This window comes from Triticum aestivum, chromosome 7A (genome assembly GCF_018294505.1).
Source record: "Triticum aestivum cultivar Chinese Spring chromosome 7A, IWGSC CS RefSeq v2.1, whole genome shotgun sequence".
Lineage (NCBI taxonomy): Eukaryota > Viridiplantae > Streptophyta > Magnoliopsida > Poales > Poaceae > Triticum > Triticum aestivum.
In genome coordinates this window covers 96756989-96827593 of record NC_057812.1, presented here as the reverse complement: position 1 = coordinate 96827593, position 70605 = coordinate 96756989, and the positions used below count along the sequence as shown (strand labels likewise).

The 70605-nt window shown below is 46.2% G+C and overlaps 6 protein-coding genes across 10 annotated transcripts; 3 read left to right on the top strand and 3 right to left on the bottom strand.

Moving 5' to 3' along the window:
- Positions 1–12859: 12859 nt before the first annotated feature.
- LOC123150137 (uncharacterized) lies at positions 12860–14083 on the bottom strand. Its single transcript, XM_044569937.1, has one exon. It carries the CDS (start codon positions 13798–13800, stop codon positions 13108–13110), a length of 693 nt encoding a protein of 230 aa, XP_044425872.1. The 5' UTR covers positions 13801–14083; the 3' UTR covers positions 12860–13107.
- Positions 14084–16229: 2146 nt separating this feature from the next.
- Positions 16230–18503, top strand: LOC123154856 (thioredoxin domain-containing protein PLP3B). Its single transcript, XM_044573476.1, has 8 exons — positions 16230–16497; positions 17068–17142; positions 17254–17301; positions 17385–17527; positions 17633–17705; positions 17786–17847; positions 18003–18100; positions 18181–18503. The coding sequence occupies exons 1-8, from the start codon at positions 16414–16416 to the stop codon at positions 18288–18290; spliced, it is 693 nt and encodes a 230-aa protein (XP_044429411.1). The 5' UTR covers positions 16230–16413; the 3' UTR covers positions 18291–18503.
- A 111-nt stretch (positions 18504–18614) lies between these two features.
- LOC123154854 (acyl-coenzyme A oxidase 2, peroxisomal) lies at positions 18615–23089 on the bottom strand. Its single transcript, XM_044573475.1, has 7 exons — positions 22531–23089; positions 21452–21567; positions 20401–21284; positions 19983–20162; positions 19731–19897; positions 19123–19246; positions 18615–19014 (listed from the first exon to the last, which is right to left on the bottom strand). The coding sequence occupies exons 1-7, from the start codon at positions 22986–22988 to the stop codon at positions 18844–18846; spliced, it is 2100 nt and encodes a 699-aa protein (XP_044429410.1). The 5' UTR covers positions 22989–23089; the 3' UTR covers positions 18615–18843.
- A 7117-nt stretch (positions 23090–30206) lies between these two features.
- LOC123149163 (ubiquitin-NEDD8-like protein RUB2) lies at positions 30207–30930 on the bottom strand. The gene has a single exon (XM_044568721.1). It carries the CDS (start codon positions 30828–30830, stop codon positions 30363–30365), a length of 468 nt encoding a protein of 155 aa, XP_044424656.1. The 5' UTR covers positions 30831–30930; the 3' UTR covers positions 30207–30362.
- A 256-nt stretch (positions 30931–31186) lies between these two features.
- LOC123149161 (aberrant root formation protein 4) lies at positions 31187–38040 on the top strand. Of its 5 annotated transcripts, none has more exons than XM_044568718.1 (14): positions 31187–31369; positions 31454–31606; positions 31706–31855; positions 32383–32452; positions 33167–33210; positions 33289–33348; positions 33424–33580; positions 33683–33742; positions 33821–34086; positions 34162–34233; positions 34519–34596; positions 34847–35041; positions 37426–37477; positions 37584–38040. In XM_044568718.1, exons 1-14 carry the CDS (start codon positions 31259–31261, stop codon positions 37787–37789), a joined length of 1674 nt encoding a protein of 557 aa, XP_044424653.1. In that variant the 5' UTR covers positions 31187–31258; the 3' UTR covers positions 37790–38040. The 5 variants fall into 5 exon arrangements, with proteins under 5 accessions (XP_044424653.1, XP_044424652.1, XP_044424651.1 ...); XM_044568717.1 differs by having other exon boundaries at positions 33412–33580; XM_044568716.1 differs by having other exon boundaries at positions 33032–33210.
- A 19639-nt stretch (positions 38041–57679) lies between these two features.
- On the top strand, positions 57680–61329 carry LOC123150013 (protein NUCLEAR FUSION DEFECTIVE 4). The gene is made up of 3 exons (XM_044569813.1): positions 57680–58560; positions 59040–59911; positions 60514–61329. The coding sequence occupies exons 1-3, from the start codon at positions 58234–58236 to the stop codon at positions 61004–61006; spliced, it is 1692 nt and encodes a 563-aa protein (XP_044425748.1). The 5' UTR covers positions 57680–58233; the 3' UTR covers positions 61007–61329.
- Positions 61330–70605: the final 9276 nt, after the last annotated feature.

Genomic DNA, 70605 nt, shown 5'->3' with positions numbered 1-70605 from the left:
TCAGTGGGTCCTCTTGGATCTGGTCTTTGTTTGTCAGTATCTATGTGTCTGCAGGTTAGTTCCTTCCGATCTATGCTTCTCTTCATCGGTGGCAGTTGTTGTTCTGGTGCGCAAGTTCTATGGGAACTTAGCATGAGTGTTGGTGTTAAACCCGACAGATCACGGGTAAAGGGTGTTGGGGAACGTAGCAGAAATTCAAGATTTTCTACGCATCACCAAGATCAATCTATGGAGTAATCTAGCAACGAGGGGAAGGAGAGTGCATCTACATACCCTTGTAGATCGCTAAGCGAAAGCATTCAAGCGAACGGGGTTGATGGAGTCGTACTCGTCGTGATCCAAATCACCGATGATCCTAGTGCCGAACGGACGGCACCTCCGTGTTCAACACACGTACAGCCCGGTGACGTCTCCTATGCCTTGATCCAGCAAGGGGAGAAGGAGAGGTTGGGGAAGACTCCATCTAGCAGCAGCACGACGGCATGGTGGTGGTGGAGGAGCGTGGTACTCCAGCAGGGCTTCGCCAAGCACCGCAAGAGACGAGGAGGGAGAGGGGTAGGGCTGCGCCAAGAAGGAGATGTTCTCGTGTGTATGGCAGCCCAAAACCCCACTATATATAGGGGAAAGGGAGGGGCTGCGCCCCCACCTAGGTTTCCACTCCTAGGGGTGGCGGCCAGCCCTAGATCCCATCTAGGGGGGCGGCCAAGGGGGGAGAGAGGGGGCGCACCACTAGGTGGGCCTTAGGCCCATCTGAGCCTAGGGTTTCCCCCTTTTCCCTTCTCTCTTTGCCTTGGGCCCTGGTGGGGGGCGCACCAGCCCACCTGGGGCTGGTCCCCTCTCACACTTGGCCCACGCAGCCCTCTGGGGCAGGTAGCCCCACCTGGTGGACCCCCGGGACCCTCCCGGTGGTCCCGGTACGTTATCGATAGCACCCGAAACTTTTCCGGTGACCAAAACAGGACTTCCCATATATAAATCTTTACCTCCGGACCATTTCGGAACTCCTCGTGATGTCCGAGATCTCATCCAGGACTCCGAACAACATTCGGTAACAACGTATATCTATTGCCTATAACCCTAGCGTCATCGAACCTTAAGTGTGTAGACCCTACGGGTTCGGGAACCATGCAGACATGACCGAGACACCTCTCCGGCCAATAACCAACAGCGGGATCTGGATACCCATGTTGGCTCCCACATGTTCCATGATGATCTCATCGGATGAACCACGATGTCGAGGATTCAATCAATCTCGTATTCAATTCCCTTTGTCTAGCGGTACGATATTTGCCCGAGATTCGATCGTCGGTATCCCGATACCTTGTTCAATCTCGTTACCGGCAAGTCTCTTTACTCATTCTGTAACACATCATCCCGTGATCAACTCCTTGATCACATTGTGCACAGTATGATGATGTCCTACCGAGTGGGCCCAGAGATACCTCTTCGTTACACGGAGTGACAAATCCCAGTCTCGATTCGTGCCAACCCAACAGACACTTTCGGAGATACCTGTAGTGAACCTTTATAGCCACCCGGTTACGTTGTGACGTTTGGCACACCCAAAGCACTCCTACGGTATCCGAGAGTTGCACAATCTCATGGTCTAAGGAATTGATACTTGACATTAGAAAAGCTTTAGCATACGAACTACACGATCTTTGTGCTAGGCTTAGGATTGGGTCTTGTCCATCACATCATTCTCCTAATGATGTGATCCCGTTATCAATGACATCCAATGTCCATGGTCAGGAAATCGTAACCATCTATTGATCAACGAGCCAGTCAACTAGAGGCTTACTAGGGACATGGTGTTGTCTATGTATCCACACATGTATTTGAGTTTCCTATCAATACAATTCTAGCATGGATAATAAACGATTATCATGAACAATGAAATATAATAATAATAACTAATTTATTATTGCCTCTAGGGCATATTTCCAACAGTCTCCCACTTGCACTAGAGTCAATAATCTAGTTCACATCGCCATGTGATTAACACTCACAGGTCACATCGCCATGAGACCAACATCCAAGAGTCTACTAGACTCAATGATCTAGTTCACATCACTATGTGATAAACACTCAAAGAGTTCTGGGTTTGATCATGTTATGCTTGTGAGAGAGGTTGTAGTCAACTGGTCTTGCCATATTCAAATCCCTATGTATTTCGCAAAACTTTATATCGTAGATGCTGCTACCACGTTCCACTTGGAGCTATTCCAAATTGTTCCTCCATTATACATATCTGGTATCTCTACTCAGAGCTATCTGGATAGGTGTTAAGCTTGCATCGACGTAACTCTTTACGTCGAACTCTTTATCACCTCCATAACCGAGAAACATTTCCTTATTCCTCTAAGGATAATTTTGACCGCTATCTGGTGATCTACTCCTAGATCACCTTTGTACCCTCTTGCCAGACATGTGCAAGGCACACATCATGTGCGGTACTCAGCATGGCATACCGTATAGAGCCTATGACAAAAGCATAGGGGACAACCTTCGTCCTTCCTCTTTCTTCTGTCGTGGTCAATCTTTAAGTCTTACTCAACTTCACACCTTACAACTCAGGTAAGAACCCCTTCTTTGACTGATCTATTTTGAACTCCTTCAAAAACATGTCAAGGTGTGCGTTCTTTGAAAGTATCATCAGGCGTCTTGATCTATCTCTATAGATCTTGATGCCCAATATGTAAGTAGCTTTATCCAGGTCTTCCTTTGAAAATCACTCTTCAAACAACCGTTTATGCTTTCCAGAAATTCTACATCATTTCGGATCAACAATATGTCATCCACATATACTTATCAGAAATGTTGTAGTGCTCCCACTCACTTTCTTGTAAATACAAGTTTCTAGCAAACATTGTATAAACCTAAAAGCTTTGATCACTCCATCAAAGCATATATTCCAATTCCGAGATGCTTGCTCTAGTCCATAGAAAGATTGCTGGAGCCAGCATACCTTTTAGCATCCTTAGGATCGACAAAACCTTACATACAACTTTTCTTACGAAAACTGGTAAGAAAACTTGTTTTGACATCCATCTGTAAGATTTCATAATCGAAAAATACAGCTAATGCTATCATGATTCCGACGGACTTAAGCATCGCTACGGGTGAGAAATTCTCATCGTAGTCAACTCCTTGAACTTGTGAAAAGACTCTTTCCCACAAGTCGAGCTTCATAGACGGTAACATTACCGCCCACGTCCGTCTTCTTCTTGAAGATCCATTTATTCTCAATGGCTTGCCGATTCATCGGCCAAGTCCACCAAAGTCCATACTTTGTTCTGATACATGGATCCTATCTCGGATTTCATGGCTTCTAACCATTTGTCGGAATACGGGCCCACCATCGCTTCTCCATAGCTCGTAGGTTCATTGTTGTGTAACAACATGATATCTAAGACAGGATTACCGTACCACTTAGGAGTAGTACACATCCTTGTCGACCTACGAGGTTCGATAGCAACTTGATCCGAAGCTTCATGATCACTATCATTAACTTCCTATTCAACAGACGTAGGTGACACAGAAAACATCTTGTGTTGCATCATTCTCTGGTTGAAATAAAGGTTCGACAACCTCATCAAGTTCTATCTTCCTCCCACTCAATTCTTTCGAGAGAAACTCCTTCTCGAGAAAGGACCCGTTCTTAGCGACAAACAATTTGCCCTCGGATCTGAGATAGAAGGTATACCCAACTGTCACCTTTGGGTATCCTATGAAGATGTGTTTGTCCGCTTTGGATTCGAGCTTCTCTGGCTGAAGCCTTAAGCATCGCAGCCCCAAACATTAAGAAACGACAACTTTGGTTTCTTGCCAACCAATGTTCATACGATGTCGTCTCAACGGACTTAGATGGTGTCCTATCTAAAGTGAATGCAGCTGTCTCTAACGCATAACCTCAAAATGAAAATGGTAGATCGGTAAGAGACATCATAGATCGCACCATATCTCATAAGGTTCGATTACGACGTCCGGACACACCATTACTCTGTGGTGTTCCAGGTGGCTTCAACTGTGAAACAATTCCACAATGTCTTAAGTGATTGCCAAACTCATAACTCAGAAAATCCCCTTTTGATCAGATCGTAGGAACATGATCTTTTGTTATGATGATTCTTAACTTCACTCTGAAATCGCTTGAACTTTTTAAACGTTTCAGACTTGTGCTTCATTAAGTAAATATACCTATATCTACTCAAATCGTCAGTGAAGATGAGAAAATAGCGATATCCACCGCACGCTTCAATTCTCATTGGATCACACGCATCAGCATGTATGATTTCCAACAAGTCACTTGCCCGTTTCATTGTACCTGAAAACGGGGTCTTAGTCATCCTGCCCATGAGGCATGGCTTGCATGTGTCAAGTGATTCAAAATCAAGTGACTCCAAACATCCATTGACATGGAGTTTCTTCATGCATCTTACGCCAATATGACCTAAGCGGCAATGCCACGAGAAAGTGGTACTATCATTATTAACTCTACATCTTTTGGCGTGAACATGTGTATTACCACGACCGAGATTCAATGAACCATTCACATAGGGTGCATGACCATGAAAGGTATTATTCATGTAAACAGAATAACCATTATTCTCTAATTTAAATGAATAACCGTATTGCAATGAACATGATCTAATCATATTCATGCTCAACGTAGACACCTGATAACATTTATCTAGGTTTAATACTAATCCCGAAGGCAGATGGAGCGTGCGATGGTGATCTCATCAACTTTGGAAACACTTCCAACACACATCGTCACCTCGCCCTTAGCCAGTCTCCGTTTAGTCTGTAGCTTTTGCTTCAAGTCACCAATAATAGTAACTGAACCGGTATCCAATACCCAGGTGCTACCAGGAGTACTAGTGAGGTACACATTAATAACACGTATATACTTTGTTGAAGTTTGTCAGCCTTCTTATCTACCATGCATTTGGGGTAATTCCGCTACTAGTGACCGTCCCCTTTACAATAGAAGCACTTAGTCTCGGGTTTGGGTTCAACCTTGGGTTCCTTTACTGGAGCGGCAACTTGTTTGCCATCCATGAAGTTTCCCTTTTAGCCCTTGCCCTTCTTGAAACCAGCGGTCTTGTTAAACCATCAACACTTGATGCTCCTTCTTGATTTCTACCTTTTGCGGTCTTAAGCACCGCGAACAGCTCCGGGATCAACTCCATCCCTTGCATGTCATAGTTCATCACGAAGATCTAGTAGCTTAGTGATAGTGGCTAGAGAACTCTATCAATCATTGTCTTATCTGGAAGTTTTAGCTCCCACTTGATTCAAGTGATTGTAGCACCCAGACATTCTGAGCACATGCTCACTAGCTGAGCCATTCTCCTCCATCTTGTTGGCTAAAGAACTTGTCAGAGGTCTCATACCTCTCAACACGGGCATGAGCCTGAAATCCCAATTTCAGCTCTTGGAACATCTCATATGTTCTATGGCGTTCAAAACGTCATTGGAATCCCGATTCTAAGCCGTAAAGTATGGTGCACTAAACTATCAGGTAGTCATCATAATGTGTCTGTCAGGTGTTCACAACATTCACAGACGACGTTGTAGGGGTTTGCACATCGAGTGGTGCATCAAAGACGTAAGCCTTCTGTGTAGCAGTGAGGACACTCCTCGGACTACGGACCTAGTCCGCATCATTGCTTACAATATCTTTCAACTTAATCTTTCTCTAGGAACGTATTGAAATAGGGAGCTACAACGTGAGCTATTCATCTACAACATATTTGCAAAGACAATTTAGACTATGTTCATGATAATTGAGTTCATTTAATGAACTCCCACTCAGATAGACATCCCTCTAGTCATCTAAGTGAAACATGATCCGAGTCAACTAGGCCGTGTCCGATCATCACGTGAGACGGACTAGTCAACATCGGTGAACATCTCATGTTGATCGTATCTTCTATACGACTCATGTTCGACCTTTCGGTCTTCTGTGTTCCGAGGCCATGTCTGTACATGCTAGGCTCGTCAAGTCAACCTAAGTGTTTCGCATGTGTCCCGAGGCCATGTCTGTACATGCTAGGCTCGTCAACACCCGTTGTATTCGAACGTTAGAATCTATCACACCCGATCATCACGTCGTGCTTTGAAACAATGAACCTTCGCAATGGTGCACAGTTAGGGGGAACACTTTTCTTGAAATTTTAGTGAGGGATCATCTTATTTAAGCTACCGTTGTTCTAAGCAAATAAGATGTAAAACATGATAAACATCACATGCAATCAAATAGTGACATGATATGGCCAATATAATTTTGCTCCTTTTGATCTCCATCTTCGGGGCTCCATGATCATCGTTGTCACCGGCATGACACCATGATCTCCATCATCATGATCTCCATCATCGTGTCTTCTTGAAGTTGTCTCGTCATCTATTACTTCTACTACTATGGCTAACGCTTTAGCAATAAAGTAAAGTAATTACATGACGTTTATGTTGACACACAAGTCATAAATAAATAAAGACAACTCCTATGGCTCCTGCCGGTTGTCATACTCATCGACATGCAAGTCGTGATTCCTATTACAAGAACATGATCAATCTCATACATCACATATATCATTCATCACATCCTTTTGGCCATATCACATCACAAGGCATATGCTGCAAAAACAAGTTAGACGTCCTCTAATTGTTGTTGCAAGTTTTTACGTGGCTGCTATAGGTTTCTAGCAAGAACGTTTCTTACCTACGTGGAAAACACAACGTGATATGCCAATTTCTATTTACCCTTCATAAGGACCCTTTTCATCGAATTCGATCTGACTAAAGTGGGAGAGACAGACACCCGCTAGCCACCTTATGCAACTAGTGCATGTCAATCAGTGGAACCAGTCTCACGTAAGAGTACGTGTAAGGTTGGTCCGGGCCGCTTCATCCCACGATGCCGCCGAATCAAGATAAGACTAGTAACGGCAAGTAAATTGACAATATCGATGCCCACAACAACTTGTGTTCTACTCGTGCATAGAAACTACGCATAGACCTAGCTCATGATGCCACTGTTGGGGAACGTAGCAGAAATTCAAAATTTTCTACGCATCACCAAGATCAATCTATGGAGTAATCTAGCAACGAGGGGAAGGAGAGTGCATCTACATACCCTTGTAGATCGCTAAGAGGAAGCATTCAAGTGAACGGGGTTGATGGAGTCGTACTCGTCGTGATCCAAATCACCGATGATCCTAGTGCCGAACGGACGGCACCTCCGTGTTCAACACACGTACAGCCCGGTGACGTCTCCTACGCCTTGATCCAGCAAGGGGAGAAGGAGAGGTTGGGGAAGACTCCATCTAGCAGCAGCACGACGGCGTGGTGGTGGTGGAGGAGCATGGTACTCCAGCAGGGCTTCGCCAAGCACCGCAAGAGACGAGGAGGGAGAGGGGTAGGGTTGTGCCAAGAAGGAGATGTTCTCGTGTGTATGGCAGCCCAAAACCCCACTATATATAGGGGAAAGGGAGGGGCTGCGCCCCCACCTAGGTTTCCACCCCTAGGGGTGGCGGCCAGCCCTAGATCCCATCTAGGGGGCGGCCAAGGGGGGAGAGAGGGGGGCGCACCACTAGGTGGGCCTTAGGCCCATCTGAGCCTAGGGTTTCCCCCTTTTCCCTTCTCTCTTCGCCTTGGGCCCTGGTGGGGGGCGCACCAGCCCACCTGGGGCCGGTCCCCTCTCACACTTGGCCCACGCAGCCCTCTGGGGCAGGTAGCCCCACCTGGTGGACCCCCGGGACCCTCCCGGTGGTCCCGGTACGTTACCGATAGCACCCGAAACTTTTTCGGTGACCAAAACAGGACTTCCCATATATAAATCTTTACCTCCAGACCATTCCGGAACTCCTCGTGATGTCCGGGATCTCATCCAGGACTCCGAACAACATTCAGTAACCATGTATATCTATTCCCTATAACCCTAGCATCATTGAACCTTAAGTGTGTAGACCCTACGGGTTCGGGAACCATGCAGACATGACCGAGACACCTCTCCGGCCAATAACCAACAGCGGGATCTGGATACCCATGTTGGCTCCCACATGTTCCACGATGATCTCATCGGATGAACCACGATGTCGAGGATTCAATCAATCCCGTATTCAATTCCCTTTGTCTAGCGGTACGATACTTGCCCGAGAATCGATCGTCGGTATCCCGATACCTTGTTCAATCTCGTTACCGGCAAGTCTCTTTACTCGTTCCGTAACACATCATCCCGTGATCAACTCCTTGATCACATTGTGCACATTATGATGATGTCCTACCGAGTGGGCCCAGAGATACCTCTCCGTTACACGGAGTGACAAATCCCAGTCTCGATTCGTGCCAACCCAACAGACACTTTCGGAGATACTTGTAGTGAACCTTTATAGCCACCCAGTTACGTTGTGACGTTTGGCACACCCAAAGCACTCCTACGGTATCCGGGAGTTGCACAATCTCATGGTCTAAGGAAATGATACTTGACATTAGAAAAGCTTTAGCATACGAACTACACGATCTTTGTGCTAGGCTTAGGATTGGGTCTTGTCCATCACATCATTCTCCTAATGATGTGATCCCGTTATCAACGACATCCAATGTCCATGGTCAGGAAACCATAACCATCTATTGATCAACGAGCTAGTCAACTAGAGGCTTACTAGGGACATGGTGTTGTCTATGTATCCACACATGTATCTGAGTTTCCTATCAATACAATTCTAGCATGGATAATAAACGATTATCATGAACAATGAAATATAATAATAATAACTAATTTATTATTGCCTCTAGGGCATATTTCCAACAAAGGGTCCCAAGCTTGGTGATCTGAGCTAGATGTTAACAGATGAAATAGGGATATGATGTTTTACCTAGGTTCTGGCCCTCTTGATGAGGTAAAAGCCTACGTCCTACTTCTTATATATTGATTGTGATGGGGTACAAGGTACAGTATGATCTACCTCGAGATCGTATGAAGATGTTCTAAGCTCTAAACCTTGCAGCCGTGCCTCTACAAACTAAGCCCCACGGCTTATAGACGCCGAGGGTACCTAGGGCTTACACATGGTCGGTTACAATCTAGGTAGGGATAAGCATGCCGATCATTCAAATATGCTTGAAGTGTACGCCAAGCCAGGAGATTTTCATGTTGATTACACCGAGGGCCAAGGCCAACATAGCCCACTCATCAGTCTTCGGCGGGTCCTCGTATCGGCCCATAACTGACGGGCTAACACTAGTAGAAAAAGGGGTTTTTGTCCCGGTTGGTAAGGCCCCTTTAGTCCCGGTTTTCGAACCGGGACTAAAGGGTCGGTACTAATGCCTCTCCCCTTTAGTCCCGGTTCTTACACGAACCGGGACTAAAGGGCGCGGCCACATGGAGCTCCACCTTTAGTCCCGGTTGGTAACACCAACTGGGACTAAAGGAAATTTTATGATTTTTTTTTTGAATTTTTTTTATTTTCAAATTTCTGAATTATTTTAACCTCTAGTGTGTAATCACCACCCCTCATCACTGCTCAATTTATCCTCTCATCATTCCAAATCATCTAACTTCCCGAACAGTCACCCATCCTCCCACTCCCCCAGCCTGAGCACGCTTAACTTCCGGGTTCTATTCTCTCTCGTTTCCAAGTCTGCACTTGTTGTTTTTCTGACAATAGTAAGATGTCAAACCTATTAACCTTCATGAATTTTGCTTGAGCATGAAGTGACACATTTCACTGTTTGAGTTTGAAACTATTGTTTTAAAAAACAATAATTATTTAGTAACACTAATATTTCTTGAATAATTAGTTTGACCACAGTTTGACCAGATTTGACCAAAATTCAAAATAACTAAAATAATTATTTAGTAACACTAATATTCTAGAATAATTAGTTTGACCATTGTTTGACGACAGTTTGACCACTGTTTGACTAGATTTGACTAGTAATTTTTTCGATTTTTTCCACTCTAGATCTTAAAAGCCCTGTAACTTTTTTCTGTTAGGTTTTTGAGGATTTTGAAAATGTTTAACGGGGTTCCCCCCGTTAAATTCAGATGTAACTTTTCGAGTAGATGATTTTTCATATAAATTTTTTTTAATCCGAGTTCGTATGCAAAAGTTATGCCCATTTTAGAAATTCCAGAGAGATTTTGCAAATAAAGTTGAAATTCATATTTGTAAATTTTCCCAACAAGTAGACCACATATCACATGGGAAACTTTTTTTTTGACATTTCCATCATTTTCTTTTGTTTTTTCTAAAACTGAAAAGGCGGTCCACCAGGGGGGAGAGTTTGAAAATGGGACCTTTAGTACCGGTTCGTGCCATGAACCGGTACTAATGCCTCAAAACCCATTAGTACCGGGTGGTGGCACAAACCGGTACTAAAGGTCTAACCTTTAGTCCCGGTTGGTGCCACCAACCGGGAAAATGGGCATCACACCCTTTAGTCCCGGTTCGTGCCACGAACCGGTACTAATGCCTTAGCCGCACGAACCGGGATAAATGCTCATGTTAGTCCCGGTTCTTGACTGAACCGGGACTAATGTGAAAACTGCCCCGTGACCAAAGCCCTGTTTTCTACTAGTGTAACGTGGCAAGCACTCCCTAATCCAGGACACTAACAATAGCCCCCCGGACTAGCCTTCAAGCCGAGGACATCGAGCATCTTCCTTGGGATAACCTTGCAAGCTTGAGTCTTTGGCTTTGTAGGCGAGTTCTATCCTCCACGTTGGCTTCTAATTCCGAGGTCATGCTCGGATCCAAGGTCTTTTTGGCCTTCCTGATTGCGACCATGTGCTTCATAAGGTAACGGGAGATATCTTTCAACAAGACCCCCTTTCCCTGGCTTTTAATGAGCCTTGGTTATTCGAGATATCGTGTAACCAGCACAATGTTTTCAAGAATAATATGACAATTTTCTAAGGTCAATTCCTTGGGAGGGAAGTTTTATTTTTTGAGAACTTCCTATGACCCTTGGTGATATTTTGGCCCGACCCCTCGATATGCCCGCTAATGGGGGATGTGGTGGGCCCGATGATCCTCCCTCGATCTGTGTTCCTTAAATAATGCTTGACGCATGGGGAACATGCAGAGTAACTATTGGGGACTGAAACGTTCCGTTGTGGTAAATAAATGGTGAAGGGGGAGGCGATTTGTTTAACCCTGCCTGCTTCTTCCCCTATCGCTAGCAACTTTCTCCCTCTGGCCTTGCTTTCATGGGTACAAGAATGCCAGATGTCCCTGGCTCATCGAAGTGCCCTGATGGCACGGCCGCCACCAAGGAGATTGGAAGAGTTGCTCTGTTACCCCAATGAAGCTCAATCGCCTCGCCACTCAAGGGTACTTGCCCCGATCCAAATTTCGTATCCTTCCGCCCGGGGCTATAGTCCACGGACATAGGGGTTATCAACGATAACTACCCAACTCGATTCCCATGGAGAGGAGCGGGTCTGCTTTGTCCCCTTCCTTCTTTGAGGCCTCGGCTTCCCTATCCACCCCTCCCTCAGGGGCCTCTTGGTGTTCTACGGGATCCAACTCCACCATCTGACCCCAAATCCCGATCTCCACATAGCAGGTTTTGTTTCCCTTTGCGAGGCCTTCCTGGGTTGTGAGGTCCACTTCAGATTATGGCAAAAGTATTTTTGCCTAGCTCCTTGCTCACGTGACAATTCTGTCTATGAAGTGGGTGGGGCCGAGGTGTGTTGAATTGCCGGCGCAGGCTACCTCCCCGGCACCCCGAAGGAGGATGTCGAGACGTGGGCAATCGAAAGGACCAGGGCACCAAAACAGCAACCGCTGCCGATGAAGAGAAGTGTAGATCGGAATGATCCAACCTTTAGACACACGAACACAGACGAACGAAGACATGATCCACGTGGATCCACCAAAGACAAGCACTGTCTGAATCCCGTGAGATCCGCCGAAAAGAAACCTCCACACGTCTTCCGATGTTGCTAGAAACACCACCGGAGCGAGCATTAGGTGGGGAGAACTTTATTCCTTCTTCAGAGAGCTGTCGCTGCCTCGCCTCTCTAAGCAAAATACAAACCCTAACAAAACTCAGAAAAGTATGAAAAAATAACCCCCCCTCCCCAGCAAGGGCCGGGATCCACCATGCCTTCTATGACCTAAAACCACATGAGACGATGTAGACCAACAGCGGCACCGACGGGAGGCATGAGAAACCCTAGCCAAAGGGTCCTCCTTCTTCCATAGGAAGAAGAGAAAAAGATCGCCCACCCGAGTGCTCCAAGGACGCGGCTCCCCTGACGTGTCGTTGGCACACTGACAGGTGGCTCCGGGCCCACACATCAGTGACCCCACGTCAGGGGTGCAGTACGTCAGACGATCCTGGTCCGTGCTCCAAACCCTCCTCCCTACATTTAGTCCTTACTGTGATTATTTTGTATTTCAAGAGACACTCAGAGTAGGACACGTAGTAAGCGGCAGGGATGCCGGCAGATCTCTCTCGCTAAAAAAACTTCACCGAAGCCGGTAAGATCTATCTCTGCGCAGCACGAGGCGTTGCCTGCCTCGATGGATGAAAAGACTGTCAGTGCCTTTCGTCCACTCAACCAATAACCGATGCACTAGTCAACACAGTGCCAAATTGCTCAGATCTGAACTTTCCGTTTGTCGCCACCCCCCGGCTTGTTTTGCGTGTGAACATGGGTAGATCACACTATCAATAATACTGTTGGCCCTATACTCATACAGTTGTCCTTGGCAGATGCTCTTGCTCGTACTTAAAACCACACTTATAACTGTATTAATGTGCTACATCCAATACCATGTAGTACTGCTCACTATTTAAAGCAAAAACAACAAAATGCTACTCTACTCAAATATGCTCAAAATCAAACAAAATGAGCTCAAATATGCATTGCAACGCTGTTAGTGGTAGATTAAACACACGACACAAGATTTTACAGGGCGCGGAAGTATACACAGTCTTACAGACGTAGCAGCGGCGCCACTGGCGAGCGGTTAGTAGTGCAGTGCAGTGCAGTGACCACCACTGAGCCACTGGCTGGCCGGTGCGCCGTTGATGGATTGGATGGATGGATGGACGTGTCTTTTTCTGACGCACGCATGCGCGGCTCGCCTAGGTGGGCTTCAGATCCTCGAACATGGACTCCCACGGCGTCTCCGGGTCCTCGCCGCCGCCGTCGTCCGTCTCGGCGTCCTCGTCCTCGTCGTCGTCGGCGTCGTAGTCGCTGCCGCAGGTCTCCGTGCTGGTGAAGCACCCCGCCGCGATCGCCGTGGCCATGTACGTCGTCGGCGCCGCGGAGTTCCTTGTCCCCTTTCGTCCGGCGCTGTTGGTGAGCGTGTGCATGGGCTTGCCCACGCGAGCCAGGAGGGCCGCCAGCTTCCTCTTCGTGACCCCGCGGCCGTCCGCGGCCGTGGGCGCGCCCTTCCACCGCGCCGGCCCCGCCACGCCCTGGTGGCAGAGCGCCAGCGGGCGCGGCGCGACGGCGGCCTTGGACCTGCCCCGGCGCGCGGCGGAGCGGAGGCAGCCGGCGAGGGAGCGGGCCGACCGCTGCGCGGCGGCGGCGAGCAGCCTGGTGGCGCGCCACGGCAGGACGGTGATGGCGGCGGAGGCGGAGGACTCCCTCCGGGCGAGCTTGAGGATCTCGAGGCGGTGCTTGGCGACGGCGACGCCCATGGTGGCGAGGAAGGCGTGGTCGAGGTGGCGCACGTCGGCGGCGCCGAGCTCGTTGCGCGCGAACAGGAGCGCGTACTCGGCGGCCAGGTCCTCGCCCAGCCCCGCCCTGCGCAGCCACTCGTACCAGTCCATCCCTCCCTCCCTCGCTCGCTCAGGCGTGCTGGGGGTGTGCAGGTGGGACGCACGAGCGGCGTGACGGCGTGCACGGGACGAGGGTTTAGTACAAAGCTAGTAGCTAGCACAGGAGCAGGGGAAATGGCTGGCTGCTGGTGACTGGTGTGGAGCGATGTGCGAAGGTGCGTCGTGGTGTGAGCATGATTGGGGGGAGGAGGTTGGTGGACGGTTGGAGGGGAGCGAGCGTGAGGGTGGATCTGGTTTGCCGGCAACGGTGTGCCACACCGCGGCTAAATTTCGTGTTTTGATGCTTTTGTGAAATTTAATCGAGATTTGATCCTAGGTTGCAAAAATTCCGGGATCTGGCCATTTTCTTACCGCCAAGGCCCATGGTGGTAGGTTATAACAACATACAGCCTAACACCCTACCGTAAATTTTCCCTAAGTATGAAACACAGTGTGTACTCGTGCCTGCTGCCGGGCACCTTGGCAGTAAGGTTGTACAGCCTACCGCCAGCCTGTTTGGCGGTAGGGTTGTTTCCTACCGCCATGGATCCCGACGGTAGCAAAAGGGTCAGATCTTAAATTTTTTACAAACTAAGGTCAAATCTCGATTAACTTTCACAAAAGGATCAAAACACGAAATTTTGCCCCACACTGCCGCTCTCGTGGAGAAATGAAATTATAGCGGAACCGGTTTTTACCGGGTACGTTGCTCTCGCAGGATGAAGTAACGAGATTCGTGTTGTATTCGACGGCCAACGTGTACAGAAAAAATTGTCTAGGGAGCAATACGGTATCGATAGCACATGGGCCCGATAAAATCTCAAAATCACCGGCTTCCCAGCACGGGTCGATGTGACCTAACTTGACGTCTGGCGGCTTGGGGAGGTCTAATTTGCGGCGGCTGCGACATGGATCCTTATTTCGGCGGGGCGATGAGTTCGAACATGTGAGTAATTTGTATTTACGTTGTTAACACAAATCTCTTGCTGCCTTTATTGGTGCCGATACAAGTTTAATCTGGCTTAATCCATTGGTTCGAAATCTTGTATTGCTCTGAAAGTTCTATATTAGAAAGAAATTTGTTCGATCCTTCTATGACATTCACCCAACTGCTTCAAAGCCAGCACTTTCCACCATCTCTGTGAGAGGTAGCAGAAGTGTACAACAATCATGCTTAAGCTACTAAAGTTAGTAAGTTAGTATAAAGTTGGCTCATCTATTTTGAAACAAAGGGAGTATGAAAATATCATATTTTTAGGTATTCTCGTTGGATGTGATGTTGAATGTAGTTGTTATTGTGTACACCCACGTGCAGATCTAATACAAAAGATGATTCTTTTATTGGTTCTATCTATGAAACAATATGAAGAATAGGAACACGTTGAAGTTAACAACCCAATTGATTTAGAGGAGCCTAATGAGTAAGTATAAGGAAAGTACCAACATTTTTCCTTTATGAGCACATATTGTTTTCTTTAGTGATGCTTTTTTGTCACAGTTCCATTTCCCAGACGATGTGCCTGCAAAAAATGAAGGGTGTAATGCTGAAGACCCACAAGAGTTTGTTCATATTTCAGGCCCTGAACATTCACACACTCTGAAGCATCCAGATGTTACTCATCATTCAATTGTGTTGATGGGGAGGTTCACAAAGGAGAAGTTAATTCATCAGAAATGTAACAATTGGTATCCCGAAGTTTGATTGTGTTTGAATTGGACGTTAAGATATAATTGGACGTTAAGTTAATGTACATGTCGTAGGGCGCAATATGCTTTTGTGCGTGGAATTTTTCATGCACTTGCTCCCAGAAGGGCTCCCTCTGCACTTGCCTACGAAATCTGCGGATACGGCCAGCCACGAATCGCACAACAACTCATCCTCCATGGTCGGGTAGCTCACAATTCTTCGAACTCTAAAAAATGACATATCATTTGAAAAAAAGCTCAATGGCATTTGATCGAACACCTGCCGGGCGTGGTGTCCGCCATGGAGATCGGCGACAGGTGGCGGAGTATACCTGGGTACAAATGGCTCTAGGGTGGAAAGCTCTGTCGTAACGGCGAGCGGGCACGTCGGTGCTGGTTGCGGATGTCCGGCAATACCTCTATGGCGGCCAGAGACGTACAACAGCGGCAACGGAGGTGAAGGGTGCGGATGCAAAGTAAGGAGAAAAGGAGGAAGTGGAAGGAAATGGGACCGGGAAGGGAGATTGGCTGGGCCGGTGGTGTTGGAGTCCTATGTTTTGAATGTGGACTCCCTCTCTGGACTTCCCCACTTTATCTTCAATTTACAAGAGAAACCGTATTCGGACTGCGCCACGGATCGATATAGACCCACGGCTTCCGCGGCCCGAACAGATTATATTTTTTTTAGACAACTGCGGCCCGTACAGATGCGGGCGCGGTTTGCGGGTCCGAGATGCCCTTGGTAGTAGGCCTGATGGGCCGAGTTTCGCAGAGGAAAGTAAATCTGTTGCTGCTGCGGCGGCGGCGCTACAACACAACACCACCGCAATCTTTACTCGAGAAAAGAAAAACACAACACCGCAATCGCCACCTGCACCGAACCGGAGCAAATCTCCGGCGAGCTCGAGCCGAAGCGGCGAACCCGCGCGAGCAGGAGAGATGGATCCGGACGAGGTGAAGTCGAAGCTCCAAGGCCTGGCCTTCGGCAACGTCCTGGCCGCCGCCGCCCGCGACTACAAGAAGGTGACTCTCCCTCGCCCCCGACGTCCCCTACCTCTCCCCAATCTGAGATTCCGCGCCTTGCGCGTCGCCGTTAACCCACCTCTCGTCTGATCCGGCGATCGGGCCGTCGGAGCGGCCGAGGATCCAGCGACGGCCGAGCCGTGCCCGGTGCCCACCCCCCTGGATCTTGGGACAAGTTCCTTCGTCTGCTTGCATTTCTTGGCCTTCGGAATCAAACGGCGGGCGCTGTTGAGAGCCTAAGATTCGGCGAGTGGGTCATGTTAGCTCGTGTGGAAGTGGACAGCCCTGCTCCGGGAATCTAGCAAAATGGTTACATCTAGTATAATGCTTGGGAATCATGCAGTACTAATGTTTTCTGTTTCTTTGCATAATGGGGATAAAGGGCTGCTTTTGATTCTCAAATGTAGTTATTTTTCATGAGTTTCACCATGCTGTAAGCTGGTGGCCTCTATCTTGGATGGCTCTGAACCTGTGCAATTTTTTTACCAAATCTACTGGAGGAGCCAGAATAACACTACTCTTTGTTTCATCTTTTTTCCTTTTGCGATACTGACACAGACACCATTTTAGGAAGTTATAGCTAAAGAGAAGGCTCAAGCAGCACCTGCGATCCATGATGAAGTCGATCTTGATGAGTTACTGGATGTGAGTTGAACTTCTAACCATCGCTTACCGTCTTCCGTATATCTTTAGTGTAGAGCACCAAGAACTTTGGTATCTGTCGCGACGCCATTACATTACAGAACTGCTTTGTAGGACCCAGAGCTTGAGAAATTGCATGCTGAACGGCTTGCTGCTCTTAAGGTACTGATCTGCATCTCACGCTTGAGAAGCTTGTATAAGTGCCACATCATCCATTAAGTACCTCATTTTTCTCTATGCAACAGAGAGAGGTCGAGAAGCGTGAGGTGCTAAAGAGGCAAGGTCATGGTGAATACAGGGAAATAACCGAAGGGGACTTCTTAGGAGAGGTCACTCGTGGTGACAAGGTCATCTGTCATTTCTACCATCGTGAATTTTACCGCTGCAAGTAAGCCATAAGTCCTTTTTATGTATATAATGCCTCTTGCCCGTGATGATTTAGTAAGGTGCTGATCTGCGTCTCACACTTGATAATGATATAAATCTTTGGTAGGATCATGGATAAGCATTTGAAGGCACTTGCACCGGTCTATTTGGGAACTAAATTCGTCAAGCTTGATGCCGAAGTTCGTATATCGCTGTTAGTTTTAAGTTACTTCTGCTTTTACTACATCGATGGATGCTGATTTGTTGATAACTACTGCAGAATGCTCCCTTCTTTGTGGCAAAACTAGCAATCAAAACGTTGCCATGTGTTATATTGTTCAAGTAAGTGCATACATTGTTCATGGATTCTACCTATTCCATCATTAGATAATGAGCCTTCTAACTTGTTTTGTACTCTTTATTCCTATACGCCATCATGTCAAATTTAATCGAGGGTCATTCTAATTAAGTGTTTTTGCGGTACTTTTGTATTTCAGGAAGGGTATTGCTCTTGATCGGTTGGTTGGTTTCGATGACCTTGGAAGTAAAGATGATTTTTCTACCAGGGCTTTGGAAAATGTACTGAAGAGGAAAGGTAGAGATACTGTTAACTTCTTCATGCAGCATTCCTTCACAATTCGAAATAACAAATATATTAACACCCTGCAAATATAGGTATAATTGAGGAAAAGAAGAAAGACGATGATGACGAAGATGATGAGACTGACATGTCAAAGGATAGGAGGGTTAGATCTTCCACTGCTTACGATTCGGATTCAGATTGAAAAGATGAAGTGATATGATCCTGTCTTTTGTAACATTATAATTTTGTCTCTTTTGTACTCTAGCTCTCGGAAGTTCCTTATGATTTATGTGTGCCGTATTGTATCGAACAAGAGAACTGGAAGCCGGATGTATTAGTGATCTGTCAGTAACTCCAGTTTTACACCAGTTATCGGAGTACAATACATATGTATGACTAAGTATTAGTGCTGCAATTATGCATCAGTGTTAGGCATTTCAGCTTCCTTATTCATCTCTGGCATTTCCCTTGTGACATCAAGTCTTGTCACGTGACCGAAGAGAGATAATTAATCAGACATTGTAGCTACAGAATTTCTCACATATGAGCTTTATTCACAGCCATGCTGCCAAAACAAAGTCTGACAAAATTTATTCACAATATTATCACTTATACACATCTCATTTTTATTATACACTTTTTTGGGATAAAACTTATTGTACACTTGATTTTGACTCACTCTGTTGGGTATATGATATAAGTTTGTCCATATAGCTTCTTGCCTAACGGTCTGAGCTTGCAGCAGAATGGTAGGTCTATGTTGGTTGTCTGTAGAAGCCGACACCCTGTGTATACTGAGCATAGGCCTCCGATTGCATGCCGATTGGGGCGCGGATGATTTGATCTGGGACATCGAAGGCGTCGACAAGTTCCCGAGCCACAAGCCTCACCTGGTAACTGAGGTAGTCTACCAGTTTATGGATAGCCTGCAAGAATACAGAGGAGCATAGCATCAGGTCCTGGTTCTGGTTCTGGTCTGAAGGTAAGAACTGAAATTGCAATTGTGTGCCATGGGGTTGACAAGCAGTACAAACCTTGGCTTTGTTTGGCGCCACATAGTCTACATTCCGATATGTCCCGATGTCTTTCCAGATCCTTTCAAGTGCATAAAGGTCACACACCAGCTTCAGTACTTCTCGTGTTTTTTCGTCGGGGCAACTGCATAGACAAATCATAAGTCATTGTTGTTGCTTTAACTTCACCGGATAAAGTGAAAAGGGTTACGCACAACATCTTAATTGTGAGTAGGCTTTGGTAATTTAACTTTAATTTGCATCATGGTTCAGCTAAACAACAGAATGAGGATAATGGCTCAAACACTGAAAGGAGTGCTCAGTGGCAGAAGTCAAGGGTGCCAGCAAGAGAACTATAACAATATACAAAGGGCAGCAGAAGGATTTTTCAAGGGATCATTCTACAACTCAAGCACAAATAATCATGATCGACGGGTTGAAAAATGCAGTCAGGGCGACAGGAGGATATTCCAGTGCTTTCACCGATAGCAAGTCTCAAGCAAACAAATATTCGTAGTAACTATTCAACAAAATATTATTTCTAAACTAATATGTGCAGCTAACTAGCTAGTAAGCAATGGTGGTAAGAACAATGTAACTGAGGTCAGGTAACGGCACAAAAACGATACCTCTTCACTGCTTCTATAAACCTCGCGAGGATGACAGACTCAATGTGTGACTCTGCGAGTGTGAGCAGATGGTTTAAACATCTGTTCCACGCACCGAAACCTCCGAGTGTCTTCATGTGCTTCTGGAGTCGAGCAGCAACACTATGCAGTAGTCTAGATGTTCGGTACTGAGAAGAGAGTTTATATACGCAATCAGTACAAGACTTCTATCCAATAGCTACTGATATTATAAATAACGAAGACAGGACTCACTCTGAATGCATCCAACTGAAATTTAGGATCCCTGAGATGATCTTCCCCTTCCCACCGAGCAGTAACGGGATTAGGCTGAGACAAGTAGGTGTTCATGGAGTCTCTCAAGTAGTTCCAGGTGACCGAGAGTGTTCCTCCCTTGAATTTTTGTTGATATTGCTTCAGGAGATCTCCAGCAACCTACAATACATAGCATCGTGATAAGAGGTACAATATTTGAGGTATAAGTAACTTCATATCACATGAAATTATTCACCCAAACTTCTATTCACAATATGCAATTACGTGTGTTTTCCTAAGATATACAGTATTACCCTTTCAACAATCATAGAACCTGTCCCCGCAAAAAAAAAACCTATCAAAGAACCTGCCCATCAAATATTACGTAATGAGCTTTGTAGAGGATTCCGATTGGTACCTGCTGCAGCAGAACTGTGTTGTCTCCTTCGAATGTTTGAAATATATCGTGGTCATTCCGCAGACCACCAAAACGATTTACAGCAGCATACCCATGGCCACCACACGATTCTCGGCATATGCTGATAGATTTTGCTGTGTATGAAGTTATGTAGGATTTCAACCCAGATGAAAGTACATGGACATCAGCGGTAACATCCTCGTCATTGGTTTTCTTCATTTCCGAGTACATATCTACCAGATACGCTCTAGCAAAATGAAATGCATACGCTGATGCCAACATAGGCATTAGTTTGTGTTGGTGAGACTGGTAATCCAGCACACTGATTTCAGGCTCCTTAGGTGGACCAAACTGTTGACGCAGTAAAGCATATCTAACAGCAATGGTTACTGCAACTTTGAGTACTCCCACAGAGCTATATGCAAGACCAACTCGCCCCCCAACAAGCTCACCAAGGGTTGCTGCAAATCTTCTGTTAATCGTGGGGAGACTGCTTGTGTATTTTCCATCTCGCGCCACATCGCCGAATCGGTTCAGAAGGTTGTCACGGGGTATCCTAACTGAACAGAATCTCAGGGCACCATTATCTACACCATTTAGGCCTATCTTGTGCCCACAATCATTGATCTCGATTCCTGGAAGAACAGCATGGGTTTCAAGGTCCCGAATCGGGACAATAAATGCATGAATTCCCATGTCAGCAGGCTCCCCTGCTTTTCCCTGAAGTGGTAAAATTAACCTCGCAAAAACAGTAGCAAATTTTCCATGAAGAGCTGCATTGCCAATCCACCACTTAATGGCTCCATCATTTGGGGTATCAATAATGAACTCATCAGTAACTGGATCAAATGTAGCAGTGGTCTGTAGGGCTTGAACATTGGATCCTGTCGAAAAGCAACAAACAGAAATGAAAAAGGATCTTTTCAAACTATTGTAAACAGTGTTTTAGGTGGTGGGTACAAGTCCCAACAGACAGTTAAACCGCAAATCAATCAAAATACCAAACAGGAAGTCAGAAATACTGATGAAACAATTAAATAGATAATCTAACCATGATGCAGTTCTGTCATAGCAAAACAGCCTGGATACTCCAAATTGTCGATTTTGTCGAAGTACTTTTCTTTGTGCTTCTTGGTTCCCAAATTTATTACAGAACCCCCCCAAAGACTGCGTTAACAAGCAGACAAGTTAGTGGATATATAACAGTGGACAGACAAGGAAAACTCCACCAACCAAACTCCCATCTTACTAAAAAAGGGAAATTCCAGAATCACAAAGTTGCAGTGTTTGAGGTTGTATGAAATGAACCACCAACCAAACTCCACATGCATGTATATCCTAAATAACCCCAAAACCCGAAACAAAATTATCGTGACTACAAAAAATGGGGACACAAAACGCTTGACATTTCACAATAGAAGTTGTGCACGCAAGCATCCCTGTAGCTTTAGGCAATCAAATGAATCCCAACATAACCATAACCGAAGTTGCGTCGCAACCAACCATCGTAGTCAAGAGCTAATGCCGCTTCTTTCATCGTAACAATCAATCAGGTCCACACTATTGCAGCGAAAAGTACTTGCCTCTGTTTTCAGAGTCACTGTCACTCATAAGTCACAAGTACTTGCCTCAATAAGGAGTGCAATTGCAAGCTAGCCGTACATGAATTAGGTTTCAGTTAAGCTACCAACGGATCCAAGCCCCACACTCACAGATCACATTAACGATGCTAACATGCTAGAATCCTCGCGAATGCGATCATCTCAGTACGGTCAGAGATCAGTATGATGACTGGTGAGGTGTGTTACTAACATTCAAAAGAGTAAAACAAAACGATTTTAGTTACTGATGATACCGACAGTCAAATTACCAATTGATACATGGATGTAGCTCGCAGTTCCCCTCGAAGCATCACATCAAGCAAGGGAAAGTTGTACACTCTATCCCACACCCATCAAGCAATTATGTAAGCCCTCTCGTTGACCACCAGCTAACAATCCCCATGTGAAGCGTATGGAAGCGATTCAGATATCAAGCTGTGTTCTTTACCAGTTTGTTTGGGAGGGAAATACTGATTTACCAGTAATTAACTACAACGCGCGGTAAAAAGAGAAGAAGAAGCGAACCAACCTGTACTGCACGCCGACCTTGATGGCGAGGGAGATGTCGACCCCGCCGACGGCCTCCATGACGGCGAAGTACTCGGCGGGGTCGGCGGCCATGAGGCTGAGCGGCCGCACCCCGGCCTCCCGGACGAGCGCCGCCATCTGCCGGAAGCAGAGGTCGCGGTGGGCGGCCATGGGCAGCTCCACGGGCGTCTGCAGCTCCGGCCGCGCGACGTAGAACTCGTACACCCGCGCCTGCATCGCGCGGTGCCGCCCCCGGAGGTACGCCGTGAGCGCAGCCGCGTCCGCGTCCAGGCCCCCCGCCCGCCGCTTGCCCGCGCACGCGGCGGGGACCAGAGAGTCGCCCCCCTCGGGAGCGGGCTGCAGGAGGTGGAGGGAGAGGCGTCGGAGGCGGCGCATCGCCGGCGTAGAGTCTTCCTCGTCGTCGGAGCCGTGGCGGCCGGAGCGAGACGTGGTGGCCATGGCGACGTCGGGCGGTGAGGTGTTGGTGTGGGAATGCGAAGCCGAAGTTAGTCGGTGCCGTTACGTTGGGACGTTGCTTTAATGGGGGTCTAACGGGAGGCGCATTTTCCAGTTGGGCCCCTGTAAATATGTGATATCAATTTTGCCTCCCGAATCCACGTGTTCACATGTTTTTAAAAATAAAACGGCTGTGTAACGTAAAATGCACGCCATCTTATGAGTTTATACATGTCTTTACTATGTAAACACCGAGTATAATATAGACACACACTCACATGATATATAACAAAGATTAAAACACAAGACTGGTAAAATCACATACATGTCTCCCTAATGAAGAGCATCATTTGTCCGACTCAACAAGGGTGGCCCCCTTTACCCCCTCCCCGGATGCATGCAAGCCATGCAACATTGATCAAAACAGATGACACAGGACTCATCACATTCAACATACTTCACATAGTTCATACATAGGACAAAATAATACATAGTTCGACAACAAAAGGACATAGCACACAACACATTATACCACTACGACATACTATAGTCAAAATAAAGTCAAAGGATCTTCATTTTCCCTTTCCCTTTCCTTCTTCGTAGTGGTAGCAGAGCTCGAAGGCGGCGTAGGGGACGTCGCCAGGGCCATCAGAGGCGTCCTTGGACTCGTCTGAGTAGTCCTTCGGTCCCTCTCGAGGGGTCAGGAGGCACAAGCTTGCTTCTCGTAGAGTTGACGCGATGGCGATCACAGGCTCTTTGGGAGCATCTTGGCGTTCTTGCGGCTACGGCGGCTGGTGTCGATTCTTTGGTGGTCAACAATCGGGGTCCTTGTTGGATTCGGACAACACCCGCACTGGAGCTGAAAGTGATGTGATGCCGCTAGCTTTGAGGCGGGTTGCCCACGCCGCAGATTCACAATAGCCGATGTCGTCGTTGCATCCGCTCGAGCCACGTTCAAAGAAGATGAGACGATGAGGGAGGGCGGCGGGTCAACAACCACCGCTAGGATGGCGGGGGCGACTTGTTCCCGCTGGACATGAGACACTATGAGCCACCGGTAGCGCTACCACTGAATCCGCAAGAGAGTGAGTTGGACGCAGCACCGCTGCTAGACCCATGCCAAGGCAGCAGGGAAGACTCGTGGTTGTTGGATCCGCGCAGGAATGAAATTCCACGTCTTGACCAAGGACCAACAAAGGGCGATCCAATCGACGCGCTCCTCATCGTCATCCACCGCGAGGACGTCCCATTTGACACCATCTTCTTTGATCTGGATCTAGATTCAGACATGGCAACGGGGATGGCTAGGGTATGTGGCGGGGACGGGACTGTAGAGCGGAGAGGGCATGAGAGGAGAGTGAGAGTGAGCTAGGGTTAAGGTTTGCCCGTGGATGGGGTGGAGGGGATTTTGTGGGGTCTTCGTTGGGCCAAAAAAAGTCTAGGTCGACATGGTGGACATGCCCGGACAAGGTCTCACATTTGGACTAGGACTAGGGCGGTCTGAATTATCCGGCATATAGGGGAGATTTTGGGAGGCCTATTGGGTCACTGATTTTTGTCCGGACTGCCCAAAGGGTGATGGTGGAGGTTCCCTACGATCAAAGTGAGCCATCACTCCCCCACCCCTCATTCTACAAAGATACTTAAATATACACTTAATTGCTTATTTGTATTTTTAGTCTCCTCAATGTTTTCGGTCTAGCTCTGGAACTGCTAATAGGATTGTTTCCCACGTGAAGAATAATTAATTGCAACAAGATGTACGACATCAAATCTGCGGTTCAATAGCTGGTGGATTAGAGGTAAAACCATCCATTCGCATATTTTTGAATGTGTGGAATTCACAGTTTTACGTAATTATGGTGTCCATCATTTCATTTCGAGTACTCTTGTAGTCCCTCTATTTAGAAATAGATGATCTTGTAAACAATGTCACGGTTCTCATCCAGGACATATACTATATTTCAGCTGTAACCTTTCGCGAGCATCTTTTTTATTTCTGAAAAATGTCGAATGTGCTTATGAGATTATTCCGAACCATGGCAAACTCTATAGTGTAAGACAATAAGTTTTGGGAAACCAGCACAACCCTCTAGGGGTGGCTTATCTCATTATATATAATGGTTGTGTTACAATATGTACCATATACGTACATAGGTACAGAAGCTATACATAGTCTAACACCCTCCCTCAATCTTGGCCACTTTCTAAAGAACTGAGAAGGGTAAGATTGCGCCTACAAGCCTCAAACTGTGGCAGCGGTAAAGGCTTAGTGAAGATGTCTGCAAGTTGATCCTTAGATGAGATAAACTTGATCTGGAGTTGCTTCTGTGATACACGTTCCCGTACAAAGTGATAGTCAACTTCAATGTGTTTCATTCGGGCATGAAATACTGGATTTGCAGAAAGGTATGTAGCACCGATGTTATCACACCAAAGAATAGGAGGCTGTGGTTGAGACAAACCCAACTCCTGAAGCAAAGACTGCACCCAAATAATCTCTGCAGTAGCATTAGCCACAGCCTTGTACTCAGCTTCAGTACTGCTACGTGACACAGTAGCCTGTGACTGCGCTGCAAAGGTGCGCTCAAGGATGGTCCAGGCCTCATGAGACGTCTTCGCGAAGACAACAAGGCCGGCAACTGCCGGCGAGAGCGACCCCTGGATGGAGGAGAGGTTCGCCTGGTCCTGCCCCGTCCAGACGCGATGGGCCGGATTGTAGACCGGACCGTGCACGCTATCTACCAGCGCGGGTGGGCAGGGAAGCGATCCGTCGACGTAGCCTAGCAGGTAGTGACTCCCCAAGAGCGGGAGAACCTGCGCACGCCAGAAGATGTAGTTGTCGGCGGAGAGCTTGATGGTGATGAGATGACCGAAGTGAAACGGCGGCGGCGAAGACAATCCCATCGAGGAGGCTGCCTGGGGTGCAAACACCATGGAGGCAGCCGGAGGCACCGAAGCCGATGCGGGAGGAGGCGGGACCGCAGCCAGGGCGGGCGCCGCAAAGCTTGCGGCCGGTGCGGACGCCGCAAGGCCCGCGGCCGGGGCGGACGCCGCCAACCCCGCCAGCGGGGCAGTGTGATCCGCTTGCGGCAGGAGCGGCGGGACGACGCCTGCGGAGTCCGCAGCGGACGGCGGCGCCGCGGTGTGGACCACGAGGTCACGCCCAAGCGAGGGCGCCGGCGGCGTGGAGAAGACGGAGCCGATGCTCCTTGTCCCGATCGGAGCCGGAACAGAGACGGCATCGAGCGGGAGGTTGAGCAGAGCCGCAAGAGAGGCCGGGAGGAAGCCCGCAGCAGTGGAACCGGTGGTGGCGGCGCTCGACATGGCGGCGGCGCGATCGGTGGCGCGGCGGCGGCGGTGAAGGCGGCGGCGGCTGCGGCGGTGGTGCGGGTATTAGGGTTTAGAAGCGGAAGCGATCGTAACCTAGCATGATACCATGTAAGACAATAAGTTTTGGGGAATCAGCACAACCCTCTAGGGGTGGCTTATCTCATTATATATAATGGTTGTGTTACAATATGTACCATATACGTACATAGGTACAGAAGCTATGCATAGTCTAACATCAACCAATAGCATCATTTAGAGTGAATAAAGTTCACCCTTTGCCGGAGAAAAAAATGGTGTCATGTGACGGTGGTGATGTGATGAGATGACTCCCCCGCCCATCATCTCGTGTATGTATGCACTTTTGTTACGGAATTCTTTTTGTAGTTGTTCGTGACGAGAGATCGTGTATTTTCTGGTTGTGTAGGGGGCGGAGCGTGATTACCACGCTGTAGCCGGGGACTTTTGGGAGCTGGGACGGCGATGCCGCCAAGGCAAGGAATCGAGAAGGAGATATGCGTTGACGTGTAAGCGACGTGACGGTGACGTGGAGATAAGGTTGGTTGCCCTCACGTGCAAGCATCCTCCTGCTGCCGCATTTGCAACTGACAGGTGAGGTCGCCGATACGGCCATGATTTGCCTTTGTTTTTTGTTACGTGGATACGTGGATACGGCCATTGCTTTCAGAACCAACGTGTCAGCTATACTCCTCAGTTCACATTAAAAAAAGGTGATGTCCTATTGCCACGTGAAATTTCATGTTGAAACGTAGCACGAGATGTGAGCTACAGATAAACAAATTCGATAATTCAATGCTGATTTTGGTTTTCTTTCATAGCTGTTTGAACTTGAACTTTCACCCGGCAATGAAACATCACCCTTTTAGGGGCTGTTCGGCATTGCTCCGCTCCACAGCCCCCCGAACGGAGTTGGCGGAGCGGTAGGTCAAAATGGTGGAGTTGCCATTTACCCGCTTCGCAGATTTCCGAAGCGGAGCATTACCGAATAGGGCCTTAACGTCCGTATTTGTTGAGATTTTTTTGAAACCTCAAATCATCGTTTCGTCTGATTTCTACTCTAATTCTAAACCCTAAAACCTAAACCACCTTGGGTCCCGCGCGTGGTCCTCTACTGACTCATGTGTCCCCAACTTCGTCTCGTCTAAAAACTTTCGAAACTAATTTTCTGAAGATAAAAAATTGTCCTTGCAAAATTGATTTTCCTGAAAAGTCTAAAAACAGCAAAACAACAACAACTGAGCACTTAAATAATAGATTTAATCAAAAAAATTAATTAAAAGTAGATGCCAAAACTATGCAATAATGATATAATTATAGAGTGAAAAGACAAAAGTTACAGACACATGTATTGACCAGCGAGCTCGTCGCCAGGGATGCGAAGACTCTATTTCCTCGCCGCCAAACATCCGACCTTTCTCCTCCTTCATTGCAACCCGCGCGCAGACCCACCGCGTGCTGGACCAGAGCGTTCACACTTAGAGCATCTACAGCCGGATCTCTCAAACCCGTCTCAAACGCCCGGTAGGCCGCCTGGTCACTGTCCGCTCGTGAAAAACTGACCCAGACGGGTTCCTTAAACGGGTCTCAAACGCCCGGAATGACCGGCACCCCTCGTATCCAGCCCAAATATAGGGGCGATATGGGGGCGTCTAGGCGCGTCCTCCATGTCGGCTTGGCCCACTCGGAACCCACAGATATCCTCATCCGGAAAACCCTAGACACCGGTCAATCCGAACTCCACTTCACCCCCGTGCCTATTCACTCCACTTCCGACCCCCACTTCGACCCGATGGCCGACGACGGAAGCAGCGCCGGCCCCGGCGGAGAATCCGACGCCTCGACCATGGATGCGAAGGAGGTCGCCCTCCGCATCGCCCTGAGGCAGTCGCTGCTCGACCAAGGCAGCAGCGGCAGTGGTAGCGACATGTCTTCTTCCTCAGCGCCTGTAGCCCGTCGATGCAGCACCTGCGACGTCCCGCTCGGCGTGCAGCTCTGCCCACTCCGTTCCTGTCGTTCAGATACGCCGACAACCTCCACCTATTCCGGAAGTGGTGCACCACTCGGACCTCGTGCCCGCGCAGGTGCCGGCGCGCACGGACGCCCGAGTCTGAGGCACGAGCAGCCTGCCGCGAGCGGCAACAGGCAAGAGGGCGACAGCGAGGGAGACGCTGACCGCACGACAGTCACGCGCGACCGCGACGGTCGATCCCAATGCCGCACTCCTCGCGTCGGTCCTCCACTGCTCTCTCACAACAGCAGAGATGGATGCGCGGTGCCTCCGCTGCGAGAATGGCAAAGCACTTTGACTCGCCATCGAGTTATTGGAGCGCGAGGCAAGCAAGGAGACAGCGGGAAGGCGGCCCGCCATGCAAGGAACAGGACCGCCTGCTCCGCAGGCTGTCGGGCCGAAGCTGCTGCTCGGACTCCGACTTAACGAGCGGCTCCACCTCCAGCTCTGACGACGACGGACCACCGCACGCCGACGCCTACACGGAGTAGGGGCATAGCCGCATCGAGGACCGGAAGGTGAAGGGGCCGGCGAGAAAATGGTGATTTCCTCCGCCCTTCGCCCTTGTGTTTATATTTTAACTATATTTTAATTAGTTTGTAGTATGGATTTGCACTGCTCCGATGAACTATGCTCCTTTTGTCCGGTGATGAAATAATGATCTGATGAACTGCGTGTGATGATCATCTTTTACGTAGCGTTGCATGCTTTTGCATAGTTTGAGGGTTCAGATATAAGGAATGTGGATGTACAAGTCAACAAATAAGACATGTCCGGTCAGTGTCCGTGTTCGCGGGCGTTTGAGGGCTTGGATTTGCACATCGCGACTGTAGATGCTTTTAGAAACCGTGAGCAAATCTCCTTTGTTTCCGCCAGCTTCACGTCATCGTCGGTGCATAACTCCGCTTCCATCGCAGGCTTGCGTCCATCGCCATTCGCGAGCGGCAAAAGCGAAGAGAGCCGGGAGAGTGGTGACTGCTAGTGGGGAGGGCGTGGTGAATGCAAAGTAGGTGCGTGAATGCGAGTGGGTCAAATACTGAAATTGAATCGTGCAAAGTGTGTCCAAACTGAAACTGAAACTAGCATACTGAAACCGACACTTGCATACCGAAAACGCGCAAAATGAAGTGAAAATGAAATATTGACTGAAACTAGTTTTTTTTGTTGTTGTTGGTAAAAATGAAGCTTTTGCTGAACTAGTGTCTGAGCTGGTGAGTTGCTCTGAAGTGTAAAAGTGTCCAGTTTGCTCTCTTTCTTTGAATTATCTATTCACCTCGAAGGATCACTATCAGGAGCCAAGATCTCTAATTTTCGGCTCACCTCAGCCTATGAGCATAACTCTGCAAACTGAAACATAGAACTTGAGCAGGCAACAAATTCAGAACAAAGTTCAGACTTTACATTCATTTCAGAGCATTGAGTACAACATTTTCTGTCTCACTTTGCAAACAACTGAACCAGGCTGGCAACAACTACTATAAGCCATATAAATCACACTCACAATACACAGGAACTTGAATTTATTCATCTTCAGTTTCCTAGCATTGGCCTTTGGTTCACGTCATCACGCAAATCACCATGCGGCAGTTTGGTGGGGTGAGAAAAAAGGTAGAAGAGAGATTTTTGTGTCCGAGGGGAGACGCCGAGACGGTGTAAAGATCAGTCGATCTAGAAGAAGTGTTTCCCTATTCATATATGATAGGTTCTGTTCGATTAGTGCAAGTCACGCAAGGCTATTTTTGGCCAAAAAAAATATTCATATCTTCGCTTCTCATTTCGGCATGCAATGAGAGCAGTGTTTGGGTAGCAAAAAGATGCAGAGATACAGCATTGCAGCTTACATGTAAAGGACTCAAACAATATTCATAAACTTCCAACCACAGTTATATAGCCCCAAAACCATTACGTAACAATGTTCGTAAAAAACAATTACAGTACTTAACAAATTATAAAAACTACAGCTAAACCCTAGCTAGATAGTTCAAGCTCTCGTAGGTAAAACCCAAGACTGTATGTATCTAGTAGCAGGCACCGCCCCTGAGGGCGAGGACGAGGTGGAGCACGTCGCCGGCCTTGATATTGTAGTCCTTTGCCGCCTTGTCGTCGGCGAGCTGCTTGCCGGCGAAGATGAGCCTCTGCTGGACGGGCGGGATGCCCTCCTTCTCCTCGACGCGCTCCTTGATGCGGTCGACCGTGTCGGTGTGCTCGATGTCGACCTTGATCTCCTTGCCGGTGAGCGTCTTGACCTTGATGGAGAGGCCGCCGCGGAGGCGGAGCACGAGGTGGAGCGTCGACTCCTTCTGCACGTTGTAGTCGGCGAGCGTGCGGCCGTCCTCGAGCTGCTTCCCGGCAAAGATGAGCCGCTGCTGGTCCGGCGGGATCCCCTCCTTGTCCTGGATCTTGGCCTTGACGTTGTCGATGGTGTCGCTGCTCTCCACCTCCAGCGTGATCGTCTTCCCCGTCAGGGTCTTCACGAAGATCTGCATCTTTTCTCAAAGGCGAGGTACAAGACTTGGGTCCTCGACGAAGCTTTAGATTCAGCTTCGATCTCTCTAGCTTCTAGGTTGCTTGAGAGTTGAGATCGATGGGGCCGTGTGGACTATATATAGATGGAAGCGCGTACGTGGCCGTGAGCTCTGCGTTTGCTCGACTCGGGTTTGGAATCCGATCCCTGCGGTGCCATGATCGATTTCCTGCGCGAACTCTGCAACGATGTCGTTTCGTATTGGGCACATTTTGGGCCCAGCACGTACGGCCCATGGAAAGTGAAAAGGCGATAACTGCGCGATTTTGGACGCGAGGCAGCCCAAGTTGAGGAATAGGCCTGGTTGAGCCCAACCCGGATCGGTAACCAGACAACCCCAGGCCCAGCCGTACCTCCACTGCACCTTCCAACCCACCCACGGCAGCTTCCATGGCGAGGGACGAACCCTCCGCCGCCGCCGTGGACGTCGCCGACGGCGACTCACCCTCCTCCAGCCCAACCCTCACGCGCCTACGGGAAGCACTCGCCGCCCTCTCCGAGGTAACTGGTCGCCCAACTAACCATCTCGAACTCGGCACTTCTCCACGCCTCCCCCCCAAACCGTAAGCTCCTGCCCTGCTCCAGGCGTTCGAGTCCGGCGACACCGCCTCCTCCGACGCAGCCGCTGCCGCCGTCGCCGAGATCCTCAGCCCGTCCGATGCCGACGCGTCCGCCGCGCTCTCCGAGCAGATGCTCCGCGAGGTCCACGCGTTCCTCTCGCGCCCGTCCTCGAATCAGGTCCGACAGAGTGCCACGGTGCCTTCGACTGTTCTTGTCTTCGGCCGCTGAAATTGCGTTCCGTTTTATCCTCCTGATTCCGCTGCTATGCTGTGATAGATGGCCATTGACGCGCTGTCTCTAGAGCTTCCCAAGCCAGTGGCGAAGCTGGGTGCTCGGATGGGGAATTGCCGGGACATTGCCAGAGCAATCATTGAGTTCTTTGCATCGAATTGCAGCCCAAGGGACATGCTCTGCATCCTCTGCGAGGTCAGTTCCGTAATTAATAAATAAGCAGTTCCCACACTTGGAAACTTGAAGCTCCTTTTACCCTTTCAATGGAAGATTATATGTTTGTAAAAGGTTGGGGGGGAGGGGGGGGGGGGATAAGTAGGAGCATCACTGCACAAACTTAATCTAAGTTCTGACTGTAGATTTTGTAAGGGAGTGAAATTTTGGCGTAGCTATTCTGTGTTTAATTTTGTGCCTATGCTGATTTCTGCACTTATGTGATTGATACCTGCCTGGGCTCTGAGATGATTGCTTTATATGTTTTTTCTTTTCCTTAAAGAGACACTGGTAATTTTAAACTCTTTGGTTATGAATTGATGCTGTGTGTCCAGATCTATGAAGTATCTGGTGCACTGGGCTTTAGCACCCAGTCATTCTTAAGCAGCTTCTCATATTCTTAAAATGCTAATATCATCATCCTTTTCTTTCTCTCTAGCTGATGCTCAGTTCTTTACTGTTACCTGCTCACCCATTTTGTTCATACTATTACCTTTATGTTGATGCAGGCATTAGATACACCAGTGGCATTTAATGGATCAGCATACCTTGTTATTCTACTAGATGGGCTTGCCAGCAGTATGTACATTATCTTATATTAACACTTCTACAGATTCCACATTAATTATTTGTTCTGCTAATTGGCAACAGTTTCTTGCCTTGAAACTTCAGTCTGATACCCTCCTTACATTCTGTCTGTACATAGGATAGGTTAGATATATACTCCCTCCACTCCAGGAACAAGGCGTAATTTTTTGTTTTGCTAAGATCATGGAGGTGCTGTGCATCTGAATTGTTTCCCATCTTACCTAGCCCTCATTAATGAGCAAGATCATTTGTAGATTATCCTGGCTGGACACTTAGCGTCTCCTCATCGAACCATGGCCATGTACGGCTGATTGACGAGCAGTGATAATTACATCCATTGTTTAGTCCACCAGTGCACAAATTATAGAGAAGGGGTATTTTTGGGAGGCCTAGTGCTAAACTACCCTTGCTCCTTCTTTCCAGGAATTTTGACAAAAGAAAATTATGCCTACTTTTCAGGAATGGAGGGAGTACATGCTAGAGATATGTTGCACACCTGCCGTCTATTTTTTTTACTGATTAACATCATATGGATTTGAGTTCTTGATAGCTAATTGTTCTTTCGACTAGCGCTTACTTTGATTCAGAGGAGACATATTGAGCAAGTAAAGGTCGTACTTCCTGCCATCCTTCGAGTTATGCATGCTAATTTATCAGAATATGATGGGGAACATAGAATGAGTACTGTTGATCTGTTCAGTGCAGCCCTCCGTATTGGCAATGCTATACAAGAAATGTGCAAAACAATGGTTTGTTGATTTAAATACAATTCTGTTGACCATCTCATTTGTTCTATTGATTCTGAGTTTTTTTTTGTTCACTAAAAGGTAAACCACAGGAAGGAAGAGTTATGTTCTATACTTGGTCTATACGCCCTTCAAAACATAGTGAGTACAAAATGGATGTTATTTCTAGAATATCCATGTATGTTCATCACTTTGATATACAAGGCTCTTTTGCAGGCTCTTGTATCATCAGAAAGCAAACATCAGAATATTCTATCTACTTGTGGTTCAGTTGTTCTTCAATATTCTAAATTTCTTATGTTTTGCGGCTTCACCTATTTGGGTCTTTTAACTGGTAATGATGTGACCTCAACCACCACTAAGCTTTCTAAAGGTGACTCATCCAAATTATTCCCATTTTTCTGGTTCCTTGGAATAGTTGTATATTATGTTTGCTTCATTGCTAACTGATGCATATGTCTGCGAAATGATGTAGAAGAGGACGACAATTTTCTGGACTGCTTTTCTTCTGCTATGGACGGTGCAAGTCTTGTAGGTTTGATAATCTTTCCTATCACATCACTTCCACTATTATTTAGAAGCTGTTTGGTCACATTCTTGAGCTCTCTTACAGTTGTGTGGACATCTATGCACGATGACATGTCAAAATATGCTGGAGCAGAGTTTGAATCAGCTCTGAAAGAAGTTCAAGACAATTGTATTAGGAAATGGGAAGCAATTAACATGTTTAGATACGTCTTGTCTTCAGTTAATTACTCATGGGCAATCAAATCTCACAGTCTGGACTTATTGTTGACTCTAGTTGATGATAAGTGTAGTGAGGAAACCAACGATCATGTAGATTTCCCGTATTCCACTCAAATTTTTGCCACACTCAAGGTAATGTTTGCACTTTCTTAGAGATGAGTTGATACATTCGCAAATATTGTATTAACATTATAAGTATTTCCACAGGCCATTGAAAGAGTCATGATAGCTGCCCCAGATACATTGATGCGGAAGAAAGCCTTTTCTGCCCTGAAAAGGGTATGTATCTTAAAATTCACATTGTGTGTGCAAAGAGAATATTATTTAGTCTGCCAAGCTTCTGTTTTCATTATTTTTCGTTCACAATAGATCATAAATTCATTTCATGTAATTTCTTGTGGAATAAATATGAAAATTTAATTGTTGCCATTTTATGCTCATGACATAGTAATACAGCAAAATTGGTTGTATTCAAATTTTGCATAACCCTCTGTAGTCTGTAGTCTACTGTGGCACTGTCCCTTTTTTTTAACATGTACATGTGTTCACTATAAATCCTATCAGGTTATTTCAGCGGTGCCATCCACTCAGAGATTTGATATCTTACAGGCCCTCATCGAGAATAGTATGTTCCCCTCCTTGGTAAGAGAACTTCTCATATCCACTATTCTTTGGAATGTTTGAGAGCACCAACTTGTCGATGCATGAGATGTATATGTAGGCAAAAGAGAGAATAAATAAATAATCATACTACAGCATTATGGACTCCAGTTTCTCAGTTCCTTCATGCAGCCTTATCTTATTGGACATGTTTCTTGTTGATATGAACTTCATTTTTGAACTCCATCCTTCAAATCCTGGCTTATGTTTACTTTGTTTATTGTTCTTTCAGACTGCAATTCTTTTAGATCTGGTGAAGAATGAAGTTTCGAGAGAGAGCCGTCGAGCTGATCAGGTTAATGGATCTGATCGATCACAAGATGCTGGGGAATCACCACCTTGGGCTTCTCAGGTGCTTGAGTTAGTGGAGCTGATCTTGAGGCCTCCAGAAGGTGGTCCTCCTTGTCTTCGTGATCACAGTGAAGAGGTACCCTTTTCTTTTGTTCCTTGCTGTGTTTAAAGCTGTACACAGAGGTGGTTGGTGGGAAGCCTTGATTGCTCAACGTTGAAAAGTTGGTGGGTTAGCTTCCTCAAATCAGTAATTGGACGTCAGTGTCTTCATTGCACAAACTCAAATACGTAACACACCAGCAGCACATCTTTTCCTAAATGCTGGCTCAGTTTGTGGTTGCTAAACTATGCTGTGTTATGCTTACTTTATAATTTGCTGTTGAAAGTTAGACACAAAAATAGGTGAAAGCAAGTCAATAAAACACTAAATAGGCATAAGCTGGGTGGACAAATTTAAGGACCCTGATAAGTGTGACACGTCAGGTATGAGCACAGGGCAACTCCGAACGTTTTCGACGGCAAGTTTAGTGACGCGAGGATGGCAACTTTAGTTGGCAAGCATGGCAACTTTCGTGCTTCAGTTTATTTTTCACAGAAAGTTGCCGTGTGTCAATGACATTCGTCTGCGAGTGACTTATGATAGAGGATTAGTTGTGTAAATTTAGTATGTTTGAAGACTGCAAAGACCAGATTGACCTGGTTTGGGTGAATAAGTAAGCAGAGATTTGGGTAAAAATTGTTATCTTGGCCTCTCTGTATTCCTCCATGTTGCTAGTGCTCATGGTGCCAACTTTTGTAGCACTCCCCCTCCTTGATAGCCTCGACATCCTTTTTCCACGACCACGTGGCTTTAAGTTCTTGCTTCTTACCTTTTTCGTCACCCCAAGTACCTCCCTAGCTACCTTCCAAATGCAAAAAGCCATCTTCACCCACATGCTATCTGCTGTTCCTTCTTCACCCCATGGTCCTTCTGCAATCATCCTCTCCTTAAGGTTTGCTGTGCTTCCCCTTTGAGCTTCCACCACTTTGTCCTTGTGATTTTGGCACCTTTGTCTAGGATAGGGTGCCACTCAGACTGGTAAGCTAACCTACTGAGAGTTGCAATCCCAAATGTTTGCAAGGGAAATTCCCAATCTGGCAGGGTAAGGCTGAAGCAACCAGAAGTTGTTCTTGCTCCTCTCATCTGATAAGGATCGTTGATGGTTTGACATAATTGATACAGAGACCAGAGGCCATACCGAAAATTGGCAAAGCTTCTCTGACGAAGGCAAAGTCAAGAGAAGTTGGCCTGATGAGGACCACATCATCAGCGTAAATCAAGAGCCTCTGAAGCGGAGAACAGCCCGGCATATAACTAATGATGCCCGCTGATTCTTCCTTGATAACCATGGCTGTCAACGCCTCCATCCAATGACGAGGAGGGGGTGATTGGGTCACCTTGATGCAAACCACAAGCATGCACTACCTTGGCCCCACACTTACATTCACGACGATACGGGTGCTGGCAGAAGAGAGGGGAATGGCGATCTAAGTTCTCCAGCTATCCCTAAATCCTTTCGGACGTAGGATCTCAAACAAGAAATACTAGGAGGGGCGCGGGAAATATTGAGCTTAAGAAGCACCTTTAGCCTTTCGTTTATGAAGTTTGTGCGCAACTTACCGGACCAGGATCAAGTTATCATGCAGATCGTGACCCTTAATTAACGGCTTAACGCTGATTGCTTTGCACTAACAAGCTCACTGTGGGGCTGAAGCCGCACCACCAACAACTTAGAGAAGCTATGTACTAAGCTAATCGTGTGGTAATCTCCTACCTCATGGCGTCAGAGCTCTTGGAGACCAGGGAGATGAGAGCTTGATTAAGTTCTCACATTGGCTACTATGTGTAGAAGTTTGGTGTTAGCATCTCCTTCCTGTAGCCACTGCAATCTAGAACACCGTCAGGCAATCGTGCGTTCCAGCGAAGACAAGCCGAGAATGGAAGCTTCAAGGATCTTCTCAACCATATTTCCGCCGGGAACTGAAGCCTTGAGTGCTGAGCAGCATCTAAACGCAGAATCACTGCGTTGGCAATCGCTTGCCGCGTTTCTAAAAAGAGTGATCCAGAACGCTTGTAGGGGTCAGCGGTTGCTGGACTGCACCTCCACGCCTCCTTGATAGCCTCCTTAAATCCTTCCAGCTTGGCCCAGAATATTTCACATCACGCTTGGTGGAAAAGTCTGCATTTAAAGGGAGATGAAAAGGAAAATGATCAGAGATAGCAGTTGATAGCACCTACAGTAGGCAGTAAGGATAAAACAGTTCCCAGTCCACTGTCCTTTTTTTTGAGGGGTGCCCAGTCCACTGTCTATGATGATATTTTGAGCATTGACGTCATTTCTCCAAGCATGCGTTTTCAAAAGTGCTGATAAACTGCTTTTATTTTCCTGTTCTTGTCCTGCTAATTTCACTTAGCTAGTATTCTATACTTTATGCCTATAAAACAATCTGATGTGGTCCCCATTCTCTGTCTGTAAGCAGGTATTATCTGCTCTGAACTTGCTCAGATTGATTCTGATAATAGATTCAAGAGGTAACTGTTCTTGCAAACCCGTGATGTATTGCTCTTGGCAGAGCGAATCCTGGAATCGACCAACATTTTATGTGTTAACAGAAGTTTTCCCTTTTTTTATCATTAGGATCCAGATCAGCCAAAATGTTGCGGGATGAAAAAATACGAGCCGTGTACTCAGAGTGGCTGATCCCACTAAGATTAATTATTACAGGGATTCAATCGGAACTCGAGAAAGGCGGCGGTGAGGATGAAAATCAGATGTTGTGCTTGTTAAATCCTGTTCAATTCGTACTTCACCGCTGCATTGAGCTGGTGGAGGAAAAAAAATGAAGGGTTTGTAATGCTCGAGCAGTGTTGCCTTGGCCAGGAAATGTGAAATTTCACTCATCAGTATTCTGAATCCATTTCCTCCATTATTTATGCCGTATAGACATCCTCTGCTGCGAGTATATGTAAATCCTCAATGAAATGTTGGACTATATGTGGTTGTTTCATCCCAGTCACTGTGTATGGGCCTCGTGCAGTAGAAAATATCACTATTCTCTTTTTTTAGTGCAAATATCACTATTTTCGATGCTTAATGACTTGTAGGTGTTATTTTCCTATTTTCTCTTCATATATGCCACGAGCGTAGAGTACATGAGAAGGCCGCAGCCCGAGTCGCCTAGGTTGACCAGGAATAGATTGAGCCACCTAGGTCACCGGCAAAAAAAAAAAGATTGAGCCACCTAGGTGATTTTTCTTTCCTCTCTCCCAACTCCCAAGAAGAATTGGGAAAGCCTTCCTCCCCTCGATCTCCGCCGTCGAGCTCGTGGATTCGCCCTCCTTCACCTGTTGCTCTAGCGGCCGGTGGCGGGGAGGAGAATCCTGGTGTATCGGCTCCCGCTAGTTGATCGGTAGGGTTTTAGTCCTCGCAAGGGCAGCTTTTGAACGGATGGTGGCGCTCCTTCTTCGAGTTAGTCATTTGGACTCTGATCCTCCTTAAGTTCATCTGTTGGGACGGGTTAGACGGAGCTCCTGTATAGATTCCTGCTAGCTCCTTCGGGCGACGAGGTTAGGGTTTCTCGTCGTGCGTATGCAACGATGACATTTGGTGTTTGATTCTTCAGATCGATTTAAGAATTCAACGGCGACGATTGCGGCTCCGGGGGCTAGGTCTTAGGGGCACGTGCACGAAGACTTATCGACTGTCATTGAGGAGGTCAGGCCGGCTCCGGTATGGGAGCAGCGACAGCAGCGCGTCGGCGGCTCGTTCTGGAGCGGCAATGGTTGTTCGGTGGTCCATGAACCTCTGGTGAATCTTTATTATGTTTGAGGTGCTTTGTACTTTCGGTGAATCTTTATAATAAAGGATTGTAGTACTCCACGACACATGCATAACCCGACGTCTTCGTATCCTCGCTTTTCTGAGCCTACGTGAGCAACATGACTTGATCAATCAGACGGTGCCAAGCTGTCACGCCGAGAGACGAGTGCCGCACGTTCGCTCGTTGGGTTTGTCGATTGTCCATACTCGTTGCATTGTACCCGTTGATCGACGCGGTTTGGAGAAGCGAGAGAAAAGAGATGTGGTGGTGCATTTGTTTTTTTCAAAAATGAAATCATCTGTATGGATGAAAAAAAAAACCTGACACTGACGGGCCATGGCGAAGAAGAGAAGGTCCAATAAAGTATTCATTGCTTGTCCATACTTGTTGCATCGCACCATAGGATCTACGAGATTTGCTTGTTGAATCGCACTACTGGATCTATGGGATTGGGAGAAGCAAGAGAGGAAGACGTGGCACGGACTCATTTTTTCAAAATTGAAATTGTCTTGATGAATGAAAAAGAGAACACCGAACCACTACGAAGAAAGAAGGTAGGGGAGAACATATGTTGCTCGTCCGTACTTATTGCATCACACCACAGGATCTATGGGGTTTGCTTCTTGAATTACACCACAGGATCTACGGGATTGGGAAAAGCAAGAGAAAAGAAGAGGTGGCACGGACTCATTTTTTCAAAATTGAAATTATCTAGATGAATGAAAAAGAGAACACCGAACCACTGCGAAGAAAGAAGGTAGGGGAAGATATATGTTGCTCATCCATACTTGTTGCATCGCATCACAGGATCCACGGGGTTTGCTTGTTGAATAGCACCACTAGATCTATGTGATTGGGAGAAGCAAGAGAAAAGAAGACGTGGCACGGACTCAGTTTTTTCAAAACTGAAATTATCTTGATGAATGAAAAAGAGAACACCGAACCACTACGAAGAAAGAAGGCAGGGGAAAACATATGTTGCTCGTCCAAGCTTGTTGCATCGTACCGTGGGATCTGCATAGTTAGGAGAAGCTAGAGAAAAGAAAGGTTCTCGTCCATACTTATAGCGTCACACTGTTGGATTTACGCAATTGGGTGGAGCAAGGAAAAAATTTGAAAAAATATATCATCATAAGTTATTGGGGGAGAAGAGGGAAAAAAAATCAAAATCATCATAAATTTTTGGGGGAAGCGAGAGAAAAAAAATAATCAAAATAATTTGAATAAACAAAAACATGACTCGGAGAAGAAAGAGGAAAAAATTTAAGAGTGTTCTTAAAAAAATAAGAGAAGCGACTGAACTGGCAGAGCTAAGAGAAAAAAAATAAAAGCATAATTGAGAGAAGCTAGAAAAAAGGTGCTAAAAAGTAGGCAATATATCATATGAAAGAAGAAAAGTCATCATTTTTGAAGAAGCGAGAGATAAAAAAATCAAAATGATCTGGAAAAACAAAAAGACCAACCATGTACGTCTACACGGATCTGACGATCGTATTAGACTTAGGCGAACCGAATAGACATACGTCGGCCTTTTACCTCCGCAGACCCGTTAGATCAGCGCTAACTGATTCGTGACCGCATCGTTGGTGACAATTGGGTCAGTGCCAGCGTATTTAAGCAGCCAAGTTGCCTACCAAGCTTGCGGTGTGGTACTAAATAAAGGCGAACAGATCGGTCTGCTCGTTTCCGGCGCACCAGCAGCTGAACGCTCGCTGGGCCACCCTCGCCCTCGGTCCACTAGCTAAGCTGGGCCTCTAAAGAAAATAAAAGTAGCGATTTGTTTTTTGAGCGGAAGATAAGTAGCGACTTTGGGTGACAACGGGGCCGAAGAGAAAAAAAGTACGTAGCGATTTGTGTTTTGAGCGGAAGAAAAGTTTAGACCACGCGACCAACGGAACAGTACACAACCTGAAGCTGTTGTCCCAAGAGAAAAAAAAAGATGAGCCTAAAAAAAAGGCATGCCGCCGTCAGAAATAATAAAAATTACATCCAGATGTGTAGACCAACTAGCGACGATTATAGGCATTGAAGTGAGCCGAAGGCATGCCGCCGTCATTGCCCCTCACTCACCGGAATCAGGCAAAATTTGTTATAATAGATAGTCGGAAAGTCGTCGTGCTAAGCCCCCGTAGGACCAGCGCAGCAGAATAGCAACCACCACCGATGAAGAGCAGCGTAGATCGGAAGGATTGAACCTGAAGACGCACCAACGTGGACGAAATATGAGCAGATCCGAGCAAATCCACCAAGGACATATCTGCCCGGAGACACCTCCACATGCCCACCAACGATGCTAGACACATCACCGAGACATGGGCTAGGCGGAAAGAAACTTACTCCATCTTTAGAGAGTTGTCGTCGTCTCGTCTTCCTGAGAATGACAAACCCTAACAAAACTCAAAAAAACATTTTAAAACAGAGCCCTTCCACCGGCAAGGCACTACTAGGAAAAGGCCTACTAATGACGCACCGGTTTTGCCTACTAATGACGCATCACCGGTGCGCCATTAGTAGCATGCCACTAGTAATTTTTACTAATGGCGCATCACTGGTGCATCATTAGTATCTGGTATACTAATGACGCACCATCCAGTGCGCCATTAGTATATAACACCATGCACCATTAGTGTGCCTTCCAGGGGCCATATTTAACCATGTGCTTTGGCACACTAATGGCGCACTGCGGATGGATGCGCCATTAGTATACTTGGCATACTAATGGCGCACTCTGTAATGATGCGCCATTAGTATGAATATTAGGTTTTATTTTTTTACTTTTCTGATTTTTGCACATGTTATAAAATATATTATTTGACAGAATATAGACAGTAGCACACAACAACAGTAGATTCATCGAATACAATAGAAGATTAGTCTTCAAATACAATTCATCATATTAGTCTCCGAATTCAAAAGACCGAACAAAGATAAAACATTACAAGTCTCGAGACTGCGAGTATCGAGTTTGTCGGAAGTAATACTAATCCTAACAAGTCCTACTAATTATCATCATACAACTTCTACTCGTTATTCATAACAAGTCATACGATCATCATCTTGATAGTCTTCGAACTAACCCTACTTAATTGTTCTTAGCACATGATCATCAGTATTAGGCAGGACCTAAATACCCTATTTAAGCTAAAATAGCATAAAACAATATAGACCCTGACTCTCCATTATGGAGAATGGAGAACATCTTGTCTCCAATTCTTGCGCTTCGCTTTCTTTTGCTTCCAAGAAGCTCCTTACGATTGTCCATACATTTTTTCCATCCTTTGATTTTCATGTCTCCACTTCTTTTAGAAATCTCGTATGGACAGTTGAGATTCGTAGGACGACCTGGCTGTATGTTTAAAACATTAACACTACCTTTTAGATACATCATATAAGGCACACAATTCTCTGGGATTTTCTGTTGAAAAACATAGTAATAACTTCATAGTTAGCAATGATGTACTAGTTTTAGAAGTATGCAAAAGATGCACAGATGTCGTAATAGTAAAAATCTTACCAGGGTATCTCCATGGTAGTTACCGTAGTTGAACACATGCACTAGTGGCACGTATTTACCATAATGTTGAGGAGTTTGATTGTAGATATTGTAATTTTCAATGTCAGTACAAAATCCGACCAAATGATTTTTCTCCTTGTAAGTTGTTAATTCGGAGCCATCGGTGTAGTGGGTTTTGTTTACCATCTCCCGCACATTCTTTGAACAATAAAAATAAGCTGTCAATGGAAATAAGCTGTCAACTATTTTGAAATAAACAATATAAATTAGCTAATAACTATGTTTGAGAAACTCATATAGCGGTAGAACTGGAGGCGTATCAACAAGGACCCAAATGTCCATATTGTCTTGGTTGATGTCAGGATTATCAAGATCCATGGTGATAAGCATACCCTCATCAAAATCATACATCTTGCAAAATGCTTCCCAATTTTTGCAACCAAAATGGGTTACGCTCTCAGAATTATATAGATTTACTTCAAAGTCCACATCGTGATGAGTCCTTAGGTGAATTTTCTTTGTTTCAGAAATTTCATGGTCTTCAAAATCCATCCTCTCCAACACATAGCGTCTTGCATGGCATGGGATAAGCTATACTCGAATTGTAAAAGATGAAAATTACACATTGAAATAGTTAAAGTCATGCTTAATTATGAAAATAACACTTGTCGTCGTTGTGTACCGTTTCAACTTCGAAGGTCTCCTCGAGCTTAATGCTGAAGCGCCGATCATCGTCCAGGTGAGGCATGTCGCACAGACCTCGATCGTTGTGGCACCAGTCGCACTCCGCCGGGAGACTTTCGTCGTCCGATGATGATGACAACATATCCTACGTTCATAATTCAAAACTACATCATTTAGGGTTTGTCGACACCGAGGCATCCTAAAAGCTAAGTTTTTATCATTTAGGGTTTGTCGACGCCGAGGCACCCTAAAAGCCTAAGCTTTCATCATTTAGGTTCTTATCGACACCGAGGCACCCTAAAAGCCAAGGTTTTATCATTTAGGGTTTGTCGACGTCGAGGCACCCTAAAAGCCTAAGCTTTCATCATTTAGGTTTTGTCGACGCCGAGGCACCCTAAAAGCCTAAGCGTACATCATTTAGGTTCTCATCAACACCGAGGCACCCTATAGAAGCCAAGTTAAGTGTTCATCATTTAGGGTTTATCGATGACGAGGCACCCTAGGTTGGGCCTAATCACTTGACACTAATCACTTGGCTCTATTGCCACCTATGTTGGGTTTACCATCTAGGGTTTATTGATGCTAACGAGAATTCTAAGTTGGGCCTAATGTAACGCCCTCGATGCGGCTATAGCTCCCACGTGTCGAGGCACGACTTAGAGGCATAACCGCATTGAAAGCAATGTCGCAAGTTAGGCAATCATCACAACATCCTATGTAATATAGATAATAAAAGGGGAAGGTACATAGTTGGCTTACACTCGCCACGTTAATCAAAGTACATAAATAACATTACAACATTCAAACACTCATGGCCCGACTACGGCGCCAAAATAAAAGATAACCCAACATGCGACACGGTCCCGATCACCCCAACTGGGCACCACTACTGATCATCAGGGAAAGACACGTAGTATCGTTGAGAGTCCTCGTCGAACTCCCACTTGAGCTCAAGCGCGCCATCTGGAGCGGAAACATCAGGCCCTGCATCTGGTTTGGAAGTAATCTATGAGCCATAGGGACTCAGCAATCTTGCACCCTCGCGATCAAGACTATTTAAGCTTAATAGGTAAGGCAAGGAAAATATGTGGAGCTGCAGCAAACGACTAACATATATGATGGCTAACCTGTTCGCAAAAGAGAGCGAGAAGAGGAGGCAAAGCGCGAGCGAGTAACTAAAGGACAACCCGCGCAAGCATTACTCCAACACCGTGTTCACTTCCCGGACTCCGCCGAGAAGAGACCATCATGGTACTCACACTGTTGATACATTTTAAATAAGTTAAGGTTCAAATTATCTATAACCGGACATTAACAAATTCCCATCTGCCCATAACCGCGGGCACGGCTTTCAAAAGTTCAAATCCCTGCAGGGGAGTCCCAACTTAGCCCATGACAAGCTCTCACGGTCAATGAAGGAATAGACCTCCTCCCGAGACATTCCGATCAGACTCGGTATCCCGGTTCTTCAAGACACTTCGACAGGTTAAAACAAATACAGCAACACCGCCTGAATGTGCCGACAAATCCCGATAGGAGCTGCACATATCCCGTTCTCAGGGCACACTCAGATGAGCCAGACGTCGGGTAGGCCAGCCCAGAGTTGCCCCTGGTAGCCCCGGACATCGCTCGGTTGGACCAACACTCAGAGGAGCACTAGCCCGGGGAGGGGGGGGGCTTAAAATAAGATGACCCTCGGGCTCCGGAAACCCAAGGGAAAAAGAGGCTAGGTGGCAAATGGTAAAACCAAGGTTGGGCATTGCTGGAAAAGCTTTAATCAAGGCGAACTATCAAGGGGTTCCCATTATCACCCAACCGCGTAAGGAACGCAAAATCCGGGAACATAACACCGATATGACGGAAACTAGGGCGGCAAGAGTGGAACAAAACACTAGGCGAGAGGCCGAGCCTTCCACCCTTTACCAAGTATATAGATGCATTAAGATAACAAGGCAATATAATGATATCCCAACAAGTAAATAATGTTCCAATAAGGAACGGTCTCCAATCTTCACCTGCAACTAGCAACGCTATAAGAGGGGCTAAGCAAAGAGGTAACATAGCCAATCAACGGTTTGCTACGACATGGTGGGTTAGAGGTTTGACATGGCAATTTGGGAGGCATGATAAGCAAGTGGTAGGCATCGTAGCATAGGCATAGCAAAAGAGCGAGCATCTAGCATAGCAAAGATAGTAGTGATTTTGAGGGTATGATCATCTTGCCTGCAACGTTGTCAGAGTTGACTGGATCCTCGAAAGCAAACTCAACAGGCTCCTTGTTAGCGAACTCGTCTCCTGGCTCTAACCAAACAAGACAAACAAGCAAACGGAGCACAATCAACCACGTGCAAACTCAAACAACATGATGCAAACATGGTATGCTATGCGAGATGCAATAAGGGATGCATATGCAAGATTTGACAAGGAATGAATAAACCTGGCCTCAACTTGGAAATCCAAGTGTGCCACTGGAAATATGAGATGAAATCGCTTGAAAACAATATAAAGAACGCCGGAATCGGAGTTACGGTTTGGAAATGGCAAGCAATTCAAATATGACCACGTTCTGCGATTTACAGCAAGTAGCCATCTAAATGCAACAAGATTAACATGCTACAACACTCAAATATGGCATCAAAATACATGGCAGGGATCCATTCATGATGCTTAACAAAAGACTAGCACTGAGCTACGGCCAATCAATCCATTAACAGGTTCAAACAAGCATGGCAAAAATGCATTTGGTAAACAGATTTCAGACTTAGTGAAATTAACACTTGTCTGGAATTTCAGATCAGATAGCACTCTTTGGAGCATGAAAGCAATATGCTACAGGACCTGAACATGGCAAAGTAAAGCATGGCATGGAGCTACTCAAAGAGCTTAACAAAAGCCCTTAGTGACCTTGAGCCAACAGGGATCAGGAAACACATTTGCAAGCATGTGAACATGGCAAAAACATAATCAGTTCTCAGACTTAGTGAAAACTGGAGCATGCTGAAACCGATATCAAGTAGGCATGTTTACGAGCTCGATGCACTCACTACAGAGCAAGTCATGATAATCTAAGCATACACCCATCAAGAATACACAAAATACAAGCTAGATATGGCAAGAACAATAACATATCATGCACGGATCAACTACAACATCCTCGGCAAAATCGCTAACAAGTAGACAATCTGCCCAGATTCACGAAATGACAAAAGTAGAGCTTGATTGACTCAAGCTAGGGTGCTCCATAATTGCAAACAAAGACATGGATGGATAGAGCACTACAAGATTAACAAAACATCCTTACTGATCATCTTCAAAAGAGGCACGGATCGCTAGGAAACAACATGAACATATGGCCATATGAGATGAACAGGTCAAGGACTTAGTGGAAATGCTAAGTCCCTGAAATCAGCATTAACAAATGCCTCACTTTGCAAGCTTATGCTAGTCACCACACACATCATAAAAATACATGGGTTGCACCTCTGAATAGATGGCAAAACATATAACAAAACTCATGAAGAGCTTAGGGGCATATCATGCACACAATAATCATGGAAAAAATGACAAATATCTAATTGGAGCAGCAGATCTGACAATTATCTCAAATAGCATTCTTCTAACAGCATTTCTGGCACCAAGATGAGCTCAAATGAAAATGATGCAATGAGATGAAATGATGTGCTCTCCGAGATGAACATTTTGATATGCTATATGCCCAAAACAGAGCTACGGATGCAAAGTTACGGCACGATAAACATGGTAATATGGCCTAGGGTTTCGGGAGAAAGTCAACAGAGATCTAGATCCAGATCGGGATCTGGGCGCGATTTACGAGGTCCGCCGGAGCACTGTAGCAGGAGGTCGCCGGAGTCGTCGGGGGACTTGCCGGCCGGGCGGGCCGCGGCGGTGGAGGCGATGGCGGCGCCACGTGGCGCTCTGCCAGTGGCCGCGGGTGGCGGCGGTGACTTCGTCCGGCGGCGGCCGGACGTGTCCGGTGGCGGCGGGGCGATTTTAGGGTTTGGACGGGGGAGAGATCCGGATTTTTCGTGGGGGTTCAATTTATAGGCATAGGAGGAGCTAGGAGAGCCCAAATGAGGTGCGGTTTTCGGCCACGCGATCGTGATCGAACGCTCTAGATGATGGAGAGGGTTTTGGTGGGTTTTGGGCCAAAATGGAGGGGTGTTGGGCTGCAACACACATGAGGCCTTTTCGGTCCCTCGGTTAACCGTTGGAGTATCAAACGAAGTCCAAATGGTACGAAACTTGACAGGCGGTCTACCGGTAGTAAACTAAGGCCGCTTGGCAAGTCTCGGTCCAATCCGGAAATGTTTAATCCCCACACACGAAAGAAAGGTAGAAATGACCACCGGAGGAGAATTCAGCATATGGAAGACAATGCTCCCACTTCATGCCGAAGGAGATCACACAAGCCCTGAGTATATCTTCAAGAATCTGGTTGACACGCTCGACTTGACTGCTAGTTTGAGGATGGAAAGTTGTGCTGAAGCGGATGTTGGTGCCCATGGCCTTCTGAAAAGAATCCCAAAACTTGGAGGTAAAGATGTGCCACGGTCTGAAGAGATCACTTGTGGAATACCATGCAGAGAGACAATTCGAGAGGTATAGAGTTCCGCCAATTGAGCTACAATGATTGACTCTTTGATAGGCAGAAAGTGAGCCACTTTAGTGAGTTTGTCGATGACAACGAATATAGCATCATTGCCACGTTTGGACTTTGGAAACCCAGTCACGAAGTCCATCTCAATGTGGTCAAACTTCCATTCTGGAATGGCAAGAGGTTGGAGGAGACCAGCTGGCCTTTGGTGTTCTGCCTTCACTCTTCTGCAGACATCACATTCATTCACGAACTGAGCAATCTCGCGCTTCATTCGAGTCCACCAATAAGCCTGTTTGAGGTCCTGATACATCTTCGTGCTCCCAGGGTGGATGGAGAGGAGGGAATTGTGAGCCTCGTTCATGATCACTTTACGAAGGTCACCTTTGGGCACAACAATACGATCCTCGAAGAAGAGAGTATCCTTGTCATCAAGGCGGTAGCACTTGTACTTGGGTTGACTCTTGACAATCCCAATCTTCACCTTTTTTACCATAGCATCAAGAAGCTGAGCTTGGCGAATCTGTTCTTCCAAGGTAGGAGAGACTTGAAGGTTGGCGAGGAAACCTTGAGGGACAACTTGCAGATTAAGTTTGCGGAAAGCTTCACAAAGTTCGGGTTGATAAGGCTTGAGAATCAGACTGTTGCAATAAGCCTTCCTGCTCAATGCGTCAGCAATCACATTGGCCTTGCCTGGAGTATACTCGATACTCGGATTATACTCTTGAATCATTTCGATCCATCGAGTCTGCCTGAGGTTGAGATTAGGCTAAATGAAGATGTACTTGAGACTCTTGTGGTCAATGAAGATGTCCACTTTTCTTCCCAATAAGAGATGTCTCCAAGTCAAAAGAGCATGCACAACTGCCGCCAACTCGAGATCATGAGTGGGGTAGTTCTTCTCGTTGGGCTTCAACTGGCGAGAGGTATAAGCCACAACTTTCTTCTCTTGCATCAACACTGCGCCAAGACCTTGGAGAGAGGCATCACAAAAGACCTCGTACGGCTTGGATTCATCAGGCGGAGTCAGAACTGGAGCGGTGACCAATTTCTCTTTCAAAGTGTTGAAAGCAATGTCACACTCCGGAGACCAAACATACTTGACGTGCTTCTGGAGAAGATTTGAGAGAGGCTTCGCGATCTTAGAAAAGTTTCCAATGAATCTTTGTTAGTAGCTTGCGAGACCGAGGAAGCTACGAATTTGCTTCACGTTCTGAGGAGGTTCCCAATTCACAATTGCAGACACCTTCTCAGGATTCACTGCAATGCCCTTGGCAGAGATGATATGACCAAGATAAAGAACCTCATCAAGCCAAAATTCGCACTTGAAGAACTTGGCGTAGAACTTGTGTTCCCTCAGCTTATCGAGTACCAAACGCAAGTGCTTGGCATGATCTTCCTTGTTCTTCGAGAAAACCAGAATGTCGTCGAGATAGACCAAAACGAAGTCATTGGTGTAGGCGTTGAAGATGAAGTTCATCATGCGAGAGAATGTCGGAGGAGCGTTGATGAGGCCAAAAGACATGACAGTGTATTCATATGAACCATAGCTTGTCCTGAAAGCCGTCTTGGGAATATCTTGCTCACGGATTCGAATCTGATGATAACCCATATGAAGATCAAGCTTGGAGAATACTTGGGCACCTTTGAGTTGTTCGAACAGCTCGTTGATGTTGGGAAGTGGGTATTTGTTCTTGATAGTCTTCTTGTTCAATGGACGGTAATCAACACAAAGTCGGTCCGTCCCATCCTTCTTCTTCACAAAAAGAACACCACAACCCCACGGAGAAGAACTAGGCCGGATGAGACCCATTCTCTCTTGAATATCGAGTTGCTTCTTCAGCTCCTTCAACTCTTCAGGTCCGAGCTTGTAAGGACGCTTGTACACTGGTTCCATGCCAGGCTCAAGATCAATGAAGAATTCAACTGGCCGGTGCGGAGGCACTCCATGAAGCTCTTCTGGAAAGACGTCTTGATATTCGCAAACGACTGGAATTTGCGAGATAGCATCCAGTTCACCCTTCTCATTGAGAGAAAATAGACGGATGGTATCATCACGAGCGGCAAAGATAATTGCATCCTCAGACGAATGAGTCAATTGAATCTGCCTGGCTGCACAATCAAGATGCACCTTGTGCTTAGAAAGCCAATCCATTTCGAGAATACGATCAATATCCGAGTTATCAAGAACCACCGGAGAAGAAAGAAATTTGTAATCGCCCAACGTGATAGTAACATCTGGGGCCATAGCGCTTGCATTCATGAATTTACCCGGAGAAACAACGGATAACTGTCTAGGCAAACCTTGTAAAGGAAACTCATGCTTAGAAACAAATGGTCTCGAGATGAAACAATGCGATGCACCAGTGTCAAAAAGAACTTTAGCAGGAATATCATTAACAAGAAGGTTACCCATGATGACATCTGACGAGTCCTCTGCCTGAGCTGCATTCATCAAGTTGACCTTGGCGGACTTGGTGTTATGCTTGACCATAGTTGTACTTGCCGATCTCACAGGAGGAGGAGGAGGAAGACGCCTCTGATTGAAGCATTTGTTGACATAGTGACTCTTCTGTTGGCACTTGTTGCACGTGACCTCTGAAAGCGGACGGTGATATGGAGCACTTGATCTTGGAGCTTGAGACGAAGTCTTGTTCTGAAAATCAGGGTTGGGTGGGTGGGAAGATCCACTGCCACCTTTGCTCTTCTGCTGATACGGCTGACGGAACAGAGGAGGAGGAAGCCAATACTTCTGCTGCTTGGCCACTTGAGTAGAGGAAGAAGGAGTAACATCTCTGACTCGCTTCTTGGAAGCATCACACCTCAATTGAGCGGCCTCTTACTTCAATGCCATGTTGTAGAACTCATCGTACCTCAAGGGCTCAAAGAGAACAAGAGCTAGCTGAATTTCTTCTCTGAGACCACCCCTGAACTGGTATATCATGCTCTTCTCATCAGGGACGTCCTGCTTAGCAAAGCGGACGAGATTCTGAAACAACTTGTTGTGGTCATAGACAGACAAAGAGCCTTGCTTCAGGTTGCGGAATTCCTCACGCTTGCTTTCAACCACGCTCTGGGGGATATGATGAGCTCTGAAATCTTGACGGAATTCATCCCAAGTAATAACACGTCCTCCTCTGGAATCCTTGTACTGCTGGAACCATTCTGCAGCTTGATCTTTGAGTTGGAAGGATGTGAACTTGACAAAGTCCTCAGGCTTAACGTTACTGCACTCGAAATGCTTGCACAGATCCACGAGCCAATCATCAGCATCAGTTGCCTCAACACAATTGCTGAAAGTCTTTGGCCCGTTAGCAAGGAACTGGTTGAGTGTAGCAAAGTGATTCTGATTGTTGCCTTGGTTGCCTTGGTTCGCTTGATTGCGCTCTTGAAGAATTTGCATGATCAACTGTGTGTTTGCATTGGTTGCGGCCATCACAGCTTGCCATGCCTCCGGAGGAGGTGGAGGTGGTGGCGGATCTTGATTCTGATTCTGATTGGTGCTCTTAGCGGGAGCCATCCTGAAGAGGTTGACCACCGTTAGCACATTGACAGATAAGATGAAGCTGAATCAAATGGTTTGAAAATTGCAACATATAGTCTTCACATCCGAACAAAATGAACGAATGCATTCCTCTTGAAATGGTCGCATATCCATAAATTGAGAAGCCACTTAGAATCTAGGTAGAGAAATAAATCAACAAGGTACGGATCAAGAACGAATACTCGGTAAGAAATCCCAATCTCAAACCAAATATCCGTGGAAGAAGACTAGAGCTACAAGAATTCCCACCTATGAAACTCCCGAACCTTTCCGGTTATGCAATCAGGTGTTGGGGATACAGGGGAAGCATAATATCTCACCCAAATCTAGCAATTCCTACATCCAGTTGTATCCATCCTTCAACACATAACCGAGAAAAAACTTCGGAAACCATCTACCTCAACCTTCGAAAAGCATCTGTTATGCAAGTTATGGCGATACTCCCGAACTCCCGCCCCAGTACTGGGTGGCGTCGAGGTTATCTCACCAATGAACTGCATAAAATAGATTTTCGATGTCGGCGTACTAAACTCAGGTATTCCAGAACTGCAACGATAAAATTGTGACGACAACACCTCGAAGCTCAACTCCCCGGGACACTGCCACAAAACCCCTGACAGGAGGCACCAAGACAATGTTCTCGTCACAAAACCATCGGAACGATTCCAAAATACCCGCGTGATCCTAAAAAAATTAGTGAAATTTGAGAAGAGAAGAGTCAAAACTCTACGGCAGGATGCCTTACCAGAGCGATGAGGAGACTGGGAAGTAAAAAGAATTCCTAAAGTCTCCGATATATAATTCCTAAATGACTCAAAACATTTTTTCTAGACTCAACAACGGCTGCTAAAAACGATCAAGCAATGGGGGCTCCTAAGGTCGGGGAAGGTTCTGATACCAACTTGTAACGTCCTCGATGCGGCTATAGCTCCCACATGTCAAGGCACGACTTAGAGGCATAAGTGCATTGAAAGCAATGTCGCAAGTTAGGCAATCATCACAACATCCCATGTAATATAGATAATAAAAGGGGAAGGTACATAGTTGGCTTACACTCGCCACGTCAATCAAAGTACATAAATAACATTACAACATTCAAACACTCATGGCCCGACTACGGCGCCAAAATAAAAGATAACCCAACATGCGACACGGTCCCGATCATCCCAACTGGACACCACTACTGATCATCAGGGAAAGACACGTAGTATCGTTGAGAGTCCTCGTCGAACTCCCACTTGAGCTCAAGCGCGCCATCTGGAGCGAAAACATCAGGCCCTGCATCTGGTTTGGAAGTAATCTATGAGCCACAGGGACTCAGCAATCTCGCACCCTCGCGATCAAGACTATTTAAGCTTAATAGGTAAGGCAAGGAAAATATGTGGAGCTGCAGCAAGCGACTAGCATATATGGTGGCTAACCTGTTCGCAAAAGAGAGCGAGAAGATAAGGCAAAGCGCGAGCGAGTAACTAAAGGACAACCCGCGCAAGCATTACTTCAACACCGTGTTCACTTCCCGGACTCCGCCGAGAAGAGACCATCACGGTACTCACACTGTTGATACATTTTAATTAAGTTAAGGTTCGAATTATCTACAACCGAACATTAAAAAATTCCCATCTGCCCATAACCGCGGGCACGGCTTTTGAAAGTTCAAATCCCTGCAGGGGAGTCCCAACTTAGCGCATGACAAGCTCTCACGGTCAACGAAGGAATAGACCTCCTCCCGAGATGTTCCGATCAGACTCGGTATCCCGGTTCTTTAAGACACTTCGACAGGTTAAAACAAATACAGCAACACCGCTCGAATGTGCCGACAAATCCCGATAGGAGCTGCACATATCTCGTTCTCAGGGCACACTCAGATGAGCCAGACGTCGGGTAGGCCAGCCCAGAGTTGCCCCTGGTAGCCCCAGACATCGCTCGGTTGGACCAACACTCAGAGGAGCACTGGCCCGGGGAGGGGGGGGGGGTTAAAATAAGATGACCCTCGGGCTCCGGAAACCCAAGGGAAAAAGAGGCTAGGTGGCAAATGGTAAAACCAAGGTTGGGCATTGCTGGAAAAGCTTTAATCAAGGCGAACTATCAAGGGGTTCCCATTATCACCCAACCGCGTAAGGAACACAAAATCCGGGAACATAACACCGATATGACGGAAACTAGGGCGGCAAGAGTGGAACAAAACACTAGGCGAGAGGCCGAGCCTTCCACCATTTACCAAGTATATAGATGCATTAAGATAACAAGGCAATATAATGATATCCCAACAAGTAAATAATGTTCCAACAAAGAACGGTCTCCAATCTTCACCTGCAACTAGCAACGCTATAAGAGGGGCTGAGCAAAGCGGTAACATAGCCAATCAACAGTTTGCTAGGACATGGTGGGTTAGAGGTTTGACATGGCAATTTGAGAGGCATGATAAGCAAGTGGTAGGCATCGTAGCATAGGCATAGCAAAAGAGCGAGCATCTAGCATAGCAAAGATAGTAGTGATTTCGAGGATATGATCATCTTGCCTACAACGTTGTCAGAGTTGACTGGATCCTCGAAAGCAAACTCAACGGGCTCCTCGTTAGCGAACTCGTCTCCCGGCTCTACCCAAACAAGACAAACAAGCAAACGGAGCACAATCAACCACGTGCAAACTCAAACAACATGATGCAAACATGGTATGCTATGCGGGACGCAATAAGGGATGCATATGCAAGATTTGGCAAGGAATGAATGAACCTGGCCTCAACTTGGAAATCTAAGTGTGCCACTGGAAAGATGAGATATAATCGCTTGAAAACGATATAAAGAACGCCGGAATCGGAATTACGGGTTGAAAATGGCAAGCAATTCAAATATGACCACGTTATGTGATTTACAGCAAGTAGCCATCTAAATGCAACAAGATGAACATGCTACAGCACTCAAATATGGCATCAAAATACATGGCAGGGATCCATTCATGATGGTTAACAAAAGACTAGCACTGAGCTACGGCCAATTCATCCATTAACAGGTTCAAAAAGCATGGCAAAAATGCATTTGGTAAACAGATTTCAGACTTAGTGAAATTAACACTTGTCTGGAATTTCAGATCAGATAGCACTCTTTGGAGCATGAAAACAATATGCTACAGGTCCTGAACATGGCAAAGTAAAGCATGGCATGGAGCTACTCAAAGAGCTTAACAAAAGCCCTTAGTGACCTTGAGCCAACAGGGATCAGAAAACACATTTGCAAGCATGTGAACATGGCAAAAACATAATCAGTTCTCAGACTTAATGAAAACTGGAGCATGCTGAAACAGATATCAAGTGGGCATGTTTACGAGCTCGATGCACTCACTACAGAGCAAGTCATGACAATCTAAGCATATACCCATCAAGAATACACAAAATACAAGCTAGATATGGCAAGAACAATAACATATCATGCACGGATCAACTACAACATCCTCGGCAAAATCGCTAACAAGTAGACAATCTGCCCAGATTCACGAAATGACAAAAGTAGAGCTTGATTGACTCAAGCTAGGGTGCTCCATAATTGCAAACAAAGACATGGGTGGATAGAGAACTACAAGATTAACAAAACATCCTTACTGATCATCCTCAAAAGAGGCACGGATCGCTAGGAAACAACATGAACATATGAGATAAACATGTCGAGGACTTAGTGGAAATGCTAAGTCCCTGAAATCAGCATTAACAAATGCCTCACTTTGCAAGCTTGTGCTAGTCACCACACACATCACAAAAATACATGGGTTGCACCTCTGGATAGATGGCAAAACATATAACAAAACTCATGAAGAGCTTAGGGGCATATCATGCACACAATAATCATGGCAAAAATGACAAATATCTAATTGGAGCAGCAGATCTGACAATTATCTCAAATAGCATTTTTATAACAGCATTTCGGGCACCAAGATGAGCTCAAATGAAAATGATGCAATGAGATGAAATGATGTGCTCTTTGAGACGAACATTCTGATATGCGATATGCCCAAAACGGAGCTACGGATGCAAAGTTACGGCACGATGAACATGGTAATATGGACTAGGGTTTCGGGAGAAAGTCAACCGAGATCTAGATCCAGATCGGGATCCGGGCGCGATTTACGAGGTCCACCGGAGCACTGTAGCAGGAGGTTGCCGGAGTCGTCGGGGGACTTGCCGGCCGGCCGGGCCGCGGCGGTGGAGGCGATGGCGGCGCCACGGGGCGCTCTGCCAGTGGCCGCGGGTGGCGGCAGCGACTTCGTCTGGCGGCGGCCGGACGTGTCCGGTGGCGGCGGGGTGATTTTAGGGTTTGGACGGGGGAGAGATCCGGATTTTTCGTGGGGGTTCTATTTATAGGCATAGGAGAAGTTAGGAGAGTTCAAATGAGGTGCGGTTTTCTGCCATGCGATCGTGATCGAACGCTCTAGATGATGGAGAGGGTTTTGGTGGGTTTTGGGCCAAAATGGATGGGTGTTGGGCTGCAACACACACGAGGCCTTTTTAGTCCCTCGGTTAATCGTTGGAGTATCAAACGAAGTCCAAATGGTACGAGACTTGACAGGCGGTCTACCGGTAGTAAACCAAGGCCGCTTGGCAAGTCTCGATCCAATCCGGAAATGTTTAATCCCCACACACGAAAGAAAGATAGAAATGACCACCGGAGCAGAACGAAGCGCCGGAATGCAAAACGGACAACGGGGAAAAAGCTCGAATGCATGAGATGAACACGTATGCAAATGCAATGCACATGATGACATGATATGAGATGCATGACAACGACAATAACACACGGAGACAAAAACCCGAACCCGAGAAAATAAAATAACTTAACGCCGGAAACGACAAGAGTTGGAGTACATATTGGGAAAATCACATCCGGGGTGTTACACCTAATCACTTGGCTCTATTGCCACCTATGGTTTAATGCAGCAAGAATGGTGGGGCAGTTGATCCTACTTAATTAAGTACTAAGATACCCCGGCCCATGCATTAGTAGCAAGTACCCCATATGTCCGATTTTTAGCAAAGTCATGTTAAAATTCACGAAAAATTTCAGCATGACCTTTGCTGAAAATAAGACATATGGAATACCCGAATTTTCCGGAACGGAAGTTAATCGACATTCCGGCAAACTCAAGGGCCTCTCGGGGTACCTGCAAAATCATCATGACACGATGGTCGGAGACAAACCCAGCAAACTAGCACCACAATGTGCCTCTACTTTCATATGGATGAAAAGGCCACAGACCATATGGTCCTCTGCTTTCATATGGCCAAAATTAGCTCAACTTATGTGAGCTTCCATTCCAGATCTAATAGGTCACCCAACAAAAAATCATGAATAGTTTTAGCTGAAAAAAAATCATGGATTGCTGTTAACTGAAAATTAGAGAAATAAACTGTTGCTGATCATGGATTACTGTTAATTAAAAATAGAGCATCTGGCTTGTCTTATCATGTTCACTAAGTCCACAAAAATGAATAGGTTCAGTAAACTTGAAGTACTCAACACTAAACATGGTTCAGAGCTCACTACACTACACTACATCATGCAATGGTTCAGACCTCACTACACTAGAACAAGCTCACTACACTACACTACACTACACATGCTTAAACTCTGAACATAAACAAACACCAGCAATGCAATATGTAAACTACCTCTGTTTCTAGGCAACAAGAGTTATCATCAATGCTTTTGAGTTTATTAAGTACCTCCAGTTCTGAGTTTGTCAAAAGAGCTTCACAGAATCTTGAATCCTCCAAATCACTCTTAACAGTTCTGCATTGCACAAAGGCAGCAATGAGCCAATGATATCAGTAGCAATAATAGGTGCTTACATTCTCATAACGTCAGTATTAGTTAACCAAAATTCAACCTACAGAGTTCTAGTACAGTGAGTAACTCCCAATTCTTTTAATAGAAGCACAATTAACAACACAACTAGGGAGTCTAGGACAATGCCACCAGATAGAATTTGAAGGAAAAACGTTCTTCCAGAACCTTCAAGCCACAATCATACATAGAATGGCTGATCATATAAGCTATATTTAAATAAACATCAACTAAACTTGATGACAAGAAAAACTACAATCACATTGATACAAACTAGAGCATATAGCAATAGTAAATTGCTGCTCCATATAGCAATAGTAATGCACCTAATCAACATTGTAGAGCATCCTGTTACAAACTTGTTCTGATCCTGCAAATTAATGGGGAGGAAGAACTAGGGAGGGAGGGAATGGTAATGTTTCAGAGAAGAACAATAGTAATGCTCCATATAGCAATAGTAATGCTCCATATGTTCTGATCCATATAGCAAAAAGAACTAGGGAGGGAGGGAATGGGGAGGAAGGGTGGAGAGGGAGGAAGGAGGAGAGGTGTTGCGGGCGATTTGAGGGCCAGCGTTGAAGATGCCCCAACATTAACATTTGTAAATGACACAAAAACTGAAATTGCTGCCAGACGGTTTCGTTATCGATGGTTCAATGAACCCAGCTTCAAAAACGGACGACACGCACCAAGACGATCCGATCCTGCGACAGATCATCAGCAGTTCACCGCCTCCGTCGGGTCAACTGTTTGCTTTCCATTTTTCCTTTGCAAAAAGTCCACTATTTTTCCTTATCTGAACAACACAGCGCGTGAAATCTTTCCTACGAGGAATAGATTACTCATCAATGGACTAAATCGAATCCGCCGCCCCCCACCACCACCGCCACCGCGAGAGGAAGAAGACGACTTCCTCCCCCAGCCGTCGTGGCGAGCTGGCGAGGGGCTACGCGGCGCTACGCCTATGCGCACACCCGGCCGGAAAATCAGCTGCAGATTCATTTTCGAGCCTTGCCCGGCCGCCGCGCCGGCCGTCGCCATCGGCGCCGCTTCAAATCCATGGCTTTTTTTACGCTTTCCTCGCCAGCGGCTCCTGCGTAGTCCTTTGCCACGCCTGACGCCGCCCCCCACCCAAACCCCCCTTTAAAACCCGCCACCGTCGCCACCGACTCGCCATCCATCACCCGACAGAGCTTTATTCCCCCGGAAAGAAAGTAGCGACGGCGAGAGCGCGGGAGCGAGCGAGCGGGCGAGGCGGCGGCCGGGAAGGAGGAGGAGGATGCCGGGCGCGGTGAAGGCGGGGAGCAGGCCGCCGTGGCTGGGGCTCGGGGCGGCCGTGTGGCTGCAGGCGTCGGCGGGGACCAGCTCCGCCTTCGCGCTCTACTCGCACGCGCTCAAGGTGGCTCTCGGCGCCGATCAGAGCCGCGTCGCGCTGCTGGGGGTTGCCTGCAACGTCGGGGACAGCCTCGGCCTCCTCCCCGGCGTCGTCTGCAACAAGCTCCACCCGGCCCTGCTCCTGCTCGTCGCCGCCGCCTCCGGCCTCCTCGGCTACGGGGTCGCCTGGCTCGCCGTCTCCGGCGTCGCCCCGGCGCTGCCCTACTGGCTGGTGAGTGAGCTCCCCGATGAGATCCCCTTTTACTAGATTAATCCCTACTGTAGATCGGTTCCAGATCGTGAAATCTTACACTTCAATTGCTCTGCTGGGTTACATTGTACAAATCGATAGTATTAGGGGAAAGGCGTTATGCTTAGTTGGGACCAGCTAAACAAGTGTCCCTTTCTAAGATTCCACAAACAAAACCTATACCAACTGTTGGCGAAAAGTTAATCCTCGATTGCAATTGGGCGAAAAAGTATCACCTGCATTTTGGCTTCATTTGCCGGGCGATATGCGCATAGCCTGATGGCCACATAATTTTCTTTACAAAATGGAAGCTTTCATCACCTCAAGAGCCACATATTGAGGACATCTTACTTAATTTACGCGGAAGATTGGCCTTACTAGGCTAGCTTTTTTTTTCTTTACTTTGATCACCATATAGTGGAAATTTACTAGTGCCAATCTTTGCTTTGGCCCTATTGCAGATATGGACCGCATTATGCATGGGTTCGAACAGCGGTGCGTGGATGTCGACCGCCGCATTAGTAACCAACATGAGGAACTTCCCACTCAGCAGAGGGGCTGTTGCCGGCATCCTCAAGGGCTACTCTGGTCTGAGTGCGGCTGTCTACACTGCCATTTACACCGGTGCGCTTCACGGTTCAGCTGCAAACCTCCTGCTTTTTCTCACCCTGGGAGTTGCCATCGTGTGCCTTCTGGCGATGTACTTTGTGAGGCCTTGTGAACCTTCTCTGGTGGAGAATTCTTCGGAGAGAGTTCACTTCCTGTTCGTACAGATCAACAGTGCTCTTCTTGGGGTTTATCTTGTCTGCGCCACGACATTGGATCGTTTTGTGACTCTCACCCCTGCTCTGAACTATTCCTTGATTGCTATTATGGTCATTCTCATTCTTGCGCCGTTTGCGATACCCGTGAAGATGACATTGTTTCGAAGCGTCCCAAGGAAAGTCACTTCTGCTGCTGCTGACAGTGATCACACAGAACCATTTCTTCTGCCTTCTTCCTCGGAACAGAACTTCGGCAAAATTGAAGATGAGGATGCTGCAGATATTGATCTTCTCTTAGCTGAAGGTGAAGGGGCTGTGAAGCAGAAGAGAAGAAGACCAAAAAGGGGAGAGGACTTCCGGTTCCGTGAAGCTCTGCTAAAGGCAGATTTCTGGCTGCTCTTTGCAGTATTTTTTATAGGTGTTGGGTCTGGAGTCACCGTTCTTAACAATCTAGCACAAGTTGGAACTGCAGCAGGTGTTGTTGGCACTACTATATCAGTCTCTCTCTTCAGTTTGGGCAACTTCTTTGGCCGCTTAGGAGGCGGTGCTGTTTCTGATTATTTTGTCAGGTAATGGAATCTCTTATTTATTGAATTGCCAAACAAGGTGTACTTTCATCTACCTGTCCAAGCACCAGTTGGTCTACATAGTTGCTCTACCAGTTTCATGGAGTTCTTTTGGTCATGTGGTTGTTTATTGTTTGTTTTTTGGACAGTGTGGCATGCCAAGTTAGCTAGGTAACCAATGGATTTTTTTTCAAACAAAAATATTTTTCTGCCATTATCCTAATGGAATTGTTAGAACCTTCAGTCCAGTTTCAACTTACAAGCTAATAAAGAATGAGTTGACCTCTTATATTAAAAAGGAACACGTTATGTCTGCCGTGGGCTATGGATCAAACTGTTTCTCTAACTGAATTACTAAAGCCTCCATTCCAGCTTCAGATTACAAGCCAATAAACAATGGGTTGACAATATTTCTCTCCCTTATTTTTTTTTCTGACAGACTCGAACAGTAAAAAGGTTCCCAGCCCCAACTGTGTATGAAATATAAATATACGACCAGAAACTTTCTTGTTTGGATGCAATGCACGGTTGAATGCATTTGTTCACATTTTAAATTTGATTTAATTTTTCATCCTGCGGTTGGTTAACCAAAGCTTATATTCCAGGTCAAGGACACTTCCACGGACAGTACTGATCACATGCACCCAAGTGGTGATGATAGTCAACTATCTAGTCTTCGCGCTGGGTCTCAAAGCCACGCTCTACATCTCCGTTGCCATACTCGGCGTCTGCTACGGTGTCCATTTCTCGGTGATGGTGTCGACGTCATCGGAGCTGTTTGGGCTAAAGCAGTTTGGGAAGATCTACAATTTCATCTTGCTGGCGAACCCGCTTGGCGCGCTCGTGTTTAGCAGCCTCGCCGGGTATGTCTACGATCATGAAGCGGCAAAACAGCACAGCGTCGCGGCAGTGGCGGGCTCTGACCATGTCATGGTATGCTACGGCCCCAGCTGTTTCAGGCTCACGTTCTTTGTGCTGTCAGGCATGGCATGCTTGGGAACGTTTCTGAGCGTGATCCTGACTGTGAGGATCCGACCGGTGTATCAGACGCTCTATGGAGGTGGACCCTCGAGCCAGCCCAGGAGCTCTGCGCATTAATGCCCAGTGACCGGTGAGCTTGTTTAGTGATCTGTTGTAATGTATTGTACTTGAAATATGACCACGTGTTTACTTTTTTTGGAGGGGGGGGGGGCACTGTAGTCTGTATTGCGGTTTTGGGACCTGGTTCTTGACAAGTTCAGTCTTGGTCTCCCCGCAAAAAAAAAAAAGTTCAGTCTTGGTCTCTGTATATGGTGAAGAATGCGATTTGTTATTTTTTGAGTCGTTTCTGCTTTCTGGTTGACCTGCTGGAGCATGAACCCCAGGATGCAAATGTAACAACTGAGTTGACACGTTTGTATGTGATATCAGTTTTCGATTTCCTTTTGGTGTTTGTGTTTCGACAAACCAACCAGGTTGAATGGGTTTTTCGACTTTGTTCCTTAAAAAAGGAGGTCACTTGTAACTGAATTTTTTCCTCTATTCAAAGCCAGTGATCCTACCAGTTTCTGGAGAGGAAGAAAATACATTCCGGTTGCTTTTGACTCCACTGCAAGTTTGTAGTTGTGAAAATCAACACTGGATGTCACACTGTCAGCTGTTCACAATTCCTCGCAGTTTGGTTTGCTCCTTGACTTCAACTGTTGAAATGGGCTGTGTTAAGGCTACAACGAACTAATTTGCTTGCATGCTGGAGGTCAAGTTCTGGGACGATGATAAGAAGAGGTTCCGAGCGGACGCCATCAGGAAGGACCTCGATGCACAGGTCTTCTGCAGGTGATCACAGAACTCACTAGAATCTAATTTTTCAGAAATTTGATTTTGGCTGTCAGTAGCGATGAAGAGTGGTGGTGATGCATAGCTAACAGCGGTGTTTGAATTAATCAATTGATGGACAGAATTATGTACAATCTGGAAATTTCAACAATGTATACCGGCATGGCCAAAACCCATATTGTGCTAAGAGTTGGTGCATATTTTGACTAGTTTTCGCAATGTAGGACTACAGAGTGTGTATCTTGATGCACTCCATCGCAATGTTCAATCTAAACATATGAATATAACATCCATGGATTATACCAAGTTACCCCTGACCGTGGTTTCTCTAGAAACCTGTGAAAACTTGTGTACATTTTCATTATTTTGACTCCGTAACACAGTGAAAACTGGCTAGCTTTCAAATTATTTTCTTAACGTGTTATTAGGTGATTAACGGATAGAAATGTAGGCTACTGCTCATGATGTTTCTCACAGTGGAATTTGGTTCAATTAGGTTCCACCGTTCCAAAGGATGTGCATGCGCTGGCATGCTTACTTGAACCAGCTAATTGATGATTTTTGATTTTAGGATAACTTGAATGGTAAGTTTTGTTGTCCAGGCAAATCCTTTTTACAATCATTTCCATCAATCGTTGTTAGTGTCTTCCTTTGCGCATGCACTGCCTTTTACATCTATGATGCACATGTGCTGGCATGCTTTTGTAAAGGTCAGCGATTACCATTATGTGCTTGTAATAGTAGTAGTTCATTCTGATATTAACAATCTTCACTGATGTGAAATTAATGCACCTCATTATAACGTTTGAAGATTGCAGTTTGTGGGAAATCACAAGCACTGAGCTTATCAACTGCTTTTATGTACCCCATTGCTGTTCATTCAGGTGTACTTTAAATGGTAGAGAAGCATTTTTGAACAGCAATAACTATACATATAAGGTTTTCTGCAAGTCATCCTTAGACTGTTGTAGGGTTGATTTATACTCCCTCCGTTCCATAATAATTGTCGTGGTTTTAGTTCATTCATATTTGAACTAAAACCACGACAAGAATTATGGAATGGAGGGAGTAACTAATTAGCGATAGAATTGTTGTACTGCTACCTGGCTTGGTTAACCAGACTACTAACTAGTCCCAGTAAGGATTTATTTTTTGGGGGTCGTCTGTCTGCATAGCTTCTATCATTTGGCATGCATTCTATTACCTTACTTCTACGAGGCATGATTCAGTTTCACTTGCTGAGTTCTCATGTAGTATTTCTTAGGATGTGCGTCAACATTTCGACCGGAAATTTGGAACCGCACAGTGCGATGGATAATACGGGAAATGAGGACTACTGCATTTCTTAGCCGATACTGTACATGATACATGTGCTTATAATGTTATCCTATTTGAGGGGCCACTGTCTGTGTTTTCGGTTTGCTCCACACATCTGCTTAGCCCAATTTGTGGGCAGGGTTGTGAAGATGGGACAGATTAATTTTGTCTTGTGTTAACGATTTCGATAGTCGACGGCTACACTTCACCAAATCATGTGAGAATACATGGCAGGAAGACGTCGTGGAGATATGCTCATCTGAAACGGTGGATATCATCAGTTTGTATGCATAAAGGCTCGGCTATGGTTTGTACTCCACTCGCTACTCAATCAAATGAGTGTTAACACAGCGAAACAGAGAATTGCTTTGCAGATGGAGAGGTTATTTATTACTTCCTCCGTCCCAAAATAAGTGTCTCAACTTTAATACAAGTTACTATAAAGTTAAGACACTTCAGAGGAAATACTACATATTAAATGGGAAATGGATTTCTAGACATGCATGCGGTCTGTACATATTTTATCTTGTGTTGAACATCCAAAGTATAACTTGTTTGCATAATACTCATTTGATTGCTTGATTACCAGATGAAACATAATTACAACAACAAAACCCCTGAAAACCGACAAAACAGAAGGCGAACGGGCCAACAACATTTTACAACAAAAAATGAAGGTTGAGAGGAGGTAGTTCACTTGAGCATATAACTAGAGAGAAATGAAAACAAAATCAGCATTTTTTGGGGCAGTTTGAAGTTCATACCAGAGACACGGAACCAATCAGCTGAGAAGGGAACAAGCCAGCGAAGGAGCATTGCGCTTGGACGTTGCGTGTACCAGCAGCAACACAAAAAACTGGCCTTAACATGTACCAAAAAGACCAAAAGAGGCCTGGGGGCTCTCTCCTTTTTGAAAAGAAAAATGTACCAAAGTGCAAGATAAATTTGGACGCCAGCCAGAACTAGGCACCAGGTCTTTTGGCAGCCAGCTAAGTCGTCTTGCGGACGGAGAAGGAGCATTTCTGTGCTCAAGCATGGTCTGCTAGTACACAAACTTGAAGCTTCCAAGTACCAACATAAGAGGCCAGAGCCCCTGCTTGTTTCTCTTTAAGAAATACTGTAATAGTTTTGGCCAACTCTAGCCGATCCCCTATCCGGCTTTAGAAGAATAAAATTTCGGTTCTACTCCTCTAACTGGCACCTAGCCGATCCCCTAAGCCAAATAGAGTAGCATAATTTTTACTCCGCCTTCTATCCGGCGCCTAAATTTATTTGGCCGCTACCGTTCGGAGGAAAAATTCAACCTCTCCCGCGCCTCTCCCCCCGCCATTGCCTCCTTGCCGTCGCACCTCCCGGCGACCGTCCACCGCTACCTCATTGCCTCCCTTGGCCCTCTCCGCCCTTCTACCTGACTCCAAGCCCGTTCGCCGCCCGTTGTCGTCGCCGGAGTCAAGATGAAACGCCGCCGCCGCAGTCGCCATAGCCGATTCGTCGGAATGCTTCGAATTGTCTTCCTCTTTGGCAGCCGCCTCACCCGACCTTGCTTGGGCACCATTGCAGGTCATTCCCACGCTTTGTCGCACGCTAGTTTGTTCTAAACGACGCCAGCCGGCCGGTGCACCACCACCGCCTTGCAAGTGTTCGACGATTTGCCTAAGTGAGTTCTTTTTCATTTCGTTTTGAACCGAGCCATTTGGATTGAAGATGAAGAGGTTGAGGGAGATGGTCTTCGAGGACTTGTTGTCATCCGAAGAGGAAGAAGACGACGAAGAGTTTGAAACCTTTCTTGACATGATTTTCAATGATAATATTCGGCGGCCTAGGGGAGGATCGTTGGCCGCATACAAATCAACATTGATAGAGTGGAGGACCATGCCAAGATCATGAGAGACTACTTTGATCCAAATCCAACCTATCCGGAGAAGTACCTTCGCCGGCGCTTTCGGATGCACACAAGTCTTTTTCCGACCATTGCAAAAGCAGTTGAGAAGTATGATGACCGGTTCAAGCTTCGGAGAAATGCATGTGGAGAGATAAATGCAAGCCCTCTGATGAAGTTCATTGTGGTTATTCGAGTTTTGGCATATGGGTGTTTGACCGATGCAATTGACGACTATGCCCACATTTGTGAAGACACAATCTTGGAGGTTGTTCGAAGATTCACTAAAGCAGTGGTCGATATTTTTGGACCGGAGTACTTGAGGGCACCCAATGAGGAAGATACCCAGAGGTTGATGACAGGGAGTGAAGCAAGAGGATGACCAGGGATGCTTGGATTACTTCACTGTATGCACTAAACATGGAAGAATTATCTTGTAGTGTGGAAGGGTTAGTAAAAAGGCCACTGCAACAATCCAATGATCATTCTTGAGGCAGTTGCAACGAAGGATCTTTGGTCATGGCATTCATTCTTTGGTTTGTCTGGCTCTCACAATGACTTGAATGTGATGTCGAAATCACCATTGTTTTCTAGGCTTATTACAGGAGATGCTCCTGCTTGCAACTATTGGGTAAATGGTCACAACTACTCGATGGGTTACTGCCTTGCGAATGACATCTATCCCACATGGGCCACATTATCAAAACAGTTCTGCGTCCAAAAGGTAACAAAAATATTCACTTTGCCCAATGTTAAGAAGCGGCTAGGAAAGATGTGGATAGAGCCTTCGGTGTGCTTCAGAAGCGCTTTGCAATTGTTTGTGGCCTTGCCGAGTACTGGATCTCGAAAGGTTCTGTGGAAAATCATGATTTGTTGCATCATATTGCATAACATGATCATTGAATATGAGAGGGATATGCCTGAGAACTTTCGGTACATGACCAATGAGACTCCTGTTGAGCCAAAGTATGATCCTAATAGGATCCAACATCCCTTAAAGGGCATCGCAGGATCGAGAATTGATAACTTCATACTCATCTCCAAGAAGATCTTATTGAGTATCACTGCCAACTTCATAGTACTTCCTAGTTGTGTTTTCTCATGTTATTTGCTACATTCGAACCATTTGGTGTGTTTAAATTTAAGTAATTCGGTTTGTAAACTATTTTCATGATTTGCTTGAACCTTCATATTTATCTTTAGTTTCTATATGTGTGCTAATATGTAGTTGAAATGTAAACTAAAAATGAATAAGTTAGAAAAACAAAATTATACTCCGTTATACTTCGGGGGCCGGCTAGGTCCGGCGCCCAAAACTTAGTGGAGTAAATATACTCCACCAAAGGTTTACTCGGGTCGAATCATCCTCTAATTTTAGGGGATCAGCTAGAGTTTTCCTTAGCCTACAAAAATATCTTATATTTTGAGACGGAGGTAGTAGTTCGCAAGGCTATGAAATTAGCAAACATTTCACCATGGATCCGAAGGGAAATGGTTCAGCTCTTGAAATATTGATGCCCCAGCTTAACTAAATGTGCCAATTTTGTGATGTATATTTCAAGCACATCATCATTTGTCACTCACCTTGTGTGTAAGCCAACCTGTCATTGTCCCCTGAAAGCAATGTTACACAGGGGAACAAACAAATGCGAAAAAAGGAATGATAATGGAAAATTTAGACAGTGTGGTTTATCGGCTACTCATAGCCGTTGGCCAATCCACGTTGGGTTGACCTTGCACACCTTAGAGCATCTCCAACCGGACCGTCGAAACCACCCCTATTTGTAGGCTGGACACTACATGGCAAAAAAAACACCTCCTCAACCCTAGCTCATCAACGGTTACCCATCGCGGCTTATCGAGCTCTATGTCATCCCCAGGGGCCTGACGAGGCTCTTGCAACCCCGACTTGTCCCCACGGGCACGATGGTGGGTGTTCCTGCATCCATTGTGCCTTGCGTGGTGCCCCAAGTCCGAGGCGTGGGCTGCTCACCGCACCAAGAATGTGGCTCGGGTCAAATCTAGACACTCCATGACAGTCTTTGTGCCCTCTAAGTCCAAGGCGAAGTGGTTGGTCTGCGGCGTCCTAGCCCGATCCTTGACCGCCAAGGACACAGACGCGTATCGTTGTAGTCAAAAGAATGCCAAGGCATTTAGGGAGGCATCGAGGCGTCGGAGCAGCTCATGGTTGAACAAGGTGCCACTGCTGCCAAAGCCCGCGCCTCGCCGGACTCCCCTCCTCCTCTAGCTCCTCCAACTCCTCCTCCTCCGACCTCCTCCAGCTCCTCCTTCTAGTCATATAATATAGCATTATGATCCTAGTCGTATGAACTCCTATGTTCTTTTGTTGTTGATCTATGATATGTTCCCATACTATGCATGTGCTATGTCGCATGTGTGTTTGTGTTGATTGGCGGTGCATGGATGTGTATGGATTTGGGGCTAGAAAGTGGGGCGTTGTTACACGGGTGGGCAAATGGGTGTTGAGCCTCTGCTGCCCGCGTACAGATGGGGAGCCATATTTGCCCAATCTATTTGGAGATGCTCTTATAGTCTATTATAAGTGGTTTCTTGATGGTAAACCAGTGCAACATGGTTTGCTTTCCCTGGTCTAATTACTTATATATATTTTTATGAAAACACAGAGTATAATTTAGACACACACGCATTCACTCGTACAACATCTCCCCCATAATTAAAATGTTCAGAGATGTAGCATTGATCCTCGTACAACCCCTACTGAAGAATGAAGTGATGGAGCTTAACATAAGAACTCGTCACAATCGCCTCGTTGTTGATGGGATGTAATTAGATGCACATGGCGTCAAATCCAAAGTTCAATCCTAGTATGTTGAAACTTCATAGCCACACAATCAATGGTTTGTTCCCGTGACGGAGCTAGGTGAGGACTAACCCCTGCCATGCCCCCCCCCCCCCCCCCCCCCAACCCAAGTGTAATCACCTCAACGTTTACCCATGGTCATGCAACGCCGGCCAAGAGAAATCTCTTATAGCATGGCCCATCTAGCCCACTGAGCTTTCTGTTTCAAGCTCCGACACTAGTTGATTCATGGTAGTTTTTAAGAAATAATGCCAAGTAGTGATTAATTAATTAATGATTGTATATTACCCGGAGGATCAAATAGCAAATATGTGTGAACCCTATCCTTTTATTTCTTTTATTCAGGTTGGAGCTACTAGTCTGGTCATATCATGTAGATTTGGTTTATTGGAAGCTACAAGAGGTTGACCATACCAAATAGATTTTGTACATCTCGAAGTTGCGAAGGTTGTTCATAGGCCAAGTATAATCAATGTATTTTGTGAAGGAAATATGCCCTAGAGGCAATAATAAAGTTGTTATTTATATTTTTTTATATCATGATAAATGTTTATTATTCATGCTAGAATTGTATTAACAGGAAACTTAGTACATGTGTGAATACATAGACAAACAGAGTGTCCCTAGTATGCCTCTACTAGACTAGCTCATTAATCAAAGATGGTTAAGTTTCCTGACCATAGACATGTGTTGTCATTTGATGAACGGGATCACATCATTAGAGAATGATGTGATGGACAAGACCCATCCGTTAGCTTAGCATAATGATCGTTTAGTTTTATTGCTATTGCTTTCTTCATGACTTATACATGTTCCTTTGACTATGAGATCCTGCAACTCCCGAATACCGGAGGAACACCTTGTGTGCTATCAAACGTCACAACGTAACTGGGTGATTATAAAGATGCTCTACAGGTGTCTCCGATGATGTTTGTTGAGTTGGCATAGACCGAGATTAGGATTTCTCACACCGTGTATCGAGAGGTATCTCTGGGCCCTCTCGGTAATGCACATCACTATGAGCCTTGCAAGCAATGTGTCTAATGAGTTAGCCACGAGATGATACATTACGGAACGAGTAAAGATACTTGTCAGTAACGAGATTGAACTAGGTATGATGATACCGACGATTGAATCTCGGGCAAGTAACATACTGATGACAAAGGGAACAACGTATGTTGTTATGCGGTTGGACCGATAAAAGATCTTCGTAGAATATGTAGGAGCCAATATGAGCATCCAGGTTCCGCTATTGGTTATTGACCGGAGATGTGTCTCGGTTATGTCTACATAGTTCTCGAACCCGTAGGGTCCGCACGCTTAACGTTCGATGACGATTTGTATTATGAGTTATGTGATTTGATGACCGAAGTTTGTTCAGAGTCCCGGATGAGATCACGAACATGACGAGGAGTCTCAAAATGGTCGAGAGGTGAAGATTCATATATTGGAAGGTTATAGTCGGACACCGAAATGGTTTTGGGAAGTATCGGATAAGTTTCGGAGTACCGGGGGTTACCGGACCCCCCCCCCTCGGGAAGTTAATGGGCCACACATGGGCCTTAGTGGAGGAGAGAGGGCCGGCCAAGGAGGTGCCCCCCCTTGCCAATCCGAATTGGACAAGGGGTGGGGGTGGCGCCCCCCCTTTCCCTCTCCTACTCCTCCTCTCTTCCCCTCTTTGCTATTCCGAAAAAGGAAAAAGGAGTGGGGAATCCTACTTGGACTAGGGAGTCCTAGTAGGACTCCCCACACCTGGTGCGCCCCCTTTGGGCCGGCTACCTCTCCTCCCCCTCTCGTTGCTATGCATATCATAGATAGATCTTGCGTGATCGTAGGTAAATTGTTTGAAATACCGCGTTCCCCAATAGTGGCATCCGAGCCAGTTCTATGCGTAGATGTTATATGCACGAGTAGAACACAAAGAGTTGTGGGCGATAATAGTCATACTGCTTACCAACAACGTCTTACTTTGATTCGACGGTATTGTTGGATGAAGCGGCTCGGACCGACATTACATGACCACGTTCATGAGACTGGTTCTACCGACGTGCTTCGCACACATGTGGCTAGCGGGTGTCAGTTTCTCCAACTTTAGTTGAATCGAGTTTGACTACGCCCGGTCCTTGTTGAAGGTGAAAACAGCACACTTGACCAAAAATTGTTATGGTTTTGGTGCGTAGGTAAGAACGGTTCTTGCTAGAAGCCCGTAGCAGCCACATAAAACTTGCAACAACAAAGTAGAGGACGTCTAACTTGTTTTTGCAGGGCATGTTGTGATGTGATATGGTCAAGACGTGATGAGATATAAATTGTTGTATGAGATGATCATGTTTTGTAACAGTTATCGGCAATTGGAGGAGCCATATGGTTGTCGCTTTATTGTATGAAATGTAATCGCCATGTAATTGTATGAAATGCAATCGCCATGCAATTGCTTTACATTATCACTAAGCGGTAGCGATAGTCATAGAAGCAGTGGCGAGACGACAACGATGCTACGATGGAGATCAATGTGTCAAGCCGGTGACGATGGTGATCATGACGGTGCTTTGGACATGGAGATCAAAGGCACAAGATGATGATGGCCATATCACATCACTTATTTTGATTGCATGTGATGTTTATCTTTTATGCATCTTATTTTGCTTAATACGGTGGTAGCATTATAAGATGATCTCTCACTAAATTTCAAGGTATAAGTGTTCTCCCTGAGTATGCACCGTTGCTACAGTTCGTCGTGCCGAAACACCACGTGGTGATCGGTTGTGATAAGCTCTACGTTCACATGCAACGGGTGTAAGCCAGTTTTGCACACGCAGAATACTCAGGCTAAACTTGACGAGC

Bases quoted from the DNA above. Each gene is read 5' to 3' on its own strand.
- LOC123150137 (XM_044569937.1), bottom strand. From the start codon at position 13,800: ATGGACTGGTACGAGTGGCTGCGCAGGGCGGGGCTGGGCGAGGACCTG.
- LOC123154856 (XM_044573476.1), top strand. From the start codon at position 16,414: ATGGATCCGGACGAGGTGAAGTCGAAGCTCCAAGGCCTGGCCTTCGGC. The intron at 17,143-17,253 runs GTGAGTTGAACT...ACTGCTTTGTAG, and splicing joins ATCTTGATGAGTTACTGGAT to GACCCAGAGCTTGAGAAATT. The intron at 17,706-17,785 runs GTTCGTATATCG...TAACTACTGCAG, and splicing joins TCGTCAAGCTTGATGCCGAA to AATGCTCCCTTCTTTGTGGC.
- LOC123154854 (XM_044573475.1), bottom strand. From the start codon at position 22,988: ATGGCCACCACGTCTCGCTCCGGCCGCCACGGCTCCGACGACGAGGAA. The intron at 21,568-22,530 runs GTTGGTTCGCTT...TTGTTAACGCAG, and splicing joins AAGGTCGGCGTGCAGTACAG to TCTTTGGGGGGGTTCTGTAA. The intron at 19,247-19,730 runs GTATCGTTTTTG...TTGTCTATGCAG, and splicing joins TTTATAGAAGCAGTGAAGAG to TTGCCCCGACGAAAAAACAC.
- LOC123149163 (XM_044568721.1), bottom strand. From the start codon at position 30,830: ATGCAGATCTTCGTGAAGACCCTGACGGGGAAGACGATCACGCTGGAG.
- LOC123149161 (XM_044568715.1), top strand. From the start codon at position 31,259: ATGGCGAGGGACGAACCCTCCGCCGCCGCCGTGGACGTCGCCGACGGC. The intron at 31,856-32,382 runs GTCAGTTCCGTA...ATGTTGATGCAG, and splicing joins TGCTCTGCATCCTCTGCGAG to GCATTAGATACACCAGTGGC. The intron at 34,234-34,518 runs GTATGTATCTTA...AAATCCTATCAG, and splicing joins CCTTTTCTGCCCTGAAAAGG to GTTATTTCAGCGGTGCCATC.
- LOC123150013 (XM_044569813.1), top strand. From the start codon at position 58,234: ATGCCGGGCGCGGTGAAGGCGGGGAGCAGGCCGCCGTGGCTGGGGCTC. The intron at 58,561-59,039 runs GTGAGTGAGCTC...GCCCTATTGCAG, and splicing joins CGGCGCTGCCCTACTGGCTG to ATATGGACCGCATTATGCAT. The intron at 59,912-60,513 runs GTAATGGAATCT...CTTATATTCCAG, and splicing joins GTTTCTGATTATTTTGTCAG to GTCAAGGACACTTCCACGGA.